At 44.4% G+C, this 72,089-nt stretch overlaps 1 protein-coding gene across 1 annotated transcript; it reads right to left on the bottom strand.

Annotated features, from left to right (window-relative positions):
- Window positions 1-29,842: 29,842 nt before the first annotated feature.
- LOC137529121 (phosphoglycerate kinase) lies at window positions 29,843-71,800 on the bottom strand. The gene is made up of 11 exons (XM_068251106.1): window positions 71,578-71,800; window positions 63,786-63,836; window positions 60,285-60,440; window positions 57,930-58,074; window positions 52,941-53,044; window positions 48,975-49,094; window positions 42,816-42,930; window positions 37,088-37,267; window positions 35,493-35,670; window positions 32,894-32,992; window positions 29,843-30,274 (listed from the first exon to the last, which is right to left on the bottom strand). Exons 1-11 carry the CDS (start codon window positions 71,640-71,642, stop codon window positions 30,234-30,236), a joined length of 1,254 nt encoding a protein of 417 aa, XP_068107207.1. The 5' UTR covers window positions 71,643-71,800; the 3' UTR covers window positions 29,843-30,233.
- Between the last annotated feature and the right edge of the window lie 289 nt (window positions 71,801-72,089).

Genomic DNA, 72,089 nt, shown 5'->3' with positions numbered 1-72,089 from the left:
CTACACAAGATTGCTTCAAACAGTGTTGCTGTTATGAAGGCCTTCCAACCTGGCGACCATGCCACAGGGTTCAAAGACTTAGATCTGGGAATGGACACACCACCTGTACAGAGAAGTCTGGGTCTACGGTGGGACTTATTAAAAGACACCTTCGGCTTTCAAGTCAGCTCTACAGACAAGCCATTTACCAAGCGTGGTGTTCTGTCAGTGGTAAACAGCCTTTACGATCCAATGGGATTTGTGGCTCCCATCACCATACAAGGTAAAGCCTTACTTAGGCAGCTCTCAGAGTCCGTTAAAGATTGGGACGCTCCATTACCATCAGACCAACTCCCAAAGTGGGAATCCTGGAAGCAGTCTCTACACGCCTTGGATGCGATCCATGTACCACGATGCTACACTTCAGCTTCCCTTGCTACAAGCCAGAGAAAAGAGCTTCACATCTTCTCAGACGCATCTACTGAGGCCATAGCGGCCGTTGCCTACCTCAAGGTAAAAGACTCTTCTAATCAAACCCACATAGGGTTTCTGTTTGGGAAGGCTAAGTTGGCACCTAAGCCTGAGCACACTATTCCTAGGCTTGAACTTTGTGGGACTGTGCTAGCTGTAGAAATTGCAGACTTCATATTGCGTGAGCTAGACATTCAAATAGATGACATCCAATTCTACACAGACAGCAAAGTTGTTTTGGGCTACATATACAATCAGACTAAACGCTTCTATGTCTATGTCAGCAACCGTGTAGAAAGAATCAGGAAATCATCTAAACCCGAACAATGGCATTATGTTCCATCTGAAATTAATCCTGCAGATCATGCCACCAGGCCAGTGTCAGCAAGTGTCTTTGCAAGTTCTTCTTGGCTAACAGGTCCTGAATTCCTGCTGGATGATTCAGAAGAAACCACAGCTGAAGTCTTCAGTCTTTTAGAATCCGACAAAGATCTGGAGATTAGCCCTGAAATTAAAACTCTTGTCACCAGAACTGAACAGAGACTTGTTTTGGGCTGTCAACGCTTTGAACGTTTCTCCATGTGGATAAGACTTGTACAAACCATCGCAAGTTTAGTCCATATCACAAACTGCTTTCACACAAAATCTACTGATAAACAATGTCAAAGTTGGCAAGCATGCCAAATGCCTCTCTCTGCAAAGGACATGCTGAAGGTGAAAGTTGCAAGACAAGGAACTGTTAAGACTTTCATCAGACCCATTACAGAACTTATCCTGCTTTTACCCTATGGAGAATGAACTTCTTCCTCATGCTGCAGATCCTACTTGAACAAAGAAGAAGTACTTAAATATAATGTTGCATTATATGCCTGTTTCCTCTCTGTGTTTTTCAGGTCTTCGGACGTCAAGCAAATTGCACAGTTGTTTATTTGCATGTGTTTAACTACCGTTATCATTTATATAGTGACATTTTCAATGCCAGACGGGGAGTGTGCTGCTACGCAGTCAGATTAACATGTGAATTGTACCATTCCAATGCATTTGATTGTATATGTGGTTATATGCTCCATCTAGTGGCTGTTACTGGTAATGTTGTATGCTGTCACATATTCTGCCTGTCACGTGATGCCTATGACACTCTTTCCTTTCTTGGCTCCTCCCTGCTTGGGTGTTTTCCCTTTCCTGTCTCCATCTTGTTATTCTAGCCTGATGCAAACAGGCACACACTCACTGCTCTCCTAGCTAAGAAAGGCATCATCTTTTGACCACCTGTAACCTGTGTCCATCTATACTGCTGCATCTGAATCTTCTCACAGAATAAAGCAAGTAATCTGATGAATCTGGTGTCCGGTGAGTTCAACTGTCTGATAAGGATTGTCCACGGTGATTTATCTGCATATACAGGCCAGGCATAGAGGTCTCTCATGGGATAGATTGCTATTACAATGATCTGAGTCAGAACAGATATGACTCCAATATGCACAATCGTTATCAGATATGACCTCAATATGCACAATCATTATCAGATATGACCCCAATATGCACAATTGTTATCAGATATGACCCCAATATGCACAATCGTTATCAGATATGACAACAATATTTACAATCCTCAGCAGATCTGACCACAATATGCCCAATGCACAGCAGATCTGACCCCAATATGCACAATGCTCAGCAGTTCTGACCCCAATATGCACAATGCTCAGCAGTTCTGACCCCAATATGCACAATGCTCAGCAGTTCTGACCCCAATATGCACAATGCTCAGCAGTTCTGACCCCAATATGCACAATGCTCAGCAGATCTGACCCCAATATGCACAATGCTCAGCAGTTCTGACCCCAATATGCACAATGATCAGCAGATCTGACCCCAATATGCACAATGCTCAGCAGATCTGGCCCCAATATGCACAATGCTCAGCACAGGCAGGCAGCCCTCATATCTCTATGGTGTGGGTAACACAGGCAGGCAGCCTCTATCACTATGGTGTGGGTAACACAGGCAGCCCTCACTGGATCTGCTGGTAACAGAGGCAGCCCCTATCACCATGGTGTGGATAACACAGGCAGGCAGGCAGGCAGCCCTTCCTGGATCTGCTGGTGACAGGCAGGCAGCCCCCATATCTCTATAGTGTGGGTAATACAGGCAGGCAGCCCTTGCTGGATCTGTTGGTGACATGCAGGCCGCCCCAATCACTATGGTGTGTGCAACACAGGCAGCCAGCTTTTCCTGGATCTGCTGGTGCCAGGCAGCAGCTCTGCACAGACATCCTCTTACCAGGTTGAGCACGGTCTCCACAATGTCCCTGTTGCTGACTTCCCGACCTGGATGAGGCCGATGAGGACGGCGAATTTCATCCTCATGTTGCGGATGGGGACAGACGGGTTGATGACCCCTCCGGGCAGCACCATGGAGGAGCCCGAAGCCCGAGGGCGTCCGCCAGTGGCTTGTCACTGGCCATCATGCTGCAGGCTGCCCTCCTCCTCCCGCGCTCACAGGGCTTCGGGAAAATGGCCGCCCGAAGCCCTGCACTGCAGACTCCAAGTCTGCAGAGCAGGGCTTCGGGCGGCCATCTTACCATAGCCCTGCTCTGCTGCTTCAGGCAGCCGCTGTGAACTGACTCGGCGTCTCTTAGACGCCTGAAGTCAGTTCACGCCAGGGGGTGCTTTGGGGGTGCTTGGACAAATTTAGGGAGTGCTTGAGAACCCCCAAGCACCCATTTGGCGCCGCCACTGCCCGCAGCGGCAGAAAACTTGGCCCGCGGTTGATTTTTTAAATTAACATTACAAGTGGCCTGCAGTGCTTTGAAAGTTGGCCCGTAGCCATACTAGCGGGCCCGCACTGCTCCGCCAAAAGTTTACCCTGTCTTAAGTCCTTTCACAGGTGTCCCTCAGAATAAATCACTTCCCGTGATTATTATTCTATCTTGTGTGCACCGCAGCTACACAGGCAGAGCGGGCACACAGTGAGAAGGATCAAAGCCTTCTTTCCCCCGCCCTCCAATCAGCGGCATTCTTATATCTGCCGGTACCTCCCTCCAGCCAATGAGAGAGAGGCAGCCAGCTGACGGAGCCTGCCCCCACTAACTCCGTGCAGACAACCAGACCAAGAAGTAGCAGCTATGGGAGAGAGAGAGCTGCATACTCTGCTCACGACAGCTTCTTCTCCCCCAGCCAGGTATTAAATCATTGTGTTTCAGGGACAGAGGTGTCATGTGCTCCAGGGCTATACGACCTCTGCAGCCAGGAGCAGATGACACAGAACTTCTTACGGTGCTGTGTATGTGACATATTGCAGAGCCCTGACAGGCAGGGCTGCACGTCACACACAAACTGCTGGCTGCTAATTATATGGAAATCAAACCAAAATGAAAGGAAACCTGTAATGTTTGAAAAAAAATGTGTTTCACTTACCTGGGGCTTCTGCCAGCCTCCCTGCAGCCGCCCTGTCCCCATCTCTGAATGAGCCTCCAGTCCCCCGCCACAGTTAACTTTCGTTTTTGCAAGTCAGCCACTGCTCCTGTTCGACCTTGGCCATGCCCTTCTTGTTCATGCTACCGTCGCCGGGAGAGTCCTGCACAGTACGGGAAAACCTCTTACTGCGCCTGCGCAGGACGCTTCCAGCGAGGGGAACGTGGATGTGCATGGCCAGGGCCAAACAGGCGCAGTGGCCATCGACTTGAGATAACGAAACTGAGCCACGGCATGTTACTGGATGATAGTTCCAGTACGGTGCAGACACAGGGCGGCTGCAGGGGGCTGGCAGAAACCCCAGGTAAGTAAAACACATTGTTAAAGTCATTACAGGTTTCCTTTAATGCTCATACTGTGCAAATAAGTGTAATAATACAATCTGGTGTTGCACACCAAACTTTTCTTTTATTTATTGTGAGATGCCTGTACTGTATTTTCTTTATACAATTTACTGAAAAACAGTGGCGGCGCCAGGGGGGTGCTTGGGGGTGCTCAAGCACCCCCTAGAATTGTCCAAGCACCCCCAAAGCACCCCCTGGCGTGAACTGACTTCAGGCATCTAAGAGACGCCGAGTCAATTCACAGCGGCACCCTGAAGCAGCAGAGCAGAGCTACGGTAAGAGATGGCCGCCCGAAGCCCAGCTCTGCAGACTTGGAGTCTGCAGTGCAGGGCTTCGGGCGGCCATTTTCCTGTAGCCCTGCACGCCGGGTAATGCAAGCTGCAGGCAGGAAGTCACTGAAGGAAGAGGATTGTGGGAGCTGCGCGCCACAAGGAGGTCGGGAGAGGAGGAGGTCGGGACAGGAGGTCTTCTGACTAGGTGAGTAAATGGGTTTTTCTTTTCTTTTTCAGGTGGTGCTGCTGATTGTGGTCAGAGCTGCTGAGCATTGTGCATATTGGGGTCAGATCTGCTGAGTATTGTGCATATTGGGGTCAGAACTGCTGAGCATTGTGCATATTGGGGTCAGAACTGCTAAGCATTGTGCATATTGGGGTCAGAACTGCTGAGCATTGTGCATATTGGGGTCAGAACTGCTGAGCATTGTGCATATTGGGGTCAGAACTGCTGAGCATTGTGCATATTGGGGTCAGAACTGCTGAGCATTGTGCATATTGGGGTCAGAACTGCTGAGCATTGTGCATATTGGGGTCAGAACTGCTAAGCATTGTGCATATTGGGGTCATATCTGATAAGGATTGTGCATATTGGGGTCATATCTGATAACGATTGAGCATATTGGAGTCATAGCTGATAACGATTGTGCATATTGGGGTCATATCTGATAACGATTGTGCAGGTGAGAATAATTTTGAGGCTGCCATATTTATCTCCTTTTAAGCAATACCAGCTGCCTGGCTGCCGTGTTGGTCCTTTGCCTATAATTCTTTCAACCATAGACCCTGAACAAGCATGCAGCAGGTCAGGGGTTTCTGACAATCAGAACTGACAAGATTAGCTGCATGCTTGTTTCTGGTGTAATTCAGTTCACTACTGCAGCCAAATAGATCAGCAGGGCTGCTAGGCAACTAGTATTGTTTAAAAGGAAATAAATATGGCAGCCACCATATCACTCTCACCCTGGGTTCACTTTAAATTACAGTTAGCCCCGCCCTCATCTGGTCACATTTTGCATACAACATCAGACTACACCACCACCAAGGCAAGTGTTGGGCATCTTCTGCAGTACTTTAGTGCGTACATACCCATGTCACTGACTGTCCTCAGAGGAGCTCACAATCTAATAATCCTACCATAGTCCTAGTCTAATGTCCTACCATATTATTATTATGTATTTATATAGCACTGACATCTTCTGCAGCATTTAATTGTGTGTGTGTGGGGGGGGGGGCTGGGTCCACATAATTGTGTAATACCGTGATACCCTCATACCGTGGTATTTTTGGAAATGGTTATCATAGTGTGAATATCCATACTGTTGCAACGCTAGTGCAGACTGAAGAACCGCCGCCACGCTGGAGATTGAGGGTGCGATCTCTGTAAACAGGAGGAGGTGAGGAAGCGAAAGGGGGGCGTAGGCTGGCTGGCTCTCTATAGTGGACACCTATGCCTGCTATTACCTATACTGGGGCCCCTGCTATGCCTGGTTGCCTAAACTGGGGCACTTGCTATGCCTGGCTACCTAAACTGGGGCCCCTGCTATGCCTGGTTGCCTAAACTGGGGCACTTGCTATGCCTGGCTACCTAAACTGGGGCACCTGCTATGCCTGGCTACCTAAACTGGGGCACCTGCTATGCCTGGTTACCTAAACTGGAGCACCTGCTATGCCTGGCTATCTAAGCTGGGGCACCTGTTATGCCTGGCTACCTAAAATGGAGCACCTGCTATGTCTGGTTACCTAAACTGGGGCACCTGCTATGCCTGGCTACCTAAACTGGGGCACTTGCTATGCCTGGTTACCTAAACTGGGGCACCTGCTATGCCTGGTTACCTAAACTGGGGCACTTGCTATGCCTGGTTACCTAAACTGGGGCACCTGCTATGCTTGGCTACCTAAACTGGGGCACCTGCTATGCTTGGCTACCTAAACTGGGGCACCTGCTATGCCTGGCTACCTAAACTGGGGCACCTGCTATGCCTGGCTACCTAAACTGGGGAACCTGCTATGCCTGGCTGCCTAATCTGGGCACCTGCTATGCCTAGATACCTAAACTGGGGCACCTGCTATGCGTACGTCAAAAAAGGGCGTCGGGAAAAAAGGGCGCGGGGTCTAAACGATAAGCACTAATAGCGTTTATAAAAATATTGTGCTGTATTTCCTTTAAAAATAATGTTTTACAAATTTATAAATCATTAAATAATGTGTATGAAATCGGCAATTGTGAAAACGTTATTCTTCCCTGTTTCAAAAGTGAAACTTATAATTGCGTTTCTTAAAAAAAACGATTATATAAATGTTTAATCATTGTAATTATATATTATTGTGAATAACCTTCATTTGTTGTTTCTTCCTATAATAAAATCTGAAAATATTGTTTATAACGATGATATAAATATAACTACGTTCGTAATAAGTGTTGTAAAACATTAGTAAGTATTACTTAACCATTTAACGGCAATGTATCGTATTAAAACGTCATGCTTTTGCCTGTTAATGGCAACATGACGTTTTAATACGTCGCGCGTTCCCGCCGCTGCTCCGCACGTGTGCGCGCCGCTACCGCCGCCATTACCGTCGGGATCCCGAGCTGAGTGATTGGGGAAGAGGACCGAACGGTCCTCTACCCAATCGCACTGCCTGGAGTGAATGGACGCGACCGCAAACAGCGGCCGCGTCCATTCACAAAAACAGGAACTGTTACAGTTTAATAAAGTGTGAAAAAAAAAAAAAGTGATCACTTCCTATATGGGAGAGTGTTCACTAGCGCCATCTTGTGGCCAAAAAGTATATTACACATACATATACAAGTACACACACACTATTAATAAAATTAATAAAATTACACTTCCAACCCTCCCCCCCCCCCCCCCCCCCCCCAAAAAAAAACACTTGTAAATAAAAATCAGCTTAAAATAAATAAATAAATAGTTGCCTTAGGGACTCAGCTTTTTTTAATCTATATTTTATGGGGGAAAATTAATTTTAATTTATTATATAGGGGCTTGTAATTAAGGCCAGAACAAAAAAACAAAACAGAAAATAACACCTATATTTCAAAATAATATATTGTCGCCATACATTGTGATAGGGACATAATTTAAACGGTTTAATAATTGGGACAACTGGGTAAATAAAATGTGTTTGTTTTAACCACACGAGAATGTTTAATTTTAAAACTATAATGGCTGAAAACGAAGAAATAATTATTTTTTTTCATTTTTTTGTTTTTTTCCCATTAAAACACATTTAGGATAAAAAAATTCTTAGCAAAATGTGCTACCCACAGAAAGCCTAATTGGTGGCGAAAAAAACGAGGTATAGATCATTTTCTTGTGATAAGTAGTAATAAAGTTATTAGGGAATAAAAGGGAGGAGCATCGGCAAGTGAAAATTGCTCTGGTCCGTTAGAGTAAAAACCCTTGGGGGTGAACTGGTTAAATTCTACTAAAATTTTACAAAAATTTTACTAAAACTGTACCTAACCCTACTCTCACACAGAACCCTCCCTTTACCTACCCCTAACCCCTAGACCCCCCCTGGTGGTGCCTAAACCCAAGACCCCCCTGGTGGTGCCTAAACCTAAGACCCCCCTGGTGGTGCCTAAACCTAGGACCACCCTGGTGGTGCCTAAACCTAAGACCCCCCTGGTGGTGCCTAAACCTAAGACCCCCCTGGTGGCAGGGGCGTATCTAGGTAATATAGAGCCTATGGCAAACACTCAAATTGCGCCCCCCCCTCCCTCTCCATCAGAGCCCCCCTCCCATCTGAAAACAGCATCCTTTCTAGCATACATGTGTTATGGTTGCCTGTTTTTAGGCTCGGGATATTGCTGAAGTTACTTTTTGGGAAATATCTCTTCTTATTCCCTCTCTGTCCTCTTTTCTAACACTAAGCCAAGTGCACCCTACATATATAAATTAAGTAGCCATATTCCCCAGATAACAGAATTAATCTGATCTGAAATCTGAGTCACAGGGGCAGGAATGGCGCCCACTGTGCTGTGGCACCCATGGCAGAAGCCATGCCTGTACCCCTCTAGATACACCTCTGCCTGGTGGTGCCTAAACCTAAAACTCCCCTGGTGGTGCCTAAACCTAAAACTCCCCTGGTGGTGCCTATCCCTAAGACCCCCCTTAGTAATCGCTTTATTGTGTGGAGAATAATGTTTTACAAACAGTAAAGGTTAAAATATATTACAATTTACGTTACGTACTGATCGCTTTATCTTGTGAATAATAATGTTTTACAAACAGTAAGGGATAACATTTTTAAATAACGTTTTAGTTAAATAGGATAAATATGTTTAGTATTTTTATAAACGTTATTCGTCACGGGTACATTTTCTAAATCAAATCACCACAACAGTTATAAAACATTAAAGATCTCTGGGCGCCGCTTGTAAAAAGTTATTATTCTCTGGTGCCCTTTTTTCCTGTTCGGCGCCCATTAAACGATATTTATAATGGGAGTAATGGCGGCGCCCATTTTGTCCACTAGCTGCCTGCGCCCTTTTTTCCTGTTTCCACCTGCTATACCTAGATACCTAAACTGGGGCAACTGCTACGCCTGGCCATCTAAACTGGGGCACCTGCTATGCCTGGCTACCTAAACTGGGGCCCCTTCTATGCCTGGCTACCTAAACTGGGGCACCTGCTATGCCTAGCTACCTAAACTGGGGCCCCTGTTATGCCTTGCTACCTAAACTGGGGCCCCTGCTATGCCTGGCTACCTAAACTGGGGCACCTGCTATGCCTGGCTACCTAAACTGGGGCACCTGCTATGCCTGGCTACCTAAACTGGGGCCCCTGCTATGCCTGGCTACCTAAACTGAGGCACCTGCTATGCCTGGCTACCTAAACTGAGGCACCTGCTATGCCTGGCTACCTAAACTGGGGCCCCTGCTATGCCTGGCTACCTAAACTAGGGAACCTGCTATGCCTAGCTACCTATTCTGGGGCTCCTATGCCTGGCTACCTGTACTGGGGGCACCTATGCCTAGCTATCTATACTGGAGGCACCTATTCTTGGCTTCCTATACTGGGAGCAACTATATCTGGCTCCCTATACAGGGGTTACCTATACTTGGCTACCTCCCTATACTGAGGCTTTTTTTTTTTTTGCTCCATGGCTATAACGTGCGGTGCAAATTGTGGGGTTTTGTGCGATCATTCCAAATTTGGGGAGGGGGGATAAATATACATGCCGGCCCTCGGCCTGGTCTACATTTTATGTTTCGGCCCTCCGTCTATTTGAGTTTGACACCCCGGTTTTAGATGGTGGCAAAAAAAGCATCATGTCGATGGAATTCAGTTCTGGGCACCACATTACAAAAAAGACATTGCAGTTTTAGAGCAGGTGCAGAGACGAGCAACAAAATTGATACGTGGGATGGAAGGTCTCGCTTACCAAGAAAGATTAGATAAACTGGGTTTATTTAGTCTAGAGAAAAGACGCCTTAGAGGGGATCTAATTAACATGTATAAATACATCAGAGGGCAATATAATAGCTTGGCGGATGTGCTTTTTGTCCCTAGGCCTTCTCAAAGGACTAGAGGACATGATCTGCGCATGGAGGAAAAACGTTTTAGCCATTTATTTAGGAAAGGGTTCTTTACAGTAAGAGTGATTAAGATGTGGAATGCATTGCCACAGGAAGTCGTTATGGCAAACTCTATACCTGCATTTAAAGGGGGCTTAGATGCTTTCCTTGCGTTGAAAGACATCCATGGCTACAATTACTAGGTAATGCCTAATGATGTTGATCCAGGGATTTTATCTGATTGCTATCTGGAGTCGGGAAGGAATTTTTTTCCCTTTTGGGGCTAATTGGACCATTCCTTGTAAGGGTTTTTTTGCCTTCCTCTGGATCAACAGGGATATTTCAGGGAGCAGGCTGGTGTTGTACTTTGTTCTCTAGTTGAACTCGATGGACGTCGTACACAGTATGTCTTTTTTCAACCAAAATAACTATGTAGCTATGTAACTATGTCAAGTGTGAGCATGGCACCAGCTGCACTCAGGTACCTTGGCTGCCTCCCCACTGTCTGTGCCGAGCAATAACAAGATTTAGCCTTTCTAGATACATAACACAGTTGAAAAATATATACATCAGCCATACTTTCACCAGGTGGCTCAAGGTATTATGTCTGGAGGGTCAGCATTATAGTAAAGAATCTAGCCTAATGAGTTAATGTAAGTAGTCTGTTTGTTTCCCTATAGGTGTACTTTGCAGTGATCCTTTATGGTGGTCCTGATCATGCGGTGCATTCACCCAGTGACCACAAGTACTGACAACTTCAAACATGACTTAATAGTTATCTTTGTGGTTTTATTATTATACAGCTCGATTAAAAATCCAGACACATATTACAGTAAGGCCAGCCACAGGCTTCCAAATGTACATCTTTAGATAGCAGGTCCACAAACAACTATGGCCAGACTACTATCTTCAGACTTATGAGAGACTTTGGCTGTTGGTGGTGTGCCGATGCTGCACTGAATGAGGTTTTCTCATTCACTGCCACTGGGTTGCCATGGTTATGTGATGGTCTTCCAATCTTCAGCTGGAAATAATCCATCCTGGTTGACTGAGATTTAGGCCTCTTTTACACTATATGCAGCCTGAAAAAATGCTGCCTTCCATCATAGAAGTAGAAGTCCTATCACATTAAACATGGTGCGTCACTGTGAAGCGGGTCCCGGTGTGGTAACATGTTGCATGCAGTGCATTACTAGCCAACTTGCATGATAATCCTGGAGGAGAGGCATATTTTCAATGGAAAGTATGCCTCACAGATTTCATTGCTGGTGCAACTTCTTGGGTGCAGTGCAATCGTGAAGATTACACTGCACCAAGTATTAAATGAGCCTTAGGCCAAGATTCACCAGGCTGTACGTAAAAATAACCATTCAATTAGCAGTTGGATTAAAAAAAAAACCTGAGTGGCTACAAGTATCTTACAGGACACCCGAGGCAAAAATAAACTAATGAAATAAACAACTGTATCTATCTTCCCCCTCCTAAAATGGACTTTTTAGGATATTCCACCATTTTATTTTATGTTTAAATCTACTTCATTCATTGAAGGATGCCAGAGCTAAAATGTATGAACTATTGACCCTTTCTATCTCTTTCCTTCTATCAGAATCCATTTTCTGCTAGGAAAGTGTTTTATAGTTGGAATTTCTTATCAGTGAGGGTCACACTGTAGTAAAGACTGAGTCAGCCACTTACATACCTGATATTAAACTATTTCAGGCAGAGAAAAAACAAAAAGGAACACAGCATAGTTATTTGTGTGCTAGGCACTGTACATACCCATGTCTATCTCATCATGTCACATGCCACCTCGGGTATCCTTTAACCTAAAGCAGCCAAATCACAGCGTACACAATTTTGCAAATCCTTAAAATATCCCACGTCAATGCCACCAGAAACTAAAGCCTATCCTCGGGCAGGGATCGGTACTCAATCCCTCAGGTGACAGTGTGGGACAAAGGTTGTACTAAGTGTTGCTAGCCTCCAATCTACCAAGGCATTCTGTCGCTATTTGGTGGGAGGGAGGAGGGCCAACGGAGAAGTGCAAGAGGAACATTGCAGAGGGAGCAGGGAAAGAAATGTCAAAAACTGAAGTACAATTAGCAATCACAAATACCTGCTTATCCCGACTTCTTTATCAATACAGTTTATAACCTAACCCACACACTAACTGAAAACCTAACATGTAAACTTCAAAAACAAAAACATTGTAACTCATTGATCTAAGGAAGCCAACCAGTGACTACAATGCAGTCACCTGATCAAACTGATCACTTTCTTCTCCATGAATTCTACTCAAGAAGACTTTATGAAAAAGAAATGTATGATCTCTAATGGTGAAGCTTACTAGATGGTTTCATTATGCAGCATGCAAGCTCCAATGGTACCAAAATAGATTGATCGAGTCTTCCTTTAAAGGGAACCTGAAGCAAGGAGAATTATTTAAAATAAATATATGCAGTAGCTGCAAATTAATATTACACACTAACCTCACAGTCAGTTCCTCTCAGAAGCTCACCGTTTTCTTCTTACAGTGATCCCTTCCAGTTCTGACAATATTTTGTCAGAACTGAAATATACCAGTTGCTGTCGGTTATACATCAGAAGCTGTCAGTTACAATTGGATGTGCAAGGCAATGTCCATGCTTTCCTATGGCTCAAGTGGGTGATATTACAGTTTAACAGTGTGCTGACCAGGAAGCTGTTAGAGGGTAGTGGCCATTTTTAAAATGGAGGATGGAGAAATCCATTGATCACAGTGGAAAAATGGGAAGCAGGAGAGGAGAAAGAGATTGAGAAGTAGACTACACAGGAGGTAAGTATGACCTGTGTATAGTTATTTTTACTTTTTATTTTCAGTCCAGGTTCTCTTTAAAGAGACTCCGTAACAAAAATTGCATCCTGTTTTTTATCATCCTACAAGTTCCAAAAGCTATTCTAATGTGTTCTGGCTTACTGCAGCACTTTCTGCTATCACAGTCTCTGTAATAAATCAATGTATCTTTCCCTTGTCAGACTTGTCAGCCTGTGTCTGGAAGGCTGCCAAGTTCTTCAGTGTTGTGGTTCTGCTATGAACTCTCCCTTTCAGGCCCCTCTCTGCACACTGCCTGTGTGATATTTAGATTAGTGCAGCTTCTCTCTGCTCTATTATCTTTTACAAGCTGGATAAATCGTCCTCTGAGCTGGCTGGGCTTTCACATACTGAGGAAATTCAGACAAGGGCAAAGCTATTTGCAGGAAGAAAAGAGCAGCCTGAAACTTCAGTGCATGAGAGATGCAGGGGGAAAGAAACACACAAATGATCTCTTGAGATTCAAAAGGAAGGGTGTATACAGCCTGCTTGTGTATGGATGTATTTTCTATGTGTGGACATACTGTACATCAACCTACTTCCTGTTTTGGTGGCCATTTTGTTTGTTTATAAACAAACTTTATAAAACTGTTTTTAACCACTTTTAATGCAGCGGGGAGCTGCGAAATTGTGACAGAGGGTAATAGGAGATGTCCCCTAACGCACTGGTATGTTTACTTTTGTGCGATTTTAACAATACAGATTCTCTTTAAGGGGTTTCCTGGTTTTGATGCTGATTGCCCTATAAGAGTAGGTCCACACTAGGTCCGGGAACATATCCGTGGCTCCATTTTTAAAACCTGATGAAAACCGGAGCCGCGGATAGCAATGTTAAAAATAACAGCCGTCTTTACCCAAACAAAAAACGGATCCGATACACGCAGGGGTAGTAAAAATTAATGGTAAAATGGATCCCCCTCTACACAGGCATTTTTGGACACAGAAACGGATCAGTTTTCTGTGTCCCAGCCCTGCCTGTGGTGGGGAGGGGGCCACCATGCTGGAGAGGGTAGCAGCCAGGACGGGAGTTTGCAGCGGACGGTAGGGAGGTGGGTCCCCCCTTCCCCGCTCCCCCTCCAGCTAGTATCTGTTCCAAATACTTTAAAAATCAATCTATTAAAGCAAGCGGCGAGCAGGGAACTTACTCGCTTGCATTCCATCGCTCGCCGCGTCACTTCCTGTATGTGCCCAATTAAGTACAGAGGGCGGCATTACAGGAAGTGATGCGGCGAGTGGTGGAGTGCATGGAAGTAAATTCCCCACTCGCCACTTGCTTTATTACATTTATTTTTAAAGCCAATGGGTACTGATTTAAATAAAAAAAAAAGTCAGATACTCCCCTAAGGAGAGGGAAGGCTCGGTCCTAATGAGCCTTCCCTCTCCTCTACCGTGCCCGGTGGATCCTCAGTTCAAATCCCCTGCTGCGGGGGACTTCGGAAGTCTTCGGGAGCACTCAGGCTCTCGAAGACGGGCCGCTCCATACCACGCACGAGTGCGTCATAGAGGGCGCTTGCGCATGCGCACTATGGAGCCCGAGTGCTCCCGAAGATTTCCGAAACCTCCCTTCGGCAGCCGAAGTGGCAGTATTTGACCGAACTGGTTGAATACTGCTACTTTAAGTGAGTATCTGACTTTTTATTTTTAAAAGGGTACCCATTCATATCATATTTTAATCAGAAACTAGCTGGAGGGGGAGTGGGATGGGGGGATGGGGGACTCAGGTGAGGGGGGGGGCGGACAACCCCCTTCCCTGCTGCAAACCCCCCATCCTGGCTGCTACCCCTTCCAGCATGGCGCCCCCGCCCACCCATGGCCAGGGCTGGGGATACGTTTCCACGGACTGGAAACATAGGCTGCAAAAAGGTATTTTTGAAGAAAATGGGGAGGAAAAAAAATTCTTTACAAAAACGGATCCGTTTGAAACGGATTCGATCTGGAATGGACCTACTCTAAGTAAGTACTGTTAGTTGAAATGTGTCTTGTAGTTCGCAGCTCGTCTGGTATTTGGATTATATTTCAAGTAAGCTGATACAATGATTTGTACCTTGTTACAATAATAATAGACCACAGAGGTTCCAAATAGACCCCCTGAAGAGGAAACCAGAGTTCCATAAATGGGTGCAAGATAATAAACTACTTACAACATAAGGGTAGTGTATTCAGAATCAGGGCCGGGCCGAGGCAGAGGCTGGAGAGGCTCCAGCCTCAGGGTGCAGTGTAGGAGGGGGCGCACAATTCATTCAGCTGTCATTCCCAATTGTGTTTGAAACAGAAAGAAATAAGAAAAGGGGATACAAGACAGTGACTGCAAGCCAGATAACTAGAGATTAAGGTGTTGGGGAGGTTGGGGGCCTTGTGGCACCTATTAGTCTAATAGCAATCAGTGTCTGGCGGCTGGGGTGGGAGGGATGGGGGGGGCGCACTTTGATGTCTCAGCCTTGGGTGCTGAAGGACTTTGTCCCGCCTCTGTTCAGAAGAGTAGCAAAATTCAGCCAACCTGCAGCTCATCCAGAGTCACCATGGGCCTCTTGACTGCATTTCTGATTAGCGCTCTCCTTGTTTGGCCTGTGAGTTTAGGTGGACAGCCTTGTCTTGGTAGGTTTGCAGTTGTGCCATACTCCTTTCATTTCTGAATGATCGCTTGAACCAGGGGCGTAGCAATAGGGGGTGCAGAGGTTGCGACCGCATCGGGGCCCTTGGGCTAGAGGGGCCCCGAGGGGCCCTCCCTTAGCTGCAGTATTAGCTCTTTATTGGTCCTGTGCTCATAATAATCACTTCTACAGATACTTTGAACAGTGGTAATCACTAACAAACTGCTCCCCATCCCCTTCTTGCACCTCTGACACTATAGTTGCCATTGGCAGGTTTTGGTGCACCGTATCAATTGTTATGTACAGAGTGTTTGGGGGGCCCCAATGTAAAACTTGCATCGAGGCCCACAGCTCCTTAGCTACGCCACTGACTTGAACAGTGCTCTGTGGGATGTTAAAGGCTTTGGAAATCTTTTTGTAGCCTAAGCCTGCTTTAAATTTCTCAATAACTTGACCCCTGACCTGTCTGGGGTGTTCTTTGGACTTCATGGTGTTGTTGCTCCCAAGATTCTCTTAGACAACCTTTGAGGCCATCACAGAGCAGCTGTATTTGTACTGACATTAGATTACACACAGGTGCACTCTATTTAGTCATTAGCACTCATCAGGCAATGTCTATGGGCAACTGACTGCACTCAGACCAAAGGGGGCTGAATAATTACGCACACCCCACTTTGCAGTTATTGATTTGTAAAAAAAAAATGTGGAATCCTGTATGATTTTCGTTCCCCTTCTCACATGAACACCACTTTGTATTGGTCTTTGACGTGAAATTCCAATAAAATTGATTCATGTTTGTGGTAGTAATGTGACAAAATGTGGAAAACTTCAAGGGGGCCGAATACTTTTGCAAGCCACTTTTGCAGTACTACTATTTCCCATGCTTCTGGGCTCCATAGACTAACATTATGTGGTATGCCTGTGTGAGTTTAGAAAGGCAAGGTTTACAAATATCACTAGTACTGGGAGTTTGGAAGGTCAGGGTTCATTAAAGCCTATCTGGATAGAGAGTCCCTGTAATTGGGAGACTGCGCACTGTACCAAATAGAACAGGCGCAATGAAGAACATATTTGGCTGGTAGTAATGAGACCCTGTTTGCACATCTGTCTACATGTATGTCTTCATTTTGCTTTGGTTTATAAAGCAACTAGTGCTAGGAGTTAAAGAGGAACTTTAACCAAGGTATGAATTTCATTCCAATCAGTAGCCAATACCCCCCTTCCCACAAGAAATATTTACCTTTTCTCGGATTGATCATCAGAGGGGTCTGTGTGGCTGATATTGTGGTAAAACCCCTCCCACAGTGTGATGTCATCACCATGGTCCTGACAGTTTCCTGCCTGTGGAACTTGTTGCATTGTGGGAAATAACATCTGTTTCCAACTGCCAAGCAAGCACTCTCCTTCTGTGCATAGAACTCTCAGTAGACTCATTCCGTACAGATCACCTGGCAGAACTAAATACGTCACCACAAGTGATACATTTCAGAATGTACCATAAATCAGGGATAGGAAAGATTTTATAATGAGCAAACACCAACTAAATCATTTATAAGTGAATTTTGTAAAAAAAAATAAGAAATTTTATTTGTTTTGTTAATTTCCCTACAGTTCCTCTTTAAGAAACAAAACATTTTTGTTGTTTACTGAATGATGCTCTTGTGTTTCATTGGTGTTGTAGTGCAGACTGCCAGCCTGGATTTACATTACAGCTGAAGCGCACCTGACCTGTTACTAATCCTCACAAACAGTAAATAACTTAACCACTTGAAGACCACAGGCTTACACCCCCCTAGTGACCAGGCCATTTTTTACAATTCAGGCCACTGCAGCTTTAACCAATTGATGCAGGGCAGTACAACTAAGCACACAAATGAGTCTGCCCTTCTTTTCTTGCCACCAACAGAGCTTTCTGTTGGTGGCATCTGATTGCTGCTGCGACTTTTTTCTTTTTGTTCATTTAAATATTTTTTTAAAAAATAAAAATGACATTTATTTTAATTTAATTTATTACAGCGGATACAAATCGTGCAATAAATCAGCAGTCTGTCTACTTCCTGCTTTCATGGCAGCAGACATAGGGTTAACATCCTGTGTTTACAAATTAGCTGCTCTGCTGAGGCAGCCAGCTGACACAACCGAGAGATCGAATTACAACTTGTGATTAGTCACAGATGAGGGGGAATTAGACAGGCTAAACATTTCCTTCTGTCTGGTTCAGGTCTACTTTAAGACTCTGAAAAGGACTGTGCCTAACCTTGGGAGTCTGATAATAACTATTCACCTGCTGAGGCTGCAAAATAAAGGTCCACGCTGAAGGACTTCCAAGAATCCCAATACAGACTGCCAGATATTCTGATCTCGATTCCGCCGTGGCATCTCTCAGCATTTTCCTGGAGATGAGTTCCTCTGCTAACTTTATGCGATTATTTTATAGAAAAAAAAAGAATTAAAACTCCTGGCTAGTGCCTGCTGGGGAGACTTAGCTCTACACGGGAGATTCGCAGTAAGAGGGCAGCCTTCAAAACATTCCCAAAATTTGTGCTAAGATAGCACAAGTGCTGCAGGGGGAGGGCACTAAGGGCGACTATACTACCTATACTGGGGTAACTATACTAGGTATACTGAGGCAACTATACTCCTTATACTGGGGCAACTAAACTCCCTGTACTAGGGCAACTAAACTCCCTATACTGGGGCGGATCCATCTGAAAATGGCACCTGCGAATAATGGCGCACGGTGTTGCCGCTAATACGGTTGCCGCTTATTGCTATTTAACGTTAAAGCCTTATTGTTATTTAACGTTAAAGCATTATTGTTATTTAGCGTTAAAGCCTTATTGTTATTTAGCGTTAACACACAGACCCTCTCTGTACCTATCAGAGCCGGGACAAGGTCCTCCAGCACCCAAGGCTGAGACACCAAAGTGCGCCCCTCCATCCCTCCACCCCAGCCGTCACACACTGATTGCTATTAGACTAAGAGGTGCCACAGGGCCCACAACACCTTAATCTCTAGTTATCTGGCTTGCAGTCACTGCCAGGGATCTTCTTTTCTTATTTCTTTCTGCTTCAAACACAATTAGGAATGACAGCTGAATGAATTGTGCGCCCCCTCCTACACTGCGCCCTGAGGCTGGAGCCTCTCCAGCCTATGCCTCGGCCCGGCCCTGGTACCTATCCCTAACCCCCCCTGGTGGTGCCTAACCATAAGACCCCCTGGGGGTGCCTAACCCTAACCACCCCCCTGGTGGTGCCTAACCCTAACCACCCCCCTGGTGGTGCCTAACCCTAAGACCCCCCTGGTGGTGCCTAATCTTAACCACCCCCTGGTGGTGCCTAACCCTAACCACCCCCCTAGTGGTGCCTAACCCTAAGACCCCCCTGGTGGTGCCTAACCACTCCCCTGGTGGTGCCTAACCCTAACCACCCCCCTGGTGGTGCCTAACCCTAAGACCCCCCTGGTGGTGCTCAACCCTAACCACCCCCCTGGTGGTGCCTAACCCTAAGACCCCCCTGGTGGTGCCTAACCCTAAGACCCCCCTGATGGTGCCTAACCCCAAGTCACCCCCCCCCCCCCCCTCAGTGGTGCCTAATCCTAACCTTGACAGTGTTTCATTAAATCCATTCACCGTTTTGCAGTTAAATAACGTCTGCTGCTTGGCTTATGTAGGGTGCTATTGATAAATAACGTTACTATGGGCAATAAATTGTGCTGTTTGGCAAATAAACAGCACTATTGATAAATAACGTTAGTGTGTGCCGATATTGTTAAATAACGTTAGTGTGTACCGTTTTTCTTTTCTTTTTTTTTCCTGTGCGCCATTATTATGCAGTACTATTGATAAATAGCGATAAGCGTATCTTTTTAATGCGGCGCCATTTATATGCATAGGCGCTGTGCGCCATTATTCATTGATCCATTTGTGCATTGCTCTGTGTGTTGTTTAACAAGTCTTGCTCTGTGCCCAGGGAATAAATAGGGCAATTAATATTGTACTAGGTGGAACATTTTCTTTGTCATAAAAGCTATAGCTTCATAAAGAACAACCCCGGGCCTCCATCATTAAGTCTGGTCATCAACTCAATAAACATTGCCATACCATTTGTTTTCAAAAGATTCCCCTCAAAGATTAAATGTGTGCTCAATCAGCAATTATTATCTTATTTAGTCTTTATACAGTGCTGACATCCTCTGCTGTGCTTTGCAGATTACAGCCCATTTGAGGAGCTCACAACTGAATCCCTACCAAACTAATCCCTAAGCAATAAAAACTGGTAGGATTGAACAGCAGTATGCCAGTAATTCAGGTATAAAATGTAACTTTTATTACAGTAGCTTGCAAAAGTATTTGGCCCCCTTGAAGTTTTCCACATTTTGTCACATTACTGCCACAAACATGAATCAATTTTATTGGAATTTCACGTGAAAGACCAATACAAAGTGTTGAACATGTGAGAAGTGGAATGAAAATCATACAGGATTCCAAACATTTTTTACAAATAAATAACTGCAAAGTAGGGTGTGCGTGATTATTCAGCCCCCTGAGTCAATATTTTGTAGAACCACCTTTTTTGCTGCAATTACACCTGCCAGACTTTTAGGGCATGTCTCCACCAGCTTTGCACATCTAGAGACTGAAATCCTTGCCCATTCTTCTTTGTAAAACAGCTTCAGCTCAGTCAGATTAGACGGACAGTGTTTGTGAACAGCAGTTTTCAGATTTTGCCACAGATTCTCGATTGGATATAGATCTGGGCTTTGACTGGGCCATTCTAACACATGGATATGTTTTGTTTTAAACCATTCCATTGTTGCCCTGTTTAGGGTCGTTGTCCTGCTGGAAGGTGATCCTCTGCAAAAGACTTGAGACTGAGGCGGACTCCAAGAGGTTTTCTTCCAAGATTGTCCTGTATTTGGCTCCATCCATCTTCCCATCAACTCTGACCAGCTTCCCTATCCCTGCTGAAGAGAAGCACCACCAGAGCATGATGCTGCCACCATCATATTTGACAGTGGGGATGGTGTGTGCAGAGTGATGTGCCGTGTTAGTTTTCCGCCACACATAGCGTTTGGCATTTTGGCCAAAAAGTTCAGTTTTGGTCTCATCTGACCAAAGCACCATCTTCTACATGTTTGCTGTGTCCCCCACATGGCTTGTGGCAAACTGAAAACAGGACTTCTTATGCTTTTCTGTTAACAATGGCTTTCTTCTTGCCACTCTTCCATAAAGGCCAACTTTGTGCAGTGTACAACTAATAGTTGTCCTATGGACAGAGTCTCCCACCTGAGCTGTAGATCTCTGCAGCTCGTCCAGAGTCACCATGGGCCTCTTGACTGCATTTCTGATCAGCACTCTCCTTGTTCGCCCTGTGAGTTTAGGTGGATGGCCTTGTCTTGGTAGGTTTACAGTTGTGCCATACTCCTTCCATTTCTGAATGATCGCTTGAACAGTGCTCCATGGGATGTTCAAGGCTTTGGAAATCTTTTTGTAGCCTAAGGCCACATACACACATCAGACCATGGTCTTTTGAAAATGAAAGATCACAGACCATTTTTACCCCCTTCCATGTAGTATAAGAGCCATACCTTTACAATCTTTTCTATGGAGCTGAACTCCCCATCAGAAAAAAATCTTTGCAAGATGCTGCACAGACACAAAAGAACAGTATCTGCAAAAGATCTGTTCCTGCCAAAGATCCATTCCTGCAAATTGCATTCATAGTCTATGAGATCTGCAGATCATCATACTCCTTGTTTAACTGACATTCATCTGCAGATCAGACAATCATCTGCAGATCTGAAAATCCATCCTGGTGGATCTGATCTGCAGATGAATGTCTGTTAAACAAGGTGTGTATGATGATCTGCAGATATCATAGACTATGAATGCATTTTGCAGGAACTGATCTTTTGCAGGAACAGATCTTTTGCAGATACGGATCTTTTGAATGTCTACAGCATCTTTGTGTGCAGCATCTTGCAAAGATTTCTGTCTGATGGGGAGCTCAGCTCCATAGAATAGACTGTGTAGGTATGGCTCTCATACTACATGGAAGGGAGTAAAATTGGTCTGTGATCTTTCATTTTCAAAAGACTATGGTCTGATGTGTGTATGAGCCTTTAGTCTGCTTTAAATTTCTCAATAACTTTATACCTGACCTGTCTGGTATCTTATTTGGACTTCATGGTGTTGTTGTTCCCAATATTCTCTTAGACAACCTCTGAGGCCGTCACAGAGCAGCTGTATTTGTACTGACATTAGATTACACACAGGCGCACTCTATTTAGTCATTAGCACTCATCAGGCAATGTCTATGGGCAACTGACTGCACTCAGACCAAAGGGGGCTGAATAATTACGCACACCCCACTTTGCAGTTATTTATTTGTAAAAAATGTTTGGAATCCTGTATGATTTTCGTTCCACTTCTCACGTGTACACCACTTTGTATTGGTCTTTCACGTGGAATTTTAATAAAATTGATTCATGTTTGTGGCAGTAATGTGACAAAATGTGGAAAACTTCAAGGGGGCCGAATACTTTTGCAAACCACTGTATGTCATATAAGTACAAAGTTGATAATGCATTTTGTTAATGAAGTTAACATAAAAAGAGCCTATACATCACAGTATTTTGTCAGGTTATAGACGCAGCCTGACACATGTTTCAAGGCTTGAGGGCAGACACTTCTTCAGAGGCAAGTAATTGTCCCAGTGATTATACAGTACAGGCAAAGAATCCATCAAACAGGTATTTCAGACAGCCAAGCAAGATCAATTGAAGTATATATCCAAAAATGAGACTATGGCCTCAATTCACTAAGATCATGCTGGAGATAATAAGGCAAGAGAAAACTTACCTCCACTAGTAAGAGAGTTATCTTATCTCTTCATTCCTTACGTCAGTGGTTCCCAACCTTTTCCGGCCCGGGGAACACTTTCTGACCAAATTTTTCTCCGGGGAACGGGGGGGAGGGGGGGGGGGGGGTGTTTGCGCGACCTAGTGGACAGTGCCGTGCGCAGCAGGCTATGGGGGGGGGGGGGGGGGGCTGGGGTGCGGCTGCATAGCTAGCATAGTTGCCCCAGTGTAGGAGGGAGTTTAGTTGCCTCAGTATAGCTAGTATAGTGCCCCAGTATAGCCAGTATAGTGCCCCCAGTATAGTGCCCCCAGTATAGCCAGAATAGTGCCCCAGTATAGCCAGAATAGTGCCGCAGTATAGCCAGAATAGTGCCCCAGTATAGTGCCCCAGTATAGCTAGTATAGTGCCCCAGTATAGCCAGTATAGTGCCCCCAGTATAGCCAGAATAGTGCCCCAGTATAGCCAGTATAGTGCCCCAGTATAGCCAGTATAGTGCCCCAGTATAGCCAGAATAGTGCCCCAGTATAGCCAGTATAGTGCCCCCAGTATAGCCAGTATAGTGCCCCCAGTATAGCCAGTATAGTGCCCCCAGTATAGCCAGAATAGTGCCCCAGTATAGCCAGTATAGTGCCCCAGTATAGCCAGTATGGGTAGGTGGTGCCCCCCGCCCGTCCTGTTATTACCTTAACAGCTGCCGCTCTCCCCTCTCCAGCGCATGTGTTTATTCAAGGCAAGCAGCGTATCTCCTGGCTGCTCTGTGATGCGACAGGAAGCAGGGCAGCGGCTTCCTGTAGTGGCGATGTGTATCGCCGTTACTATGGTAACCGAGCCCTGATTTATGCGCATCACAGAGCAGCCGGGAGATACGTTGCTTGCCTTAAATAAACATATGTGCTGGAGAGGGGAGAGCGGCCGCTGCTAAGGTAATAGCAGCGGCGGCCGCGGGGACGTGCGGGAGGGGGGGGAAGAGGACGGCACACCAGGCAACATGCCGCGGCACACTGGTTGAAAAACGCTGCCTTACGTTACCTCTTCTGTAGTTAATTTACCTCCTCTGTAGTTAAGTTACCTCCTCTGTAGTTATTTTCACATGCAGTTAATGAACAGCCTGTCTTTAACTCTGGAGTTATTTTAAGGATTAAAGAGTTAACTTAAAGACAGAAGAGTTAACTTTAGGTTTGCCTGAGGTAAAATGTTTCCTGAATACTACATGCCTTATCACCATGGTAACAACTCTAGAAGAGTTATTAAAGACAGGAGATAAGATTAGTGAATTGAGGCCATAATGTTGACAGTGAATAAGGGAATCAGGCCTGCTGTTTCTCCAGTGTAGTCAGGGTCGGATTTAGCACTAGGTACTGTAGGCTCGAGCCTACAGGCACCATGTTATCAGAGGTTGTCGAGCAGCAGCGGCATGCATGCGGCCGCCCCACTCTGCAGTCCATCCAGCTCTGACTGCACCTGTGAATTGATTGGTCCTGGCGTCCCACCCACCTTAGCCCTGTATTACAAACCTGTTCCTGCACGCCGGCCAGGGTGTAAGAAAAGCCAAGGTGGAGGAAGAAGTGGAGCAGGAGGGGGTGTGCTGAGGCATACATGCATCAGAGTATAAAGAGCAGGAGAACCTGGAGTATGAAGCAGCATTTATGTCACAGTTGGATGCTGACAGGTTAAACTGTGGCATACGCGGTGCTTCATATTCTGGATTTCCAGGAGTCAGTGGTGCTGATTTTATGACAAATTAAATGTTACATTTTATACCTGAATTACTGGCACACCACAGTTAAACCCTCCCAGTTTTTATTGCTGATTGATTGACCACACATTTCCCATATGTACAGGGGTATCTTTGCAATCAGGTTATTGTGAGACAAACTTTTTACAGTTTCTTGCTGAAATAAACAAATCTGAAGAAAAAAAAGTATCCCCTCCGGTGCCTTACAACCAACACAGAGAGGACCTAAACCCAGTGAGGAAGATAATGTATAACTTTATTCAGCCCATTCCTGTTCTCACCACACTTGAGAGGAAATGTCTCGCACAGCAGTTGAGCCCTCTGCTGGGCAAACCGTTCAAGTACATGTTAAAAATGAAAAAAAAAAAAAAATCATCTTCTGGCAGAGATGAAAATGTATTTTTCTGTCATAAAACAAACAAACCATCCAGTTCTCATGGATTTTCATATCCTCTTACAAGTTAAGACATTATTTTAGAAACTTAAAAGAATAGGGAGTTAAATACAATTAAGCTGGCAATGCAAGGGTCACTTTTACTACTTCTACTACTTTACACAATTACTACTACATACAATTGAAAAGGGAATGGTGAAGTAATGCTATAATACAAATAATAAAATATGCTTCAAGATTACTGCAACTTTGGTAAAGAATCTTACATTAGACAGGTTCTCTTGACTAATGCCAAGTATTGTTAACACTGCGTTATTGATAAACTGCATTTCAGAATATCTCACTTCCGAGACATCTCTTTAAACTATTAATAATTAACCATTTCTAGGCTTAAAAATAAGACGTCGTTTATACTACATGAATTTTTTGTTTTCAAATAGCGAAAAAATGTGCTTGTTAATGAAAGTCTAGGGCTCATTTCCATTACACGCAAATTTTCATTTGCGTTCTGCATTTTGTTTTCTTGCACGCTACACTAGTTCCCATACAGTAGTTCCTACATGATGATTCTCAATAACGGCACATATGATATGCAAAAAGTTTGCATGCATTTTACAACGGAAGTAAAGGAGAAGGAAGTTGTCATACAGTATACGCTAACCACACGCAAAATGTTGTGGCAGATCCACACATTCTTCTTTCTTGGTTAAGAAATGTATGTATGTATGTATGTATGTATGTATGTATGTATGTATGTATGTATGTATGTATGTATGTATGTATGTATGTATGTACACATACACATGTATACATATACACACACACACATACATACATACATACATACATACATACATACATACATACATACACACACACACACATATATATATATATATATATATATATATATATATATACACACATACATGAGTTTGTTTACTTAACCCCCTTGCCGTTCCAATTATTGCAGCAAGGGGGCAGCGCAGCACTTTACTTTTTTAAATCATGTAGCTAGCCTAGCGCTAGCTACATGATAGCCGCTGAGCAGAACGGGATTTCCTGCATGGCTTCTCGCGTCGCCATGGCGACGATCGCGATGCCAGAGGGAGTCCCGATCCACCCCTCAGAGCTGCCTGGCAATGATTGGCCAGGCTGCACAATGGGTCTTGGGGGGGGGGGGGGCGGCGCGGCGGGTAGCGGCAAATCAGCGGCGATCGAGTTATGCACGCAGCTAGCAAAGTGCTAGCTGCGTGCAATTAAAAAAAATTGTGAAAAAAATCGGTCCAGCGGGGCCTGAGCAATCCTCCTGCGCAGGTTACCCCGAGCTCAACTGGGGATAACCGGCAAGGAGGTTAAAGAGAACCAGAGACGAAGCACCCTCATGTATTTTACCATATATATCAGTGGGAACATTAGTGAAAACACCTACCCTGCTCTCTGTTTCATTCTTCACTGCTCAGCCTGCTTCTAATCAGCCCTGATAAATTCCCCGACTGAGCATTGTCTGGCTTTGCTCAGGAATTATTATAGCTGCGTCTGTCTTCTCTGATGTCTTTTCAAGCCCAAGCCTGCCCCCTTCTGGCTCTGCTATAATTATTCCCGAGCAAAGCCAGACTGAATGCTCAGTCGGGGATTTTATCAGGGCTGATAACAAGCAGGCTGAGCAGTGAAGGCAGGCATACATGGGGCAGTTTATTTTCATTTAATCAGTTTGTAGGAGGCATAAAGCACTTTTTGAAAGAGCTATAAGGCGCTAACAAGGGAAACAGGAAATTTGGGCACTGTCTGCCATGGGTGCCCATAGGAATATTGGTTAAAGTAGGAAATTTGGGTACAAGCACCCACTTTCTCAAGCACCTCTGGCGGCCAAATTTCAATCAAATTTGTAATTCAAAATTCCTACTGGTGCCTATAGCGCCACCCATATTTTTTTTTATAGCAAACAAAAAGGTTTGTATTTTGCAGCCGATTTGCAAGGGTGGGGCAGCCGGTTAAGGTTATCCGTCAGGAAGAAGGGATTTAAGATTAGAGGTATGTGTCGGGGGTGTTTTAAGGTTAGGCATGGGGGGCGCAAGGTTAGGGATTGGCAGGGGGATGTGGTTCGAATTAGGCATCAGCAGGAGAAGTGGTCAGGAATTGGCAGGAAGAGTGGGTAAGGTTAGGCTTTGGCGGGTTCTTTGTGAGAGTAGGGTTTTGTTTAACTGAAATTATTTCATATATGGAAGTCGGTCTCCCATTTTCTGTGTCCTGTGCGACAGGTTAAAATTTACACAGTAATATCCCGTCTCGCCAATACCTTATGGGGATGCATGATGCATGCCAAGAGATGTAGTTCGTTGACGTTGTTAAGTCTCCTGGCCAATAAATCTAATCATACCAATGGGAACTACATCTCCCAACATGCATCGCAGCTGCTGGGGACATGGGACATTACTACTGGAACCTGCAGCTCTGTGGCACAGGAACATAGAAAATCGAGCCCTCCATAAAGGCGGAGAGGGCGCCCCTAAGTAAAAGCCTGCTGCAACCTCTAAAGCCCCTACAATTTAAGAACCGCCCTTGTAGTGAGGTTCATTTAACAAGTTTTTTGTTTTTTAAAATAGTGCTCAATTTGCTTTGAAGAAGGTAAAGATTATTTCAGAAAGCTTATAAGAAAAAACAAAAAATAATAACTATGCCAACCAATGTGTTAGTGTCAAAGTACAGTAAGTGTAAAACCACTTCTGTTTTCCACAGGTAAAAGGAGACATAATGTAACCACTACTTTTTTATGATGAGGGGTAGAATCTCTTATCTATTACAGTAAACAAATTTATTTTACATCATAGTAGAAGTAGAATATTAGGTTTGTTATTAACAGTGTATCCTGAACAATACTTCACTTCCATAAAGAAGGCCCATCATTATGATCATCCCTGTGGCTGGCAATGCCCTTATTCTGTCCTCCAGGGGTCACTCTTGCTCTGTGTGTGAAATTTCAGAGTGAGGCAAAGGAAGCATGCCATACACTTATTTTAATTGCATTAAATAAATTCAATCAAATCTAATAAAAAGCCACTGAAAATCATTGAACAAACTTTTTTTCCAGAGCGACATGGGTGAGCTCCAGTGGGCTGCACTGTGAGCCAAACAGTGATCATGAAGCTGAAAATGACTGTCTCCAGATAAGGACCATGGTACCTTTGCCTGGAGTTCATGCAATAAACCGTAAAGATTGTAGACCCAGGTCCATATGCAATTCACCATTTCTCCCAAGTTTTTTACTAGGTGATATTTTCACAGCCTTTGAAGCCACCAGCAAGCAAGAAAAAAAGAAATGCTCAAAATAAATTTTGATGGTACGTTTTCATCTCATTTTTTGTACTTTTAATTACAAAGTGCTGAAAATTATTTTAAAGAGAAGATAAAAAATAAAATCAATCTGTTAGGAGGTAATTCAGGAGAAAAATGAATTGGATATGGGCCCTGTATTATGTGAGAATAGGACACCCAGGACCAAAGAATGAGGCACCACAAACTAGAAATTTGCTACATTCCTGGTAAGGGGTGGAATTAGCTGCAGCATGGGTTTGTCAGTGGTAAACTTCCATGTCAATGTCCAGCATGACCACTGACCTGAGGTCAGCTGGCAAATAGGGATGGCGTTCACCACAGCTAATGGGTTCACAAACGCATGTTCACATCAGGCATGGTGGCTTGTAAACGCTAATAAAAAGCTCAGGTCAGGGGTCATACTTGACATAGAATGGAAGTTTGCCACTGGTAAACTCATGCGGTGTTCAATTCCATTCCTAACACCTGGTTCTGGAGCTTACAGATGTCGGTATGGTGAAGAGAAGGCCTCACCTTTCCTACCTACAGAAAAGATCATCTGTTGGGAGTAAACAATATAAGGCAGGACTGCACTAATCAGTCCTTGTCCAGCACTGGGGAAAGGAAAAAGGGATGGGGGGGGGGGGGGGGGGGGTCCACGTTTAGGCTTTAGACTACCGGTTAACTTTTGACCAATCAGGAGACTGAAGATCTTTACCCGGTAACTCGCCTATAGAGGGAGAGGGGCTGAGGAGGCTGACATGCAAGTGAATCCGTTTAGTAAGCCACATACAGGAGATAAGTCTCAGAAAACAATCAGCAATCGATCTGCGGTGATATTTATTAAACCGTTTGCAAAAGACTCCCAAAGGTAGCAACAAAAAGATATTTGTCTCTCAATCTTTCAACTCCATCCCAGCGATATGGTCTGCCGACCATCATAACTTAAGCAAGGTATATGATTTGGCCATATATTTACTTGCTTTTTTTCACACTTGCTGTGGTAACAAAAGTTACACAGACTACAAAAGCATTTCTTAGGTCTTTTGCATGAATTGATAGTTTTCATGTGTACAGCATCGTTAGAACAATCTGTTGTTCAAACCTTCCTGAAATACCTATGCAGCAGATTTATTCCTAGGTTTCTTTTCATGTGACGGGTGTACCTGAAGTGAGGATATGAGGGCTGCCATATTTTATTTCCTTTAAAATATTGCCAGTTGCCTGGCAGTCCTGCTTATCCTCTGCCTCTAAAAGGTACATCAGGGCCACTTGGTGGCCAAGCGACCATCTGATTTGATTATTATTGAAGCGGATGAAAATATGAGCCACCAAAAGCATGCCTGATCAGCGAAGCAACCAATTCTGGCCCAAAATTGGTTGCATGTATCAATCGGACACGCTCATTTGGGTGCATGTCAGTAACAGCATGCGATATCAGGACAAGTTATGAATGCGGCAGACCTCCCCCCTTCCCCCCCCCCCGACACTGCCCCCCCCCCCCCCGACACTGCCCCCCCACCCCACAGTGTAAAATGAGAGAGATCTGTTGGGTGCCATAAACAGCAGGCCGATTCCCAATCAATTTCATCATGAAATTTGGGAATTGGCCTAGTGACGTTGCCTCGCCAATCTTGGCCCTGTAACCCCATTGTAAAGTGTAAATAGACTAGTAGGTGTCTGCCACAGTCTCCTAACATAGATGCACCTCACGTGGTTGCCGACGTATTGTACGTGGGCGCATGTGATGTCACACACGCACCCATGTATACACAGACAACCACATGTGGTGCGTGTATGTGAGGAAGGACGAAGGAGACAGCTGTGGACTCCGACAGGTAAAGTATACAAAGGAAGTGCTGTGGAAGTGTCAAGGAATGCTTCACTCATTTGTCAGGGCCTGCAGTTTCCACATGTATTGGAAATTCCAGCATGAGATACACCAACATAAGCAGAGAAAAGAAAAAAAAAAAAAAAAAAAAAAAACACAACTCATGTACACAAGATTTTATACAGCATCTTTATTATTTAGTAGATGTTTCTGGGGTGCCCATATAGTTTCCTGTAAACAACATATATATTGGTGATGACCTAACAAAGAGACCCACATATATACATCTGAGTGAAAGAAAATTACACTATGGAGCCTACAACACACTCTGTCCAGACAAGCTAACAAATGGGAACAGGAGGGGGGGCTTGGTTATTAACCCTGTTGCTACCAGAGACCCCATCAATACAGTACAAGGAGGTTGCCACTTTATCTTGTGTTGAGTTGTGAGTTGAATTTGCAGTAAAGTGCTTGTGGTTGCATCAGGTTCTGGTTTCAGGGTTCATTCCCCAGGACTGATCCAATGAGGTTCCTCTTCTGATGAATGGTTTGTTCTGTGAAAGGGTTTACACACTGCTCAGAGCATCAACTCCAGGAAGTACTTTACCTGTAAGGAAGAAATTAAAAAAAAAAAAAAAAAAAAAAAAAACACATGTAAGAAATCCTGGGGAGATTGGAAAACTTGGAACTTTTTGTCTTTCAACTTGTGAATCATCTCTAACTGTAGAATGACTTTAGATTTGGCCTTATACAGATTGATGGTCAACAATTGCATCTCAAAAGCAGCAATGTAGATTTTTGTTACTGCTGCAGGAAAAAAGACCTATTGCTCCCCCTGTACTGTAACTATACACTGGGAAGAGTTATGTACGTTTTTGCAGTGTGGAACATGCATATGATTTTTGGCAAGTGTGACCTCTGCCCAAAGCAGAGTACCCAACTGAAGATGAATCTAGGAATTTGGCAATGAACAATTTTTACCCAAATAAATCTTCCAAAATTGCATACTGTGGAAACTATGGGCTCGAATGAGCATTTATATACTAACTGTAATTTGCACGGAAGGCAGTGGGAATCTGAACAATCGCTTGTTCAGTGATCCCTTATGACAGTCGCTCAATATAAACCATAATTATGGGTACTCTGATTTAACATAAAATTGAATAAAATTGTTAGGGCCCGTTTCCACTAGGAGCGGCTACATAGCCACATTGCACCGCGGGTGTCCTGAAACACATGCACGGCAATGGAAGAGTTTCCACTGCATGCATGTTGTGCGGAGCGATCCAAGAATGCTGCAGATTCTCACACAGCCGCATCCGCGTCCCATCTCCTCCATGGACTTCCACATCGGGAGATGCGGAAATGATGCGATGCGGCTAGATAGCCGCATTCGCATCACTTTGTAATGGAAACCGGCCCTTAAACAATGTTATAAGGATATCAACTGCAGAAGAGACTGGCTATAGACTTAAATACAAAGCCTACATGCAGCAAGTTAGAATAACACGATCGGTTACGGTGAACAGCCCCATAGCCTTTCTATGGGCAGCGAGTTGAAATGTAGAATTATTCTGCACCGCAACTAATCAGTTGCATTGCTGAAAAATTCTGCATGTCAACTCACTGCCCATACAATGCTATGGGCCTGTTCACAGAACTGAGTGGTGGCTGATCATTTTATTCTAACTTGCTGCATGCAGGCTTTGTATTAAAGGCAATGTCCATTCTACATTGCAGATCACAGTCATAACGCATGTGTTATGCAACTGAGCACTGAACCGTCCTAGCCTTACCCCTTTGCTTTGCAATAACACACCAAAGAACTGCATAAACCGATAAAAGCAGAGAGGTGGTCACAATTGGTGATGATCAGCATTCAATAAGCAGCAATTTTGCTACTCACACTCAAATTCTATGAAGTGGTAAGGGTGACTCTCCCCCCCCCATACACACTTAGAATTTGTAAAAGAATGACAGTGTAATCGGTCATATGTTGTACTTCATTTTAAAGACAGATCTCTTCATGTCCTCACATGCAAAACCTTAGAACTGAAAGAGAGCAGGTTTTCTTTTTCACGTGACTGAGTGCATAACGTATATACTTGCAAGCAAGCCGAATTTTTGACCTCCAAAAAGTGGCCCAAAAGTTGGGGGGGGGGGGGGTGTTGGCTTGCTTGTGAGTCATGTGGTCCGCCCCCCCCTCCCCCCGCGGCTATCACCTTAGCCGGCGCCGCTTCCTCTATTCCCCACTCCTGCTCGCTCGTAACCAATTCACAGCAGCGCTCTCCACGGCTGATGTGATGAGGCAGAAGCAGGAGAGAGAGCGGTTCCCATAGTAACCGCCGATACACCTCGCCGCTACAGGAAGCCGTGCTCTCTCCTGCTTCCTGCCTCATCACAGCAGCCGTGGAGAGCGCTGCTGTGAATTACTTACGAGCGAGCAGGAGAGGGAAATAGAGGAAGCAGCGGCGGCCAGGGAGAGGGGGTCGTTGAGGCACTACTTAACCGTACTGGGGCGCTATACTGGGCACTACCTACCCATACTAGCTATACTGGGGCACTACCTACCCATACTAGCCATGCTGGGGCACTATACTAGCCATGCTGGGGCACTATACTAGCCATGCTGGGGCACTATACTAGCCATGCTGGGGCACTATACTAGCCATGCTGGGGCACTATACTAGCCATGCTGGGGCACTATACTAGCCATGCTGGGGCACTATACTAGCCATGCTGGGGCACTATACTAGCCATGCTGGGGCACTATACTAGCCATGCTGGGGCACTATACTAGCCATGCTGGGGCACTATACTAGCCATGCTGGGGCACTATACTAGCCATGCTGGGGCACTATACTAGCCATGCTGGGGCACTATACTAGCCATGCTGGGGCACTATACTTTTGTGGATATCTTACCAGGCTGTTAAATGACAATGCTGAGCCACTAATTGCCACAACTTACCATATGTGCCATTACCTGCAAAGTCTATTCAATGTCGCCATAGATACAGGAATGTTACCTAAATGCACAGCCAAAGAACCCAGCATATATTCATCTGTAAATGTCTATGGTCATCTGTGCAAACAGGCAGACACTTGCTGCTTACTGGTCTTTTATGTGCAGTAAAAAGAATGAAGTCTATGGGTGGCTTCAGACATAAAAGGCTGTCTGTATTAGAAGAAATAGAGCACACAGTTGTAGTGCCGCTCATCATTACCTTCCAGCAGTTCCAAGCTGGCTCCTCCTCCAGTGCTCACATGGCTGACTTTGTCTTCTGTGTCCCACTTTGCGCAGCAGGTTGCTGTGTCTCCACCACCTGTTAACAGACAAACCAAATTCTTCTGTCTGAGGTTTCCACTTAGCCAGCCCCCCAAAAAAGGAGGTCTACATGTAGTCTCAGCCACAAGGAGCGAACTTGCTATTAGGGCTGGAACCCACAAGGGCGATTTTGAGAGCATTTTTTGGAGCGTTACAGAACGCTAGCGTTTTGCCAAAAACGCTCAGCTAATGTAAATGGATGGGGCAACTTTCACTGGAGCGTTTGCGATTCCTCAAATCGCAAACGCAGGACATGCAGCATTTTGGGAGTGTTAGCACTTCAATGTAAAGTATATAAACACTGTCGTAATCGCTCATCAAAACCTGCATGGAGCGATTTTGCTAGCGTTTTAACGTTACCACACACTAACAAAATTAAAATTGGAAGGACCAATCAGACTTTAAAATGCTAATTGCTACACAATTGCAGGCAAATTGATACACTTTGTAAAATCACTTCCTAAACCGCTCATGAAACTGCTGACAAACTGCTCATACAAAATGTTAGCTCTTGCGATTAGCGATTTGCAGTGGGTTCCAGGCCTTAGGGCTCTTTCACATAAGACAACGCGAGCAGGAGCCGTTCTCCTGCACGCGTTGTCTGCCTGCGGCGTGTCGTTGGGTATCTGCGGTGCGACGCAATCAGCAGCGGTAGCTGGTAATAAAACTCGACGGAAAACGCCGGCTCGCAGGTACGTTGGACGAAAAACTGCGCCCGGGTGCGTCGGAACCGCAACGCATCGAAACGGAGTGTCGGGTGTGAAAGTTAAAATGAAAGTCTATGGACTTTCATTTTACCTTGGTTAACGCAAACGTTAGCCGTTTGCGTTAACGCACAAAATCGCCGCAAGTGAAAGAGCCCTTAGAGATGGTGAATGAGATGCAAAGAACTCTGGCTTGCTAATCTAATGCACCTTGGAACTGGGCCAATCAAAATGGCCAGGAAATGCATTGGAGTGGCTATCTTGACATTTAATGGAGGCTGGGTGGCAAGGGGGAAACCATTTTATATCCAGGAATGGCATGTCAAAAATCTTAATGGATGTGGTTACAAGAAAATGTTATTGTAACATTGAGGAAAAATAACAATCCCAGTGTTGTATAGGATCGCTGGGAAACAGGAAACAAGGAGGCTTATGGTGCAGGATGTCTGATAACTGACAACGGTTGAATTTTATACTCACAAAAAGTGGGCTGCAACCTACAAGCACCAACAGGGCCTGCGGGGATACATCCACCCCTGCTTGGGTCTCCAGGTGCTGTAAGGACAGGAACTGGATGGTCGCACTAAAATTATCACCTGTACATTTTTGTAGGGGTGATTAAAAAAACAGAACCTCGGAATAGAGGTGTAGCAGTAACAAGCTGGTTTAGAGGGGGCTCAATGTATTGTATACTAGTATGAGTATAGTTACAATTAAGAGGAGAGGTATATGCTCTTACCTGTCCTGAAGTAATGGTGAACCAGAGTAACTGGAAAATATATATTTTTTATTTACCACTAAAAGGACACAGAGTTTTGCATGTCTCAGCCCACGTCTTCAGGTGTGTATTAAAACCGTGCCTTCACATTTGAGCCCCAGACTTTATGGCACGGTTTATATAAAGACCTGAGGAAGCAGGCTGAGACCCGCGAAACTTGTCCTTTAAGTGCTAAATAAAAATACTTTCCAATTACTCTGATTCCTCCCTACGTCTCCAGAAGTAAGAACATATACCTCTCCTCTTAATTTTAAAATTATACTCACACTAGTACTTATTGAAAACATTGGGCGCTTCTTAGCTTGTATCACTTACAGCTAACACAGGAGAGAAATCCCTTTAGCACATCAGGTCATTTTCACACTATAAGGTGCACAACACTTTAAAGGTAGGTTATTTTACTCTGCGGTTTGTTGTGCACTTCCATGTCCCACAAAGCATCACTGCTGAATATGCAAATCACCCATGTTGCCCCTGATAGCTAAACACGCCTCCAGAATCGCTGAAATGCAATGTGTCAGCTTGTTAATATTACATAGCCAGAAAACACCGGTTTTGTTTTTTAGTAAGGAGGCTTTTTGGTCTTTCAGCCACTCACACACTCCTAGGAGTTGTGGTTCACTATGAGCTTGTTGGGCAGTCTAACTCTGGAAGCAGGTAGCAAACCTTTTATCTGCATGGACACCCTTCATAGTGGATACATATTACATGCCAGTGACCAGCATGTAAAGTTTCACTTTCTGTCTACAGTGTGCATCAATGCCAGTTTTGTTATCAGATTGTAGCTTCACCAAAGATAGGAGCCAGGACAGCAAGAGCAGAAGGAATTTGTGATCGGAGACAAGTTCCTGGATCACAATTCACCAAATACAGAGCAGCTGAAACCAGAGGATACTTTACAAAGGCAATTAAACTATGCAGTTTTTCTTAACTACCCCTTTTAAGTGCCACATGCAGACCTCTATCTCAGGAGGGATAGATGCTTTCAGTGGCTATATGTACGAGACATCACTCACCTATGATTGTGATGCAGCCTTTTCCTGTCACTTCCACAACTTTGTCCATTACGGCTTTAGTTCCTTTAGCGAAGTTATCCCACTCAAAGACACCAACTGGACCATTCCAAACAATCTGCTTGGCTCTTCCCACAGCTTCCACAAACAACTTCATGCTCTCTGGTCCACAATCAAGACCCTGAACAAGGATATCAAGTTGCATATCAGAAAAGAGGCACAGTTCACATGTATACAATACTAGAATCAGCTTCAGTGGGCATTTATAATGCATAAAAAGTGCATTACAGTAACCTTTGGAGGAAAGGGACAGTGATAAGCAGGAGCTATGGAGGGAGATAGACAGAAAGGTCAGTAACATCTGCTGGAGAGGTAGATAACCGTATGGAAAGGATAACCGTGGTGGGAGCAGGAGCTGCTGGAATGGGGAGCATAATACATTAAAGTGGATTCGAGATAAACTTACTCATTGCATAATTGTGTTCCTTTCATATAGTTTATAGTGCATTCTTCAAGCCAAAGTATTTTTTGTTTTTGTTTTAATACTCTAGTTCCCTATAAACTAAACAAGCCTCACACACCGCTTCTCCAGTGCCTTGGCATTTAGACCCTTGTAGCAAGGGCTTATGGGAGCTCAGTCTGGGCAGAAGGATGAGGCGTTACTAGCCAGAGATTTCAGAGGCAGAGGGGGAGGAGGAGAGGGGAGTGAAGCAAAACATGGCTGCTCTCGTATCACAGGAAGAAATAATCATATACTGTTGAAGCTGTTTGCAGCTAGATTTGCTGTGTTAACTATCTAAACTTTAGATAAGATATATAGACAAGTTACTTGTTAGTTTTTCATCTCGGATCCGCTTTAAGTGAAGCTGCTGGAGGAGAGGGGTGGGGGAGGAGCCCAGAGAAGAGAGCGTCTGCAGAGAAGGAAGGCTTCTGAATAAGAGGGGCTGAACACAGGTCAGTATGGCAGAATGACATAAGCAGAGGAGCGTAGTACAGAAGGGGGAATACATCTGAGCGGTGAAACCCAGATGTGTGGCTGTAGTATGTGCTCCAATGGGAACTTTCTTAATGAATAGCAGTGTTGCCAACCCATCCCTTTAATTACTGACACATCTAAGTTATACAGGTTCTGGGGCTACTTACACATAATCCGTGCCTTAACTGCATCTACCTAGCCACGAAACCTGTATAATTCATATGTGTCAGTAATTAAAGGAATGAGCTAGCAACACTGATGGATAGAAAAACACAGAACAGAAGAAGCTGCAGAATTAACTTTTTTTTTTTAAAATTATGCAATCTTGCTTGAGTCTGAGTTGAGAAGGCTAAACTGGCTTCCTTGTGTTCACACCTAGGCAGCACACATTTTATAGGTCTGACTCAAAAGTAAACATTTTCGTTCCCAGTGTTCAATGAATGCTATCCATGTCTAGCTTTATGAGCCAGCCATTCTCGGAGGACATGGTCAAACATTAAAAAGGAACCACATAATGGACTGTTCATCACATGCATAAAAATTAATAAATCTGTATTTATAAAGTTTGCCACTTCTAAAATCAGCCTTAAAATGTGAAACGGTCCCCTTTGCAGAAACTCACCATCCATCCTTGTGGGATTCCATCAGCCACAGTAGCTTGTCCAGTCTTTGCATGCTCATCAAACTTGTCAGCTGTGGTGAAGTCTACCGGCAGAGTGATTTTTACTTTGTTTTTGTCAGCCTTAGCCATCAGGTCCTTCACAATCTTTGCTCCCTCGTCATCATACAGAGAGGTGCCAATCTAGCAAGTGGGAGGTGGAAAAAACAAAAACAGGACACTGAACAGGATGAAACCATAATTACAGCATACAAGTATAAATAAATGAATAATTCCCCCTCCACACTATCACTTTCTAGATACGATTGAGGAGCATTCACACTAGTGTGTTTCACTGACACATACATCAGCACAACACAATAAGTCTATGGCTCAATTCTCATACAGCCCGAGAATGGGACATGCCATTCCTCAAATGAATGTCAACATCTCAGCTGTATGGAAACACTTGCTAGGTTGTGTTGCATCACACCAAACTGCCATGGACTGAAATGAAAGGAATTACCGTAAGTGAAATCCACCCCTCTGGTAGCTGCTGCATTACAAAACAACCCAGTGGAGAGCGGTTGTGATCTGACTGTAAATACATGCAGTCTGTACTATCTATATAACTTGAGTAACAAAAACACCATGTGCGGTTATACAGCTAAATAATTATGTGGCAGAATGGGAAATCCAACAAATTAGGGCTAAATTTATTTTTAAAAAATGCACAAGAACGGGAACCTTAACTGAGAGGGATATGGATGTTTCCTTTTAAACAATACCAAATGCCTGACAGTTCTGCTGATAGCTTTGGCTGTAATAGTGGCTGAATCATACACCTGAAACAAGCATGCAGCTAATCCAGTCTGACTTCAGTCAGAGCACCTGATCTGCATGCTTGTTGAGGGGTTGTGGCTGAAAGTATTAGAGACACAGGATCAGCAGGAGAGTCAGGCAACTGGTATTTTAAAAGGAAAAATCCATATCCTTCTCAGTTTAGGTTAACTTAAATATAGGAACGGTTAGTGAATAAGGGCCACTGACACTATGCAGTTTATAAAGCTCCTACATGATACCTAAACTCTCCCAACATTTACCTAAAAAACAAGCAGTTTGCTTCACACACCTGACTGCTTTCCCCCCCCCCCCCCCCCACCACCACCACCAATTAACGAACCTCCAAGCTACCTCACTATGGTATGATGCACCCAGTGGCATAGCCAAGGAGCTTTGGGCCCCAGGGCAAGTTTAACATTGGGAACCCCCAGGCATTCTATACACAATTCTTATGGCACAACAAAACCTACCAGGGACATCCACAGTATGAGAAGTGTATGCAGAGGAGGAAAATAATTTGTTGGGGATTATCACTATTCAAAACTTCTAAAGAAGAATTGACCATTAACAGCATAGGAATAGGAATGGGGATGGGGATAGGGGCGCCCAGGCAGAATAAAAGAACTTAAACCCAACTGAAATCAAAATGGAGGGGGGGCGCTTACCTCAGGAATGACAAAGAATAGAAATTTGCACAATGGCAACACGTTTTGTGAGCTCATATAGCTTATCAAGCCAATTTTCAGTGCCAGCCGTATATCCTAGCCAAGCATTGGAGTGCATGGTTTACCAGAAGAGCACCATTGAAGAGCTAATACTGTGGTTGAAGGTGGACCCTAAGTGGGCCCCTTTAGCCCAAAGACCCTAATGCAGTCACTACCTCTGCATCCCCTATTACTACACCACTGGATGTACCCAAATGAAGGTTGCCAACTATACTACCTGACCAGTATTTTTTCTTTAATGCATCACAAGTTTGCAGGATTACTGATGTTCTAAAACTTAAAAAGAGGAACTCCGACCAAAAATTGAACTTTATCCCAATCAGTAGCTGATACCCCTTTTACATGAGAAATCTATTTCTTTTCACAAACAGACCATCAGGGGGCGCTGTATGACAGATATAGTGGTGAAACCCCTCTTACAAGAAACCCCTCCCACAAGAAAAGTATGTACTTTTTTTGGCAGTTTGTCTGTGAACCTTGTTACATTGTGGAAAATAGCTGTTACAGCTGTTTCCAACTGCCAAAAACCATGCAGCAGCTACATCACCTGCCAACACTAAAATGTTCACCGGAGTTCCTCTTTAAATAAAATCCAAGGTTAAGCAAGGTTACAAGTAAATACATCAAGATATGATTTACAGTTATCCAGCTACAACTGGTTGTGCAGTTAGAACACAACTGAAACAGATGCTTTGTGCTACATACATAACCGGTAAATCTGGTTACCAATAGCTGCCGGTGCTCAGTAACCTGCTCACATGTACTGGCAGATTTCTGTACAATCCATCCTAAACCTAGTACAATGTCAGTGTGCTCAGCAGTGTATGAAAGGAATAGCTGTGCAAGGGTGATCACACACAGGTCTCAACAATTACAGGCAATGCAAACCTGAGGTGAAAAAAAAAAATGCAACCATGTATCTACATTGCTAATCTAAGGGAACTTTGGCTCAAATTCCTTAGTTTTTATGCTTATGAAGCAGTCCCCCGCCCCCCTCATTACTCTGGCAAATGCCCCCCACAGCTACTTCCTGGTCGGCCGGGTCAGGCATTAGTGCGCAGGTACTGGCTGCACGCGTCCTTGATGATTGGGAGTGGCCAACAGGGCTCTGAGCATGACATCACAACTGCATCCTGCGCATATATTTTAGGTTTCAGCCCTGGTATCCTGCAACACTAAGGGCCTTTTTCCACTACACAGCTGAATCACAAAATCGCTAGTGATTTTTAAATAGCTAGGGTTACTACTTTATCATAGAAATCATGTGAAGTATTTTCCACTATAGTGATTTGATTTGTAAAATCGCAATCGCTTTCTGGAGCGGTTTTTAGAAGGATAATGCAAATGAAAAAAAACGCAATCGCTTAACAAAATCAATGGGGGAAAAAAAATAAAAATAATCGCAATGCAAGCGTTTGTGATTGCTAGTGGAAAAGGGCCCCAAGTCACACCGCATGCTGAAAAACAGATGCGTTTTAACTGATCTATAGCAATGCACTGTGAAAAGCTTTGTTAAAAACGCATTCAATGTACTGACCCATAGGGAAACATGGACACTGGACTATACATCAGTTGTCCATTCAGTTATAACTGACAGCAACTGATTCAATGGACCCATACAGTGATAAAACAGGTCAGTTATACATAGGACTGTGCCTAGAAAAACAAAAGCTAAAGAGCTAGAGCAGCATAGAGTTAAAGCTTAATTCCACAAAACAGTCCTGGAAATTGGGGGAGGGGTTGAGGCAAGCACCCAATGGGGCATGGTTTTCCCCTTTAGCCTCACTTTATAAAGGAACTTCAGCCTAAACAAACATACTGTCATTAAGTTACATTAGTTATGTTAATTAAAATAGATATAGATAATATAATCTCTAACCCACCCCATTATAAACCTGCCTGGCATTCTGATTCCCGTGGCCCTGCGGCTGCGGGAACGTTTTTTGCAAAAATTTTTCTTCATGTAGCTAGCCTAGCGCTAGCCACATGATTCCCCCCTCCCTGCCTTCCGATCGCCGCCGGCGCAATGACCCGTCCGGAAATCCCGTCCTGAACGGGATTTCCTTGAGGGCTTCCCCCGTCACCATGGCGACGAATGTCGTGACGTCACAGGGAGACCCGATCCACCCCTCAGCGCTGCCAGGCACTGATTGGCCAGGCAGCGCATGGGGTCTCAGCTGGGGGGCCCTGTATCGCGGCGGGTAGCGGCGGATCGGGTAAGACACGCAGCAAGCAAAGTGCTTGCTGCGCGTTTAAAAAAAAAAAATTATTCAAGTCGGCCCAGCGGGGCCTGAGCAGTGACCTCCGGCGTCTCTGGACGAGCCTAGCTTGTCCAGAACGCTAGGGAGGTTAAAAGAACAGGCAAATGTTTGTAATTTCATGGGGCAGCCATCTTTTTGGTTGAAAGGAAGTGACTGGAGCATGAGACAGTTCCAACTGTCCTGTGTCCTGATCACCCCTCCCAGCTGCTAGGCAACGAGATCAGAAATCCCATCATGCTTTGCACAACATCAGGGGAAAAATGCCCGGGCAGTTTTCTTTGATGTGGCGGAGCTTAGCTTCTGTGCAGCTAAAAATGAGGCCTTATTAAGAAAAACAAGGTTCTGATGCTGTGAAACTGTTAAAGAAACACCAAGCCTTTTCAGTGCTGCTGAGTAGATTTTTAGTCTGGAGGTTAACTTTAACCTCCCTGGCGGTAAGCCTGTGCTGAGCACGGGCTATGCCGCCGGGAGGCACCGCTCAGGCCCCGCTGGGCCGATTTGCATAATTTTTTTTTGCTACACGCAGCTAGCACTTTGCTAGCTGCGTGTAGCATCCAATCGCCGCCGCTACCCGCCGATCCGCCGCGCCCGCCCCCCCAGACCCCGTGCGCTGCCTGGCCAATCAGTGCCAGGCAGCGCTGTGGGGTGGATGGGAGTCCCCTTTGACGTCACGACGTCGGTGACATCATCCCGCCCGTCGCCATGGCGACGGGGGAACCCCTCCAGGAGATCCCGTTCTTTGAACGGGATCTCCTGATCTCCAATCGCCGGCGGCTATCATGTAGCGAGACTGTCTCGCTACATGTAAAAAAAAAAAAAAACACTACTTTGCTGCCCCCTGGCGGATTTTTTTAAACCGCCAGGAGGGTTAAAGAAAGTAGTGCATGGAGCATTTCAGGACAAGGTTTGGGAGAAGTTTTCTGCTAACTGTCCCCTCAGGAGATTCCAGAGCTCTTCACAGTTATCTGTATATGGGTGAGTGGAACACACACACACACACACACACACGAAATGAGACTGTATATTTGTTCCATGTTTAGTTTCAGGTTAAACATAAATAGTGAGTAAGCGCTCAAATTCTGTCTCTACTGCAGATAGAATTAGTAGCTCTGCATGTCATCTTCATGCTGAAGGCATGCACCAGACCGACAGTGTCCCTCCACCAATGTGAAAAGGACTCAGATTGTGTGGCCAACGCGGGCCGATATCGCATCAGGGGGTATAGGCCACCCCTCGGCCTCACTGGCACCTCCGCTGCTGGGCAACCTCCACAGCTTGGCTCCTTTATCCAAGGCCTGTTGATATCACCTGTTTTAAACAGAGGAGAGACACCGATATGTGGCTCAGTTGCTGTCCAACTTTAATATCATTATCATATCATCAATATTAAAGTTGGACAGCAACTGAGCCACATATCTCTGTCTCTCCTCTGTTTAAAACAGGTGATATCAGCAGGCCTTGGATAAAAGGAGCCCAGCTGTGGAGGTTGCCCAGCAGCGGAGGTGCCAGCGAGGCCGAGGGGTGGCCTATACCCCCTGATGCAATAACGGGCCCATGTTGGCCTCGCAATCTGGTGAGTCCTTTCACATTGGAGGAGTGACAATGTTCTGGTGCATGCCTTCAACATTAAGATGAAATGCAGAGCTACTAATTCTATCTGCAGTAGAGACAGAATTTGAACGCTTACTCATAATATATTTATATCTTTGAAGCTATTCACAACTAGCAAGAGAGCTCCCCACCGGACTGGGACTGGTGTTTCTCTGGTTTCTAATATTGTATAATTATTGGTCTGTGAGCGCTTATGTACACTTTTACTAAACATAAATAGTGCTCGATTCATAACGTTATGGCGTGCGAAATATCTGATCTTTAGATCCTGTGAACTACGTACGGGTATTAAAACAAAATGTGGGCACCTACCTCCATGTTGTTCAGCACTTTCAAGAAGGTGAAGGCCATCCCTCCACCAATGATCATTTCATTCACCTGGTCCAACATGTTATTAATCAGCTGGATCTTGTCCTTGACCTTGGCCCTGGAAATGAGAGACAAGCTTATAATGTCCTGAGATGACGCAGCTGCTGAGCACCTAGAGATTTACATGCACAGGGCTTCCGCTGGCCTGGGATTCACCCCTACAGGGAGGATTACTCAGCAGATAGCAGCAGGGATAAAACACTTTCACTTCTAAACATGGCATCATTCACAAGCACACTATACAAAGGCTGATGCATGGAAAGTCAGACATTAACAACTAACTCCTATTTACATAGCACCAGCTACAGTATTTACACTGGGGTCTTCCAGCTGCAAAAGGGTAAAGCATTACATCATTAAAAAGTTGGACAGTCTAGGCAACTTAATCTAATTATTTAAAGTGTAATGCCAATTACACGATGCAAATTTTCTGACAGACTTACTGTCAGATCGATTATTTCCAACATGTCCAATCTGATTTCTGATAGATTTTCCATTCACTTGTCTGATCAATCGATGGAACAATGGAAATCGATCTGACAGTAAATCTGTCAGAAAAATGCATCGTTTTACCTGGCATAAGGCAAAAATAGAGCAGTGGAGCATTGTGAGCGTCTTCCAGCATGCTGCAAAGTTTGAACTGTCCTCCAAACTGTTAAAGGGAACCTGCGGTGAGAGGGATATGGAGGCTGACATGTTAATTTCCTTTTAAATAATGCACATAGCCTGGCTGTCCTGCTGATCCTCTGCCTCCAATATAGATGCTGAACACACATGCAGACCAGATGTCTATGGCAAATCTGACAGGATTAGCTACATGCTTGTTTCAGCTATGTAATTTAGATCCTACTGACCAGAAAGATCAGCAGGAATGCCAGGCAGCTGGTATTGTTTAAAAGGAAATAAATATGGCAGCTTCCATAGGTCTCATTCCTCAGGTTCCTTTTAAGGTGCATACACTCCTTCAATTAGCGTGGCCTGTAATAACCAGGCTCCAGCTTTATGGTGACATTGCATGCAATGAGTGCTATACGGACAACACTCAGTCATAGCCAGGGTATGTGCAGCAGTTCTACAGCGGAGGGAAAACAGAAAAAAAAGCCTAGGTTCACAGCAGTCTTATAACGCAGCTCAGCGCAATGCAATAAGTCTATGCGACGTTCATGTTGCATTATGGTATCGCACTGCTGCAGTGCATTAACTCTAAGCGCACACGTTACCAGGTGCAGAAAAGCATACTTTTCATTGTCTGTATGCTTTACTGTACCTACTTACTGTGGCGGCAACAGTGTTCATGCGCATTACCACTTTTTTTTGCATTGCGTTGTAATGTTGCGTTATGACTAACTTTAATCACAACACAGCATCCTACTGTGAACCTAGCCTATGTGATGTGGCGTACATGATCTCCAATGACCGCGTGGGCACCTGTACACACATTTTTCAGATTGTTACACATAGGGTATAAAAACTGGATCAGGCGTTGGCACCACTGACTTGCGTCATGGAGTGAATATCAAAAGCACTCTGGCAAAGCACTTAGAAAAGCGCAAAAAAAAAAAAAAAGTGCAGTGGAGCGCCGGATGGGGAAAAACCCCAGCGCACAAAAACGCATAATGCTTCTTTTTAGGTGTGAATGAGACCTAAAAGAGCTAAAGGATTTCTGTGGCTCCTAATAAGGCTACAATGTCAGTTGGAGAAGAGAGATCCTATCAGCTATAGGGTCAGACAGGCAAGTGTAGCACACATTTGGTGCACTGTACAACACTGGACAGCTGTTAAAAGGGCACTACAGCGAAAAACTGTCAAATGTAAAATATGTGCAAACATATACAAATAAGTACATTTTTTTTCCAGAGTAAAATGAGCCATAAATTACTTTTCTCCTATGTTGCTGTCACTTACAGTAGGTAGTAGAAATCTGACAGAAGTGACAGGTTTTGGACTAGTCCATCTCTTTATAGGGGATTTTCATGGATATATTTATTTTCAAAAGCACTTCGTTTTTTGGCAGTTGGACAGAGCAACTGCCATTCACTGTGTAGGGAGCAGGGAAGCTGGCCAGCATCATTATTTAAATCCTTTTTAGGGAATATCTTTATAAAGAATAAAAGCCTTGCTGAGAATCCCCTATGAAGAGATGGACTAGTCCAAAACCTGTCGCTTCTGTCATATTTCTACTGCCTACTGTAAGTGACAGCAACATAGGAGAAAAGTAATTTATAGCTTATTTTACTCTGGAATTTTTTATTTTTTTTTAAATTACAGTTTTTCGCTGTAGTGCCCCTTTAAGATCATAAATGGTTGCATAGGAAAATTCTCAAGTTCCGTAAATATCCTAATGTCTCTGGCCAGCGTATTAGATGCAGAAGTAAAACACATGGAGTGAAGGGTTTAACATGTCAGTATGTTTGTGTGTGGAATTGCTGCTCAAGGTCAAGTACTTAATATCAAAACAGAGCTTAGAATGCCACACATAACTGCAAGATAAATCCTGTCTTTTATGGTCTCCAGGCTGTTTATTCTGACTGAAGTCTCCCAGCTTACTCAGCAATATGTAGCTCAGCTAAAGTGCAGAGCATTAGAAGGCAAGAGGTCAAAGTCTAAAGCCATGCAAGTAAACACCTCACTAACTTCACACAAAAGGGACTGTCAACACTTCTATCAGTGTGACAGAGTTCCCAGCACGTCAGAGAACCAGCATTTGTGCAGAAGGCAAAAAACAAAAAACACCCCACTGAAAAAGCCATACCAAGTACACGTTTACCTTCTTACAACTAAATACATTTTTAATTTGGCAATTTTTGTGGCTGGACGGTGTAATGGTGAAGGGCTCTGCCTCTGCCACGGGAGACCAGGGTTGGAATCTCAGCTCTGCCTGTTCAGTAAGCCAGCACCTATTCAGTAGGAGACCTTAGGCAAGTCTCCCTAACACTGCTACTGCCTATAGAGCGCGCCCTAGTGGCTGCAGCTCTGGCGCTTTCAGTCCAACAGGAGAAAAGCGCGATATAAATGTTATGCGTCTTGTCTATTTAGCTTCACATAAAGAACTAAAGGTCCCTTTTTCCACAACCTGCTGAAAGCAGTGAATTCACCGCCTGTCAGCTGCTCTCTCCATCACCTCAGCACTCAGTCAGTCACTGGACACGTGTCCCCCTCATGAAGTTGCACTGAACATGGCAGTTGGCATGCTCAGAAACGACATGGGATTTTTTTTCCCCGCTGGGTAATGCAGCTGTGTGGCAAACGTGATACGCTGCGTTACCGAACGTCGCCATTTGGCTTCAATTACATTAGCCCTTCTGGGCGGCAGACGGAAGGCTGAACTGCTAATGGAAAAGGCCATAGAGTGGTATAAAACATCTACTAGTAAACTCCTATGTTAGAACATCCAGGCATATGTCCAGAACCGCTGGTATGCCTGTTTTTTCTGGACTAAAAGGAAGTATTTGTATCAATTATTATTTGTAACTAATCCATCAGTGAGTAGAAGTCAAAAACTACATGCGTACATATCTGGGAAAAATGTCATTCAAAACAATCTTTCATCACTTGTAGAGATGAGTTGTTCAGCTATCAGCACACTCTGTATTTATCACTCTGGATGATGATCAGGGAGATGCAAATAGTTGCAGATTTCAGGCAGTAGCTGCTACATTTGATTGGCCCATTTCCAAGCTGGAATCTGTATCTACTTGGAATTATTAGCACATCATGGACCCATCCCTAGTGGCCATACATGATACAATAAAATGATCCGATTTTACGGCAATTCGCTAAAATAAAAAAAAATTTGAAAGCTTTAATGCGACTGAAAAATCCGATCAGATTTCTTGCTTAACGATCCGGAATGCTGGAAATGTCTCTAATTATATGGTGTGTGTTAGATTGTCAATTTATTAATATACACACCCTAGCAATTTTCTCAGAGTTTCCAATCATTTTTATCATAATTGGGGGAAAAAAAATAAATAAATATTGAACGTGTGTGGTACATTGGTCATTTTTGAAAGGTTAAAAGTCAGAAAAATTGATTCAAGAATTGCAATTGAACAGATATTACAAAATTGTATGGCGTGTGGCCACCTTTTGGCTCCCTGCACACTGCAAGAGATTCCGATTTTTAATAGTTTTTTTTCACATGTGATTCCGATTTTTATTTATTTGTTACTGCATGCTGTGTTTTTTCTGTTGATAGCATTCAGGGAAAATCGGAATCGCAAATCGGATTTGCAGTGTGCAGGGAGACTTATGCTGGCCATACATGGTACAATTTTTTCATCCAATCTTACCATTTCTATGTAATATAAGGGAACTGCCTAAATTATCTTTTCAGTAGATTCACTTAATTTACCCTTATACTACATAGAAATGGTAAGATTGGATGAAAAAAAAAATTGTACCATGTATGGCCACCATTAGACAGATTAGAAGTTACCAATCCAGCAATAACTGCGCTCCAGTAACAAGTCCACCAGTCCAATTATGCTTTCAGAGTCTGCTGTTCCAGCACGGTGGCGTAGTGGTTAGCTCTCTCGCCTTGCAGCGCTGGGTCCCTGGTTCGAATCCCAGCCAGGGCACTATCTGCAAAGATTTTGTATGTTCTCTCCGTGTCTGCGTGGGTTTCCTCCGGGCACTCCGGTTTCCTCCCACACTCCAAAAACATACGGATAAGTTAATTGGCTCCCACTAAAAATTGGCCCTAGACTACAGTACTTACACTACATAATATAGACATATGGCAATGGTAGGGATTAGATTGTGAGCTCCTTTGAGGGACAGTTAGGGACAAGATAGAGATATAGAGAATATATATATATATATATATATATATATATATATATATATATATATATATATATATATATATATATATATATATATATATACTGTACAGCGCTGCGTAATATGACGGCGCTATATAAATACTAAATAATAATAATAATAATAATAATAATAATAATAATAATAATAACCTTGTGGGATCCAAATGTAGAAACTAAAAAGAAAAACATGGAGCGCTCTTTGGTGCATTAAAAATTTTAATAAAAGCTTCCAAAGGTTAAAAGTTGCACTTACAAGATTCAGAATGTGCGATCAGCTCCTCTCACACACAGGTGCCAGGTAACTGTCTTGCTGTACACTTTCACACTGCGATGTCCTGCTCTCATTATGGCCAGTAGTGTAGGTGGTTTCCTCTCAACAGGCAACGGAGATCAAGCATAAGGAATGGGCCGTTCCAAGCACACCTCAGCGCCTATTGCATCATAATGACGCAATAGGCGCTGAGTAGCGCCCAGGACCGCCCAATACTTAGTATGCAAATGCAACTTTTAGCTTATGGAAGATTAAAAAAGTTTAATGCACCAGAGCACTCCATGTCGATTTTGTTTTTTAGATTAGATGTTACATTCAACATAAACCTTCATGAGAGGAGTTCTCATGTAGAGGACTCAGGGCTGCAGCGCCCCAGCTGGCTATACTCTGCCTGCCTACCAACCACTATATGCAGAGTAGAGCTTTGATATCTTCCTATGCCGGGTGCTGAATTGGGTCTCTTCTACCACAGGGTGGCGCTGTATGCCTACATCCTTCTTAGGGTCCCAATCACGTCTTATCAGTTCAGTGCCAGGAATAGGTAGAAAGCAAAGCACTCCCTGCGCTACTCTGCATATAGGTGGCAGGCTGGGCAGGTCAGAAATGTGGCGCTGCTGCGTACAATGGGGGGGGGGGGGGGGGGGGGAAGGGGGTTCAGGGAAAGGTGTAGAATCATATCTAACAAAAATCTATTGTAAAATAGGTTGATCCTTATTTAGTCATTTTATCGATAAACATTAATTGAACCTGACCAGTCTGAATTTCAACACAAGTGCCAAAAGTGCAAACAGCAGCAGTACGCAGAACCACTAATTTGATCTACCACAAGCTGTATTGTGTATGCCCAGCACCATGGACAGGGGCGGTAACAAAAGGAGCAGAGGATGTCCCACTGCAGACAGAACTAGGACTGTCAATCAAGCTGCCTCTATATTACAGTTAAGCATTGAAAGAGGATAGAAACATAATAGTATAAAGATCCGGCTTAATGAGAGTGGTACATACCCTCCCAGGATGGCGAGAAAAGGTCTCTCTGGGCTTTCCAATGCCTTGGCAAAATAATCAAGCTCTTTCTTCATGAGGAATCCAGCAGCTTTCTGAGGCAGATTAACACCTACCATTGAGCTGTAGAAGTGATAAAACAAATACTGAAGTCATTGCTTCTGCCTACAGAATAGATCTAGAAATACTCAGTTAAAGGGATACTGTAGGGGGGTCAGGGGAAAATGAGTTGAAGTTACCCGGGGCTTCTAATGGTCCCCCCCAGACATCCTGCGCCCATGCAGCCACTCCCCAATGCTCTGGCCACGCCTCCGGTTCACTTCTGGAATCTCAGACTTTAAAGTCTGAAAACCACTGTGCCTGCGTTGCAGTGTCCTCGCTCCCGCATACGTCACCAGGAGTGTACTGCGCAGGCCTAGTATGGTCTGTGCCTGCGCCATGCGCTCCTGGTGACATCAGGGGAAGCGAAGACACGGCAACGCAGGCGCAGTGGTTTTCAGACTTTAAAGTCTGAGATTCCAGAAGTGAACCGGAGGCGGGGCCAAAGCATCGGTGAGTAGCTGCACAGGCACAGGATGTCTGCGGGGGACCATTAGAAGCCCCGGGTAAGTTCAACTCATTTTCCCACGACCCCCCTACAGTATCCCTTTAAGGGATTCATAAAACACATTACCCTCTAGTTACACATTGTAACCAGGAACACAGTCTCAAAGTGACCACTAATGATACCATTATTTTTGTACAATTATTCTATTTCTATGTAATATGAGGGACTACCTAAAGTATATTTACTCAGGTTACCCTTCTACTACAAGATTTGACAAAACAAGATATTGTATCGTTAGTGGGCACATTAAGGGCACCCAATCTACACATTTAATTTATTAAGGGTGACACAATCACTTTAATACTTATTTTTCTGCTGACTTTATGAATGAGCGCCAGGCATGGGCTCAAAAGTCGGTAAGGACTCGAATTCATGATTTAAATGAGGCTCAATTGCCTCAGGAGTGTAGCTGGGAGAGAGGTGGTTACTTATCCAGAAGTCCTCTGTCTGTGTTTTAAACGTCTTGCATGCATCCTATTGGATGAGTCACAATACTCACTACCCTGCACATCCGCCTCCCAGGAGCTTTGTTCACGTTCCCGCACGCTATAGCGTCCTCCGCTACTAGCGCAGGACGCCATTGCGGGCTGGACCGTGAAGAAAGCTTTGCGTAGCCCGGGGTGCGCAGGCGCAGTCGACTAAGCTGCAACTCGGCAGGAGAACGGAGGATCGTGGAGTACTGGCGCAGGACAGGATGGGTACTGGGGACTTGGGGAATGCCCAGGTAAGTGAAACTGATTTACAGCCATTTACAGTTCTGCTTTAATGGCTGCATTGCGTGAAGTATTTTAGCCATTAATCCTTCATGGCTCCCAGGTGCAGCCAATAACTCCTCCAGTCCCCCACATGCAGCCATTAACTCTTACCTGTCCCCATGCCGCCCATCAGTGTGGCCTGTTTATGTTCCCTCCTGCTCCACACTTAATTGTGGCCACTATGAATCCCCCTGCTGTTATAATTTAAGTAGGCCTCAGTTATTTGGACTGAGTTAATCAAAAAGGCTCGGGGTGCAGACTTGCCCTTTAAGGGGATTTTCTCTTAGAGAGAAAATCTACAGTTCTGTCAGCAGAACTAGGACATACCAAGAAGCTGTTCTATGGACAACGCCACAGGTCTCACTGACCTCAACATGTACACCACAAGAACAGTAAACACAGCCATGTTTAATCAATATCAAATTCCTTGCAACTAGGGCAAGTGGTTCATAGAATATCAATCAAGTAGGTGTGTATCATGACATCACAAGGGGTCTGAGCCAATAGTAGGTTCCGGGAGGAGGGATCAGATGGTCACATTTAACTCTTTCTGGTTCGCATAAAACCAACAGCCGGTTTACAGAGAGAGACTTTATGTCCCTGTCACCGCTGGTCTTAATCTTTACTTTATTTTATCTTGTATGCTGTATATACTTCGTTTAGACGTAACTTAGTATAGAAAGAAGATAACTGACTAACATTCAGGAGGAATGTTAGTCAAGAGCTTGTAACGCAACGGACTTATACAGAAGAATTTGCTTTGCTAAGATGTAACGAACTGTATCTGTATATCTGTTTACTGAATAAACAACTTGGAAGCTTAAAGAAGTTCCATCTCCTATAATGCTTGCTGTGAGGAGAGTCGAGTCAGCTCACATTCTGTGAGGTGCAACTCTAAAGCTGGCCATACACTGGCCCGATTTGCGCCCGTTTCGACAGCAGATTCGATCACTGGGATCGAATCTGCTGCCAATCGTTCACGCTACACGCCGAATTTCGATCCATTTCGTCCGATCCCGTCGATCGTGCCGTGCGGAAAATAACCGTCGATCGCCCGCGGGTAAAGAGCGCATCGCTAGCGGCGTTCGAGTGCCCGACGACCGACGCAATAGAGCCCACATACATTACCTGCTCCGCCGGCGCGACTCCAGTCTCCCGGTCACCGCTGCTCTGTCTGCGCTCTGGTCTCCTGGTCCGGCATGCCTCACTTCTTCTAGCCCGGCAGGAAGTTTAAACAGTAGAGCGCCCTCTACTGTTTAAACTTCCTGCCGGGCTAGAAGAAGTGAGGCATGCCGGACCTGGAGACCAGAGCGCAGACAGAGCAGCGGTGACCGGGAGACTGGAGTCGCGCCGGCGGAGCAGGTAATGTATGCGGGCGGGCGGGGGCAGCAGCACCACCACAACAGATTGTGAACGGTTTCAGGCTGAAATCGGTTCACAATCTGTTTGCTGTAAAGGTAGCCATACGATCCCTCTCTGATCAGATTTGATCATAGAGGGATCTATCTGTTGGTCGAATCTGATGGCAAATCGACCAGTGTATGGCCACCTTAAGAAGTTGCTGGTGCCGAAGCAAATAGGCGATTTATAACACCTGCCACCTTTCAGTGTGGCCACTATGACCCACTAGCCCCCCCCCCCCCCCTTCACTGTGGCCACTAGGTCTCCCCTGCCACCATTCAGTGCAGCTACTGTTTCCGACTGTATTGTAGCCTCTGGCCAGTATTTTTGTAACAAAATGCCTCCTCCACTGAGAGCCACACCAGCCAACGTGCTCTCTCTCTCTCTCTCTCTCTCAACACCATCTAAAGGGGACCTCTCTCGATCCCCCACATTCTAGTGTAAGAGGCAGAGCAAGCGGCACAGCAGAAGCACTTACTCACCGATCCAGCGCCGGGGACAGCATCCTCTTATTACTTTCACTCATGCCGATCTGCCTGCATTAGTGTAGCTCTGGCTCCTGAAGCCACATGAAATCAGGAGCAACGCTAATCCCCGCTGACCAGAGTGAGTGAAGGAGAGGAGGATGTTGTGCCCGATGCTGGATTGGTGAGCGACGGCTGCAGCGGAATATGATTACAAAGGGAGGTGGAGATAGAGAGGCACTCTCCTTTGGGCAGTGATGAGAGTTACAGCATGGAGAAAGAAAGGAGAAAAAAAATGATTTAGGACTCATTTAGGTATAAGGTGACCCCCCCTCCCTTTTATACTGTGAGTCTTGCCTTAAAATTTTACTACAACTGTCCATCTTATTTAATGATTCATCTGTCAAAAGAGAGAAAACTAGAATCTTGTTTGTCTCAATGCGAACCACTCACATTAGTGTCTGCAGTACCCATAAGAGAAAACGGCGCAAGTCCCATTTAATAATCATTAGTAAATAGAATATTCTGGGCTGTGAATTCCCAAATATCAAGGAAATTATAAAGCATATGGTGCTAATTGGTTTTGAATCTATTCCCAGATGCATCTCCGAGTAATACAGCTAATCCCAGGAGCTTTTTGTGGGAACAGCAGTTACAGCTGATTCACACTCGCAGTTCAGCTTTGAAAGATACAGAAGTGCAAGTTCTGTACTGTGATCTAGGAAATGCAATGTTCTGTTACCTGTGAGCTCTGTGTGCAGTCCCAAAAGCATCATTGACGTAAACATCTCCAAGTTTAGACAGAGAGGCTCGGAAAGATTCCACTTGTGCAGCATCTGCTTTGATCTGTTTTAAAAAGGCAAGACAAATCAAGACTTGAAAACAAAGGACTGAGAATTATACACAATCAAAGGAAAAATGAACTGCTGCCTACAGAAACCATTCAAGTCTTGTCATTTTTTTATCTCAAATTGGAAAAACATGAAGATAGTAACTGTACTGAATTAGAATTTCAGATTTTGTTTTAACTAGATTTGAACTTGCATCAGATACAGGGAAACCATGTTTCAAACCACTCCAATCCTATTTTTTTTATTCCAAATCAGGTCTTTAAAGAGAGTGTGAAGCCAAATAAATTACCTCTTTTTCTTGTAGTTAACTTAAAGAGAACCCGAGGTGGGTTTGAAGAATATTATCTGCATACAGAGGCTGGATCTGCCTATACAGCCCAGCCTCTGTTGCTATCCCAAACCCCCCTAAGGTCCCCCTGCACTCTGCAATCCCTCATAAATCACAGCCGTGCTGCTGACAAACAGCTTGTCAGAGCTGGCTGTGTTTATCTCTATAGTGTCAGTCTGCTGCTCTCCCCGCCTCTTGCAGAACTCCAGTCCCCGCCTGCATCCCTTCCCTCCCTGCTGATTGGAGGGAAGGGACGGGGGCAGGGACCGGAGCTATGCAGGAGGCGGGGGAGCAGCTGAGACTGACACTACAGATGTAAACACAGCCTCACAGCACGGCTGTGATTTATGAGGGATTGCAGAGTGCAGAGGGACATTAGGGGGCTTTGGAATAGCAACAGAGGCTGGGCTGTATAGGCAGATCCAGCCTCTGTATGCAGGTAACATTTTTTAAACACACCTCGGGTTCTCTTTAAAAGGGACACTAAGCCAGGGAAAAAAAAAAATCATAACAAAACAAAAAAAAACAGTTTCTTTCCTGGGGCTTCTACCAGCCCCCTCCAGTCGTCCCGTGCCCTCGCAGTCACTCACGGAGCTTCCGGCCCCCCTGCTGCCAGCTAGTTACAGTTTTGCTGATAGGCCTGGCCACGTGAATTTTTTTTCGTGTTCCCACCCGCTATAGTGTCCTTCACCTGTGCAGAATGTTATTGAGGACGGGAAAATGAAGGATACGTGTGGCCAGGCCTGCCCAGGTGCAGAAAGCTGCAGGGAACTGGTAGAAGCCCCAGGCAAATAAATTTTTTTTTTTTTTTTATTCCTGGCTTAAGTGTGCCTAAGATCCCCATGGCAGAATTAGGTATTTATCCCCCAAAATCCCAAGGCAAAATTCCACGAATTTTCGGGTCGCAGATTTTGCTGCCCACGGCAGCAGAGCTTTGCGCAGTAGCTCTGCCTCCAGTCCAGTAAAGCAGAGATTGCCTGGAGCGGAGGCAAAGCTACTGCGCAAAGCTCTGCCTCTTCCAGGGGGTTTCAAAGGGGGGGGGGGGGTTCAGTTAACTGTACAAGGAAAAGGAGGTAATTTAATTGGCTTCAGACTCTTTAAATCTAGTAGTAATGAGCAAATTACTTCTATTATGTTCACAGTAAACAAGAGCCCCTCCACCGGTCAAACTGATATCCTTGAGGCCAGTTTCACACTGAATATCTGCAGTTGCGGTCACTGCACCACTGAACACAGCCTTAGGGGATTACCGCATTTGCACGCAGTATTCCCCGCCTGGCAGCAGGAAGTGACGCTCACTTCCTGTGCCCGAATAGATGACCTGCACAGAAGCACAAATACGTTTGAGCATGCGATGCGTAAAACTCGCTGCAGTCATTCTAAAGAACACGAGTCGCCATAGGCTTAAATGACTCCCATGTCCAAACGCACGTAGATGCAGAAGTCGCAAGGTAACATAAGCTTGCAACAAAAGAGATGCGGATTCCAGAACTCCAAAGTAGAGATAATTTATTCAAGCGCGGTACAAAAACAGATTACAAAAGGTAAAAATGCCTGTGTCAACAGCTGTTTCGCGTGATGCCACACCTGTTCAGGACACTTCGACCTTGCGTCGGGGATGCTGCGCAAAACATCACTTCTGCTGCATCGCACATCTGTATGAAAAGCCCCATAGACTTTCATTGGCATAGCGGTGGCCTGCAGCAAATCCAGGCCACTGCAATGCACCGGTGTGAGGCCACTGCAATGCACCGGTGTGAAAGGGCCCTCAGGCTATGTTCACAGTGGTGCGTTGCAGAATAACAGCCACATGGTAACATGACATGCCACACTGCAATGTACCACCTATGTGATGTTCAACTGTGGCGGAAGTGGTCCAGAGTGCACTGGATGCAGTACATAACTGCAAAATACATGCATTGACAGTGAAGCCTACACTTCACTGACTGTATGCAACGCAATGTGCAGATAACATCCAGCGCTGCTTTCCCATTGCTTTCCTGCTGTTACAGGGAACGCAACGCCCACTGTGTACCTAGCCTTAAAGACAACCCGAGTCGAATTTTCTAAAATCTTAATAGGACACAGAGGCACGTTCTCTGCACAATGACATGCCTCTGCCGTTCCATTGCTGCTGCCAGCCCCCTCTGAAAAATACAGACAGGCTAGCGGCAATCTGATTGTCGATAGCCTTCTGTTTACCTGCCAGCTTGTCAATCACTGCTCCTCCATTGACTCCCCCAGCCTCTGCTAGCTTCCTCCAATCAGAAGCCAAGCCTCGACCTGGAAGTACTTCCTGGGTCGCGGGCTTAGTTTCCAATTGGAGGATGCGGGGAGCGGTGGAGGAAGCCATGTAATGGAGGAGGCTATGCGGAGGAGCGGGGATTTACAAGCTTACAGGTTAACAGAAGCAAGAAGTTTTATATCAGGATGATACCATTTATTGGCTAACTAAAAATGAATAAAAATAAGCAAGCTTTTGGCCTTGCAGCCTTCGCCTGGCTTATATCCTGTTAGTTTGCAAACTGGTGGTACAGACAGCTTATACACATGCAACATCAAAAGGGAAACCAGATATTTTTTCAAGCATAAATACAGGTCATTAAGATGCCTTAATTCACACAGACCATCGACCTGGGGTTAGAGGTTGTAAGCCAAGATCAGGATCCTTGTTTACTCCCTGCACAGGTTAGCGAGATTCAGATTGTTGCTAGCCTGTCTATTTTTCAGGGGGGACTGGCGGCGGCACCAGAAGAACAGAGGCATGTCACTGTGCAGAGAACATGCCTCTGAGCCCTATTAAGATTTAGAAAAATCAGCCTCGGGTTCTCTTTAAGGCGAATACAGGGCGACTGTCCCAGCTTGCACAAATGTGATTAATTCTGTGTGATCAGTAATGCTGGATATCTTTGATCAAATCTTCAAAAAGTTGTCAGTGGAATAGGAAGTTACAAACTATTCAAGACACCTTTTCAAAACAAATTGGCAGAATGAAACAGTTAACGTCTCTCCACACGTGACAGAGTCCCTGCAGGACAGTTCACTGTGAATATAAGACTTCATGCAACTACAGTAGAATCCCTTTATAGTAAACTCCAAGGGACCAGGAAAAGTAGTTTACTATATCAGAATTGGTCATACATTGTACATTTATACAGACCCATTTGCTGGGACCTAAGGAAGGAGTTTACTATAATGAGATTGTACTGTATATACACATCAGGTGTTTTGGCCCATTTTATAGTCTCCTAATTTGCATTTTTTCCACCAAAGCAGGGAAGGGGGACACAGGATCTACAACCATAAACCTAGCAAGCACCCCCCCCCCCCCCACACACACACACACACACACACATACAAAAAACCCTATGACACTTATCCATGGGTCCCTTTCCCTAAGCCAGTTTTCCATGCAGCAACATGTAATGTTACTGCACCAAGCCGAGCCCCTTCCCATTCACACACATTGTTCAAAGCGGTTGCAGTTTAAGATGAAGTTTAAGTGTATGGGAGCATAAAGCCACATTTGCACCACTTACTCATTTTACATGCCAACTTGTAGCATGCTGCAATTATATACAAATTTCACATGACAGTCAGCATGAACTGGGCCTAAATGCAGTTTTGGTGAAAATAGATGCATTTCATGTAGTTTCCACTGAACACAGTTGCTTGAGTGATAAACAGATCTTAAATGAAGCAGTGGTCAATAAGTTAAACCTCTTGATCTCAAGCAATTAAAAGCCTGTCGAGTAACCCCAGCCTGAGGACCTGTTCTCAGTGCTCAGTTGTGTTGCAGAATAATTCTGCATGTCAACTCACTGGACATACAACTTTTTGGGCCTGTTCACAGTGCTGCGTTATGGATTGTGTTATTCTAAGTCGCTGCATTCAAGCTTTGTATTAAAGTCTATGTTCAGTCTCCAATGCAGTTCACACTCATAATGCAACTGACCACTGAACCTAGCCTGAATGTGCCCTGCCAGTCAGAGAGACCTAGCAGCCAGAACGATAGATTACAGGGCAGGAGGAGAACATATGCTTCAGCTTCACTGAGAGGATTAAAAATAAAGAAATAATAGAGGTTTAACTGGCTCCTGTCCAGCCTGGTATAAATAGAGCATGCATTACCCTGCCCCCTTTAGCATTTCAAATCCACAAGTGAACCTTTGACTGTTCGAACTCCAGCTCTCCCATTTCAGCCAGTAAAAGGTCAGCCAATTATAGGCCAGCGCTTCTTACGCTGTACAGTAGTCTGAAGTCTTAAGGACAGGAAAGTTACAGCAGGTCAAGTGTACTAAAATTAACAGCAGTCTACATGACTCTCCTTTCTTGACCTTCAGTAAAATGTCAGAGGGCAAATACCCCACAGATAGTACTAGATTATGATCTATGCACTTGCCCTTATCACAGGTTTAGGAAGGGGGAGGCATTCAGCTAACAACTGTGCCTAGTAATTAGCAGAAGGCAGTAGGTGGAATAAGAACAGCAAGTTTTTAAAGAAATTCCATAACAGAGGTTAGGACAGTGTAGAAAATGTTGAGTGTCTGACCTTGTTTCCAGAGGCATCTTTGCCTTTACCCTCCTCTTCTACATGGAATCGCAGGTTCTCCAGGAGAATGATGGTCCCAGGGGCTGGGTCAGCACATTTTGTTTCTACATCAGCGCCAACACAGTCCTTCAGGAACACCACATCTCTGCACAGAAAGACAAATGGATGGTAGGATGGCTTTTCTGATGCTAGAAAGAGCAATTCTTAAACCAGTTTAAGCAGCTTTTAAGGTTTGTCAGCAACAAATTACCTAATCACGGTGTAGCAGATGTGACAGGGCCCAACAGTAATGTCACTATAGTCACATCGTACAGGCTATCCTACTACTGTGTACAATTCTGAAATAAAGCCTCCTTCACACTGGAGGATGAACTGTGCGCTTGTCAGCCAGTTCAGCCTTCCCGCCTGCTAGCCTAGACTGCCATTCAAGTGCAATAAAATAACTGTTGTAGCACCACACGTGCCACCTCTACATACACAGTGGTGTAAAACCTGGCAGCAGAAACCTAAGACAAGTTGTGTCTGAGCACACCCACTTAGTACTGACTCCGTGTGTATGCAAGTAAAGGGGAAGAGAGATGGTAGTACGTGGTGTCTAACCTCTTTACCACTGGTACCATGCGCTAGCTGGTGCAGGGGAGCAGCTGTCAGGTAATGAAGACACCTCCACTGTTAAAGGATACCAGAGGTGACATGATGAGATAGACATGTGTAGGTACAGTGCCTAGCACACAAATAACTATGCTGTGTTCCTTTTTTTTCCTTTCTCTACCTGAAAGAGTTAAATATCTGGTATGCAAGTGGCTGACTCAGTCATGACTCAGACAGGAAGTGACTACAGTGTGACCCTCATTGATAAGAAATTCCCTTTTTCTCTCTTTCTTGCTCTCAGAAGCAATTTTCTGCTAGGAAAGTGTTTTATAGTTGGAATTTCTTATCAGTGAGGGTCACACTGTAGTCACTTCCTGTCTGAGTCAGGACAGAGTCAGCCACTTACATACCTGATATTTAACTCTTTCAGGCAGAGAATGGAGGAAAAAAAAAAAAAAAAAAAAAAAAGGAACTCAGCATAGTTATGTGTGTGCTAGGCACTGTACATACCCATGTCTATCTCATCATGTCACCTCGGGTATCCTTTAAAAAAAAAAAAAAAAGGCCCAACACTGCAGCATACTGACTACTTTTAGGGTGGAATAATTGTTCCTCACACTACTTGTCCCCACAGTAAACTTTATATCTCAGCTGAAACCCCCTCAACCACCATCTGGAAAGTATACTCCACCACAAGCATCTTTAGCTCTCTTGCAAAAAAAAAAAAAAAAAAAAAAAAAAAAAAAATCAAACACTTTCCATTGGTCACATAAGTAAACCAATGAAGAAGCCCTGTAGGTAAATTCAAGGATACTTTTTTTTCTGCAGCTTCCTCATCTCTCAACACTGCTGCAATAATGATCATTAGAGATGGTCAATAAGAAGCAAATAAATTCTAGCTTGCATGCAAATTGTAGGGGTCTTGGAACTAGGTTTTTCAAAGCAGCATAGTATTTGCATGCAAACCAAAATTAAATAGCAGGTCACTGACCTACTCAATATAACAGCTAAGGATGCCCAACAATAGCATCTCTGATCTGCCACCTTGGTTTACTACTAGGCCTACTGAACTGACCTTGGCAAAAGAATTTCTGAATTTGCAGATGCGTCTTTACATTGATCCACTTATCTGACCAATGAGAATCTGGGGAGCCCACGTGGGATATTTAACTTCCTTAGCAGTAACCCCATGTCAGGCACGGGCAAAAAAGCCGCAGCTCAGAGTGGTAACTGAGCCTGGCTCGGGATAGCCACCAGGAGGTCTATGCAGAGCCTGTGCACAGCAGGCGTTTGTAACTCACCTCCCCCAAGATCAGGACAATGACACCCATTCTTCTACCCCAGAGGCTCTCGATCCCACTGGTAAGATCACCCTTTGTCATCGATGACAGAGGACGATCTCACTATATGAGTAGAGCACCACCAGGTGCATGGAGGGATAATTGCAGCACTGGATCCAGGGGAAGGGAGTAATGTGCTGGACTGCTACAGATTTCTCCAGCGCCATGATTTCTTCCTGCTTTTAGGGTCCAAAAACATCAACTGTGTATAAATTGCCTGAATGGACAAATCTTTCAAACACTTCAGAGTGATTTAATTTTCTACTCTAGAAATATGTGAAACAAAATATAAAATTAATTACATTTTACCACCACGGATTAAAAGGGGAAAAAATAAATAAATAAAATAAAAACACACACACACACACACACACACACACACACACACACACACACACACACACACAGCTATGAAGCACATTACCTCTTCAGCAGAGATTTAAGTTCCTCAGCTACAGGTGCCAGAGAGTACTTGTCAGGCATGGGAACACCATCCGGTCGCCCCAAGTGGCTCATCAGAACAACTGATTTAGCACCATGGTCCAAGCAATGCTGGATGCTGGGAAGAGCAGCTTTGATCCTGAAGTCACAAAACAGTAGCATAGAAAGTTAGAGCTCAATACTATAGGTAAGATAGCTAGTTATTTAATCCAAAAGAAATGGTATGCATGCCATTTACTGTAAATCTATCATTTTGTATAGTAGACAAAACCTCTCTCACTAAACTGCAGTAATCAGAAGAACATGCTGTTCAATCTAGTTCACCTCAAGATCTTCACCTTTGGAAAAGTTCAGTTTCATAACTGTCCTGGCCAACTAACAAAAGGCCCCTTTCAGACAGGAGGCTGAACTGCGTGCTTGCCAAACAATTCAGTATTCAGCCAGTGCAATCCAGATGCAATTTAAATTGCAGATGAATTGCAGCGGTAGTAACACCACACGTCAAGTTCTGACACAGAGTTGTTGCAAGGCAGCAGAGGAATGCCACATGTCGAGTCTGAGCACCACTGTGGCTGCGCTCAGATCTGACTCCATAGGGAAGGGGGCTACTGAGCGCCAACAAGCACCCGGCCAGTGCAATACAGCAGCTGACAGGTGGTGACTTCACTGCCGATCAGTTGCATATGTGAAAGGGGACACAAATGTACTAAACACTATCTACAAAAAAGAAAAATCTAGTGTATCACAATGGAAAGTACACTACGCAGTATATCCCCCAAAAAGATAAGTGCATGTAAACAATTGTGGCGTTATCAAAAATATTTCTGGCACAAGAGCAGCCCCACTTGCACAGTATTGCTCCCGCACAAGCACAGCCATACTTGCATATGCTCAATATGGCCATGCTCATACCTGAAGAGAAGCACAGCCCCGATCTCATCAACAAGCCCTTCTCAGTCATTTTTGGGGAGTGTGCGCTCTAAGGGGTGGACAGCATGGAAAGCCTCCATAGGATCCAGAGTCTTGCCCCTCAGGCAAATATGTATTTAACCCAAAGATTCACAGCGGGTACTTGAAGGCTTTTTTTGTAAAAAAAAAAAAAAAAAAAGGCTTTTGTGGAGCGGTTTGGCTTTTTTAACTTCCTGATGCAAGGAAGTCAAAATTGCCAGCGCATGAAAAAACAGCAAAAACGTCCTAGGTGTGAACAAGCCCTAAAACAATTACAACGAAAACAAGTGCCACTGTGAATATTAAGAGACTTAAAGGAACCCGAGGTGAAATGTATTTTCTTTTAGGCTGGTTTCACAGTGGGACGTTAAAGTCCCACGTTACAGCAGCCAGTAACGCAGCCTAACTCACAGCACTGTAAAATCAATGTGCTTGTTCACAGTGCACATGTTGGGTTACATAGTAACGCAACACGTTTACACAAAGTGCAGCATGCTGAACGTTATACTGGGCTAAGCAGCGTTAGACTGCTTGCACATGCTCAGTAATGTTGGAGGAGGAGGTCTCCCCTCCTCCTCCGCAGCCAGCCACATGGCTAATTAATATTCACTGCACTGTGGTGACTCCTGGTGAGACTGTAGTGTTGTCCGGATCATGAACTAATCGTTCATTTGATCCGGATCTTTTTTGTGAGTCGAATCATCCGGATCACCACAATGAAAGATTCGGTTCACAGTGGATGTCTGTCTGGAAGAAAAAAGTAACATACAGAATGTACAGTGCAGGGAAAGTCCTGTCCTGCTAGTCATTTTACCCAGTCTGCTTCCCTAGTAAAATGATTCAAATGATTTGGTTCAATGATCCGGATCTTTTCAATGATCCGATTCAAATGATCCGAATCCTTAAAAAGATCCGGACTTTCTATCACTAACCTGGAGCGGCTGCTTTGAGAGCTGCATAACTCAGCTCAATCTGCCGTCCAACTTCAACACCACCATGTGTTGCGTTATAGGCACGTTATGCGACCATAACGTCCCCTAAAACGCAATGTCTTTGTGGGAAAGTAGTCTTTAACAGTGCAAATCGCCTGGCTGACCTGCCGATCCTCTGTCTCTAGTGCTTGGTACACACAATGGAATTTTCTGAATGAAGGCCACCACAATGCTCCACACATGCTAGATAAAACTCAGCTGACGCAGCAGATAATGACCGCCTCTGCTGAGAATCCAGTCCATGTATGACAGCCACCAGACCCTCCCCACCACTCGCGTTTGTACAGCCTTGGCCCTGCAATGTAGTGGGGGCCAGGTGTCATGCCTCGTATGGGTGCATGATGCCTTGTCAATATTTAATTGACATTTCCCACAAAATCCTACATCGCTCTATTGTCTGGCATAAGCCGGATAATACATTTCTGATTTCAGTCAGTATATACACCTAAACTGACTAGTCAAGGTGGTGGGGCCATGGGTGGCTTTTTTTTTCTAAATGGGTCTACGTTGGTGTAGCTAGCACTAGTATCAGCCTGTGTTTTGCGCCCTCTCTCGCATATTAGCAGTATGGAGGGGCCAGTCTTCAAAAGCACTCAGGCTCCCTGAAGACTTCTAAAGACTCCCTTCGGCGGAGGAGAGAGCAGTATTTGACCAATTTAGTCAAATACTGCTACGGGGGAGCCAGCGCTGGAACAGGCACCGGGAGAGGAGAGGGAAGGCTCATTAGAACCCAGAGCCTTCCCTCTCCTTAGTGATTGCAGTACTGTGTTGGTAATAAGCAGCACATACCTCCTGTCCCTCCAGCCCACCTCCGTCTTGTGCCGTTCTCACTCTATACATGCCGGTGTTGGGCGACTTGCTTGAAATTTGCCCTGGACATACTACGCCCTGTGCGCACAGTATGTCCTTCACCCTTCACTTCTGGCTGGTGCATAATGCGAGGCTCAGAAGCACGCTGTCCCCTCTGTGCTGCGTGTGCGCTCCATTACACCAAGCGTCACATGCTAATCATGTGACGCTTGGTGTAATGGAGCGCACACGCAGCACAGAGGGGAAAGCGTGCATCTGAGCCTCGCATTATGCGCCGTCCAGAAGTGAAGGGGGAAGGACATACTGCGCGCACAGGGCGTAGTATGTCCAGGGCAAAGTTCAAGCAAGTCGCCCAACACCGGCATGTATAGAGTGAGAACGGCACAAGACGGAGGTGGGCTGGAGGGACAGGAGGTATGTGCTGCTTATTACCAACACAGTGCTGCAATCATTTTTACCACAACCCTTCGGTTGTGGTATCCTTTAAGTATCTGGGTTTTTTTTTCCTGTTTGTGTTCTTTTTTAGGCATGGTTCCCACTGACTTTACGGTGAGTGTAGACTTAATTTCGGAGGAGGAGGGAAGAGAAAAAAAAAAATTAAATTCTTAATTTCAGTTCAGATTTAACTGAGATTGGTTTTAGGGTATATGCAAAAGCAGAATCCCATTGCCAAATATAAAAGCATCAGCCAAAAAAACTAAATAAATAAAAAAACAACATCAAGAGTAACCTACCTCTGGTTGTTTGTAATCTGGTTGTTTTTCATGGGGACATTGAAGTCAACCCTACAGAACAAGGAACAATAGGTTACACATCATTTAAACATACTGTCACAATGTTGTATGACTTACTCCACCAACCACACCACTGATACAGGATAGGATCAATACAGTAGTAATCCCTAAACAGATAACCCATTCATGACACTACGGGTTATCAAAGCCAAAATCCACCAAAAAAAAAAAAAAAAAAAAAAAAAAATATTTCAAAAATCACACAATTGCTAGGAAACAAAGTATGGAATTTTATTGACCGGGACAGACAAAAACTCCACAGATGTGCTTACTTTTAGACACCGTAGAGAAGAACGGTAGCGCATCATACAAAATACTTTGCATGCAAATTATTTTGGAAGCAAACATCCTCCATCAGGCGTTTAGCACCTGTCTCAGTTGTAACAAGTGCAGTTGTGACTTTAAAATGCCTTGCAGCTCTATCCAGAGTCAGCCAGGTACAGATTGGTTTAGATACACTGCCAATTCCTCTCTACTGTGTACAAACCTAAAGTTAGCCATATACTGGTTGATAGCCACCAGATCGACCAACAGATAGATCCCTCTCTGATCAGATTCGATCAGAGAGGGATCTATTGGCTGCCCACAGATGAATAGATTTCAGCAAGAAATCGATTCAAAACCTGTAGAGCCGCTGCCAGCCTTGTCAGCCCCAGGCTTCCCCTGGCCAGCAGCAATATCATCACCTGTCCACCGGTGCGAGTCTCCGCATCCGTGCTGTAACTTCAGTCATCTTCCTCCATGTCTTCTATTCCTGTCCTGTGGGAAGCCGAAGTTCATTCAGTAGAGTGCGCTCTACTGTTTGAACTTCGGCTTGTCACAGGAAGTGAAGAGGACATGGAGAATAAGAAGGCCATCCGGAAGAAATGACAGCACAGACCCGGGACTCTCACCAGCGGACAGGTGATATTGCTGCCGCTATAATGCGTTGGTCGTCAGGGAATCGAACACCGCTAGCGACACGCACCTGATGTCGGATGGAAATTGGTCGATCCGTTAACGTTTGCAGAACAAATTCGATCACAGTGATTGAATCTGCTGTATATCAAGGGGAAGTTGTACTAGTGTATGGGTACTTTAAAGTCTATCTTACTTTTAGACAAACAAAAGTTGGCTTTATGCTCCCAATAAGATTTTTCTTTTTAGGCTAAACTCACAATGGTGCGGTGCAGCATAACAGCAGCTCTGTAACGCGGCTCGCCACATTGAAATGCACCACCTGTGTCATGTCCACAGTGCAGTACAACAGAGTGCGGCATAGTAATGCATTGCATGCAGTGCGTTACTGCCAATGCCTGCGTTACAGTGATGCATAATGTTCATTGTCTGCATGCTTTGCTGTAAGCAATGTAGAGGTAACGTGCTGCACTGCTTTGCCGATCTGTTGCGTTCCTGCTGCTCAGCCTCCTGTAAAAGGTTTGGTTCCACTGATGCAAATTCCAGTTCCTGTTGGACCATAAATTGCAAGTTGTTCAAATCGTTTAGGCCTCTTTTCCACAGGCAGTTGAACTGTCCGCTCAGCAAGCAGTTGCCAGGCTGCCATACACAGTTGCCAGATACCAGCAAGCAGTTGTGAGAGTTTGAGAGGCATTTCACTGCCTATCAACTGTCAGTGGGAAAAAGGCCTTAGGGCCTGTTTCCACTACACGCAGATTGGATGCAGAAAAACTGACTCCAATGAATGCCTATAGGCCGGTTTCCACTAAACACGATATTTCTGATGCAGATTTTCCCATAGGTATTCATTGGAGTCTATAATGGCCTGTTTCCACTACACACAGATTTGATGCAGAATGGACGCTGAAAAACTGACTCCAATGAATGCCTATGGGAAAATATGCATCAGAATAATCGCGTTTAGTGGAAACGGGCCCATAGGAATTCATTGGTGTCAGTTTTTCTGCATCCAATCTGCATCAAATCTGCGTGTAGTGGAAACAGGCCCTTATGAAGAGAACTGCTTCTCAGAGCACGGTTAGCTTTTTCCACTCTTCATTGTAGCAACCAAGCACCAATTACACCGACATCTTACACTGTTGGTTTTTAGTAAGGAAGTACTGAGAAACAGTGTTCAGTCACTATAAACCAGGAAAAGCAAAAGGTTTCTATGGAGCACCGTTTGGCATTAAACTACATGTACGCTGCTTCCTCAATAGAACAAATTATTTATGAGTGGACAGCTGCCATGGTACTGCTGTACAATGCTAAGCAGCAAGAAAAAAGGCTCTATGGCAACATGGGCTAAAGGGTGAGCCAGGGTTCACTGGAACATTAAACACATTTAACACCTGTTGTGCAGGTCCTACAACAAGCATGGTGTGATCCGCCAACTGTCTAATATCAGACTTCAGCTGGGATGCACATGCAACGGAACATCTCAAGTGTTATGACTCGATCACCACTTATTACAGGCAGGTAAAATACTAGCACTGTGCAGGCTTAAGGCTCATACACACATCAGACTATAGTCTTTAGAAACTGAAAGATCACAGACCAATCTTACCACCCTTCATCTAGTATGAGAGCCTTATGCTTCATACACACTTGAGATAAAAGTATTTGGAAAATGCAAGATCACGGACCAATTTTACCCCCTTCCATGTAGTATGAGAGCCATACTCTACACAGTCTATTCTATGGAGCTGCACTCCCCATCAGATAGAAATCTTTGCAAGATGCTGCACACAAAGATGCCCGTACACACTCAAAAGATCATTATCTGCAAAAGATCTGTTCCTGCAAAATGCATTCATAGTCTATGAGATCTGCAGATCCTCATACACACTTGGTTTAACAGACTTCATCTGCATATCTGGCAAATCATCTGCAGATCTGAAGATCCATCCTGGTGGATCTGATCTGCAGATGATTGTCTGTTAAACCAAGTGTGTATGAGGATCTGCAGATCTCAGACTATGAATGCATTTTGCAGGAATGGATCTGCAAAAGTATCTGCAAAAGATCTGTTCCTGCCAAAAATCCATTCCTGCAAATTGCAATGATAGTCTGAGATCTGCAGATCATCATACACACATGATTTAACTGACATTCATCTGCAGATCAAGCAATCATCCGCAGATCTGAAAATCCATCCTGGTGGATCTGATCTGCAGATGAATGTCAGCTAAATCATGTGTGTATGATGATCTGCAGATCTCATAGACTATCATTGCAATTTGCAAGAATGGATTTTTGGCAGGAACAGATCTTTTGCAGGTACTGATCTTTTGTGCCTGTACAGCATCTGTGTGTGCAGCATCTTGCAAAGATTTTTTTTCTGATGTGGAGTTCAGCTCCATAGAAAAGACTGTGTAGAGTATGGCTCTCATACTACATGAAGTGTGATAAGATTGGTCTGTGATCTTTCAGTTTCCAAAGACTATGGTCTGATGTGTGTATGAGCCTTTAGCATCAGTTTTCTAGAGGTCATATGAAATACAGAGATGTGCTATGTGATGTGATGCAAATAGAACAGGGTTGCATGAAAACCCCATATAGCTTGGAACTCAGCCAGAGAAATGCTGCAGCTCCTTTATGGTAGTTTATAGCACAGAATGGGAATGAAACACGCTGCAAGGAAAAAAACAGGAGTACAATGTGTAGTGAAAGAAAAGCTAGGAGTAACAAATATTGATTTATAGTGCCATCATCCTCCCAGCACCATACAATATAACAAGATGTGGGGGTCATAAGACAGGAAGTACAACCCAAGTATGAAAAAAAATAGTTATAAACTTAAAAAAAAAAAAAAAAAAAAAAAAAAAAAAAAAAAAAGCTGCCAAAATAAACAATGGGGATCTATCGATCTATCTGGTGTAAGGCCACATAGGAAATAATGGGACAGGCCTGATGCAAGAACAGTGTGTAGCTGACATGCCACTAACAGGAATACAGTACAGTGTTCAGGCCCTGGGGGTTGGTTTAGAACTTGAGCACCCTGCACTGTGACTCATCTCCTATAACGGAAGCCAAGCCTTCTGGCACGATTACAGTAAAGTGAGGTGTGCACATGCTTCAACAAAAACTCCATCATTAATAAAGTCTACAACAAATCGTACAGCCAGACTCTGATCTGCGCTTGCTTTACATTCACACCACGTTTGTAAAGCATTTTGTTATCCCAAATGCAGCAGGATAGAACATGCTGCAAACAGAAAAGCTACAACTCAATTTCAGCTGAAATGTGGCCTGATCAGCAGAGTATACAAGCCTGCAGAGTTCATAGGCCACACTGTGCTTTTTATGCATGACATTGCAGGCAGAGACCACAACACAGTGTGGTGCAGAAACACACATGATAAACATACCCGCTTGGGTTTTAATCTGAACACGATTTCACACGTGGAATGGTGAAAGTTCACCAATATGGATTGGCCTATGCCAAGGGCAGACCAGCACTGACCAACATCTGCATGAAAGGCAGAGGACGCCTACATTTCATTAGGCTGTGGCTGGATGGTGTACTGGTTAAGGGCTCTGCCTCTGACACAGGAGACCTGGGTTCAAATCTCGTCTCTTCCCATTTCAGTAAGCCAGTAATTCAGTAAGGAGCTCTTCGGGGAAGACTCCCTAACACTGCTACTGCCTATTGAGTGCGCTCTAGTCATATCATGAGTAAAAGCCTACAAACAAAATGCTATATACACTACAAAAATACAATCCTGGATGTGGAGCCTGTAAAAAAGGAAGACCATCCCCCACCAAGCACTGCAAGTGTACAGGCAGAATGTGTAGTTACTGCACCATGCACAGCCATGGCACGCTGCATAAGGCCTCACAACACCTGTCAATCCTAGCAGGCTATTTTAGTCTTCAGAAAGATGCCAGGCAGAATTATCTTGGCCTACTTGATCTCACTGGAGTTAGCTGCCATAATATACTGTGAAAATAGCTGCACAAAATGAACTACCACAAGTTGTACTGTGGTCTTTACACAAGAAGCCAATACTAGCATTCACTGATTAGTAAACATTACAGAAAAGGATTCTGTTTTTATATATGGGATAAATGTTCACATTCCTAAACCATTCCACTGTAAAATATTTCAAACACTATATCCGTATTAGCTTTAACTTTGTGGGGCTTTCAGATTCCTTGGAGTCCCTTATAAAATCCTGAGTGGTTGTGGTTCAGCTTACATACTTCCAATGCCATACAGACAGAGCCACATCAATTCAGATCCTGCACTGATGATGGTCAAAGAATCCAGCTGTCTGCATGCTGGATTACATGAACCTGTAAGATAGGCTATAAGCATACTATGCCATGGCAGATCTGGATTTTATACATAGCAAAATAACACAGAAAGGCTAGTAGGCCTGATGCCTGTGCAAGATCAGCCTCCAACACATGGTGATGACTCATGAAGGTTTCCTATAGTGAATCTATATCACTATTCTCCTGGGGGAGAATTTAATCTGCAGTGACCTTCAAGCTGCCCTTCATGCCTGAAAAGACATCACACAGGAATGTTTTAGCCACAAGAAGCTGCAGCATCCTTACTCCATGCTTTGCCAAGACAGGACTTGTGCAATCATTACATAAGGCATGGGCACCAGTAACTTCCGCCATTCTAAAGGAAGCGATGCACTGCCCCCGTTATTCTCCTCTCAGTCTGTGGCATGCTGTGACATAGTGCGCAGCGATTGTCACTGGATTCCTCTTCTCGCAGTAGGATATAGTTTTTTCTCTCATCTTCTAATGTGATAAAGTCTGGGAATAGTTCCAACAATTTTTTATAGTAAGTGTCCCTGGTTGCAGAATATTTGGGGCAGTGCAGTAGGAAGTGGCTTTCATCCTCAAGGGTCTTCTGCTCACAGTGTTGGCATAGTCTCTCCTCCCTGGGATTGTACGTCTGTCTCTCCCAGACTCTATTTCGTGGTTGTGAGCACTCAATCTGTAGACACTCAGGATTTTCCCCTCGAGTTTTGGAGCTTTTCCAGGTATGGGGCCATTTTATATTTATTCTCTTTGTAGAGACTGGTATATGGTTAGCTTTTGTGACTGTTTTATTCCACTCCTCCGTTTTTCCACATAGTCCTCTTTGCTCTGAGCTGTGGTGGGTTTTATCTGGACTTTTGTTATGACCTGTGGGTCAGGGGTTGGAGGGAGTATAGAGCTGACCACAACTTTCAGTGCACATGGCTTTTCTTGGTCTTCATTGTGCAGCATAGCTTTGTAGTGGGGCGAGTCAGGGCTGCTGCTCTGTAGGTGGGCCCAGAAGGACAACACTCTCCTGTATCGCAAGCAGTAATGGGAATCTCCCCAGCTCAGCAGGCATTGTTTGAGGTACTCCGATGGACATGGAGAAGGTGTTTGCAGAACTCAACCATTGCAGAACCATTCTCTAGCAACCCACATGATTAGGTTTTTCCACATATACCATTTTGGGCCGGTTTCCACTATGTGCGAATTTGTGCATGATTTCCAGCACACAAATTTCACACAGCAATGATTTCCTATGGGCCCTTTTCCACTAAATGCAAAATCCGCATCCAGAGGGAAAACAAAACAAAGCCTGACAACTTTGTTACTATTTTTTTGGGGAGGTCGGATGCAGAAAATCATGTGATGCAATTTTCGCTTTTCTGCACACATTGTCACATACACAATAGTAACATTAGGATTTCCTTTGAAAAATCATGCCTTTTTTTGGGTGAGTGCGCATGCTAATTTGCATGTAACAATGCATATATGTGTATGCTATTTCGCATTCACATCCCCCCCCCCCCCCCCAAAAAAAAAATATATATATTATTATTAAGTATATGCTACTAGTGGAGATGTGGCCTAAATCTTGAGGTTACTATCTAGAGCTGCTTACACATGTGGCAATCTTAATATTTGTATACAATTGTTTAAATAGCAAATCGTTTCTCAATTATACAGGATGCCTATTTATCAAAGTGAAATGGCCAGTATGTACAAAGAGGATTCCCTTGCTTTTGTTGAACAGAAATACAACTAGTTCAAACTAGCAGTGCAGTTCAGGACTCTGCCAACCAAATGGAAACAAACTATTTCTTTACTGCTCGTTAGGTCATCAAACATTGTGGTAAATATTGATCAACAATTCATGTCACATTGTATGACTATGCAAAGAAATAAATGAATGCAGTATGACAGGAGCCATGACAAAACTTGCTGGAGGAAGGAGGAATTGTATGAAAAGCCCATCATATGTACATTGATCTGACATCCCTGGCTAATTGATTATCGATTGATAAATGAATAGCAATCGCTGACTGCTCAAAAGATTGTCCATAAATATAACCAGTGTTTTAAGTTAAAAATGAAGCAAGCTCAAGCAGTACAGTAACTTGTTTGTAGTAAATGCTGTATATGCATACTTCCTGTGCAGTTATTCCCACAATAAACAGGGTGAGATGTACTAAGGAGTCCAGCAGGCCACCTGTACAAGACACTCTGCAAATGGACCATCTAATAAAGCACTGCAGATCAGCACTAGCTAGGGATGCAGCTGCAGCAGTCACACCCACTCAGAACACATCAGTGGAATGAATGGCTGATCACAGCCTCACCATGCACTTAGGGTATGTTCTGTCATTACCAACCCCTCCCTCTACTAGATTCATAAATTGTTACTTGAATATTCAGCATCTGGCACATCTCCACAGCTCTGAAATTAAGTCAATGAAATCCCAATTGATCAACTCAAGTCTGAAATCCGTATAATAATTTTAGAACAGATAGGTGACCGCAGTGACCTCACCTCATCACGACTCTCTTCCCCTTGACGTCCACCTTATCCAGGGTTAGCTTGTTGGACAGAGACATGATTGCAGCAGCTCCTCTTCACTCGCGAATGGCAAGAAGGATGCCTCTGTACAGGTCACCTTAACTCGGCGGAGGACCCGTCTTTACACACCTATGATTGGCCGGCGCCTGGGGCCGGGAGAGCGGAGCGGATCGCTATTGGCTGATATGACTGTCTAATATGACAGTGGGAATACCCCCAAATCGGAGCTTGGTAGGCGGGACTAGAGGAAGCTGACAGGCCGGTGAGTCAATGCGTCTGACGTCATCGAGAAGCGATCACGTTTCTCACGTCGGTTTTAATGGAGAAAGAACAATAGTAGCCTTCTGTGTGGGGAAATGATGTAGAACGTCAGAGACCTAACTAATCTTTCCCAAGTAAAAACCTGAACGCTCAATGCTGAATATAGTAATAGTCAGTATGGGTGATAAAATCAATAAAGGGTCTAATTTTAGAGAGGAGTCATA

The sequence above is a fragment of the Hyperolius riggenbachi genome, chromosome 8 (assembly GCF_040937935.1).
Source record: "Hyperolius riggenbachi isolate aHypRig1 chromosome 8, aHypRig1.pri, whole genome shotgun sequence".
In the NCBI taxonomy this organism is placed as follows: Eukaryota; Metazoa; Chordata; class Amphibia; order Anura; family Hyperoliidae; genus Hyperolius; species Hyperolius riggenbachi.
Note: the sequence above shows the minus strand (reverse complement) of the source record. Positions and strands in the feature narration are given on the sequence as shown.

Excerpts from the sequence above, each read along its gene's own strand:
- LOC137529121 (XM_068251106.1), bottom strand. The coding sequence starts at position 71,642 with ATGTCTCTGTCCAACAAGCTAACCCTGGATAAGGTGGACGTCAAGGGG. Across the intron at positions 63,837-71,577 it reads GGGAAGAGAGTCGTGATGAG|GGTTGACTTCAATGTCCCCA; the intron begins GTGAGGTCACTG and ends CTTGTTCTGTAG. Across the intron at positions 53,045-57,929 it reads AAGATGCCTCTGGAAACAAG|ATCAAAGCAGATGCTGCACA; the intron begins GTCAGACACTCA and ends TTTTTAAAACAG.